At 41.5% G+C, this 72089-nt stretch overlaps 1 pseudogene across 1 annotated transcript; it reads left to right on the plus strand.

Moving 5' to 3' along the window:
* The first annotated feature begins 39999 nt into the window (after nt 1-39999).
* LOC308512639 (pleckstrin homology domain-containing family F member 2-like) lies at nt 40000-47209 on the plus strand (annotated as a pseudogene). The gene is made up of 2 exons: nt 40000-40035; nt 46466-47209. The product of its transcript is annotated as a pleckstrin homology domain-containing family F member 2-like (transcript).
* Nucleotides 47210-72089: the final 24880 nt, after the last annotated feature.

The following is a 72089-nucleotide window of genomic DNA, read 5'->3' on the forward strand; positions in this document are numbered from 1 at the left end:
GGCAGACACCCGACATTTGCCAGGCCTGGGGCCAAGAGTATACAAACAAAGGCCCACATTCTACATATTTAATACTTAAAAGTTGTAAATTAAGCTGACACAATGTTAAATAAAATACACTTTATCCTCCTATCTTGAAAAATATATTAGCATAACATTCTGGAATGCCAGGTTGAATTCCACACCAGAAGGTGGTGCCTTTGAGAGGAACTGGCCCCTGGTGCCCATCTTCCTCCTTCTCCCACCCTGGATTCATTTTATACCATGAGGGGCCTCTCAAGCATACAGGGAGATATCCCAGTGTGCACATTTGACCTTGTCCACACCACCTCAGCAAAGAGCCACCTCTGGGTCCATCAAGAGGATGATCCAGGGCAACAGGTATATATTGGAAGTCAGCTTGTGCTGTTTAAAAGGAAATTCCTGGGTCCTGAGTATCCAGAATATGGTCTAGGTGGAAGAGGAACATGGATTCTGGCTGAGCACATCCGCTAGGCCCCACAGAATCCTCACATTGTGGGCAAGGGCATAGCCATAGGAAGCCCAGAGCAGGACTCTCTGAAGAATCTGACTGAAATCTTTGAGTCTCCATCTAACCATAAAGGAGTAACAGATCAAATTTATTCCACTGCTTCCACTATAAGACTTGAATTACAAATAATGCTAAAGGAAGTTCTGCAGTCATAGGGAAATAATACCAGACGATAATTTAAAACTACACAAAGAAATAAAGATTGGCAGAATAATACATATGTGGGCAAATATAAGATAGGTCTCATTTTTAATCTCTTTGAAATATAATTGACTATTTAAAGATATATCACAAAAACTCTAAGCTACAAAAAGCTAGAGTGGCTACCTTAATATCAGACAAAGATTTCAAAACAAAAAAATTGTCAGGAATAAAGAGAAATATCTATATAATAAAAACCTAAGTGACCATTATGGCAGAATGACCAGAATGACCAGTTGCTATGATGTGCACTGGCCACCAAGGGGCAGACACTCAACGCAGGAGCTGCCCCCTGGTAGTCAGTGCACTCCCACAGCGGGAGCGCTGCTCAGCCAAAAGCCAGGCTTACGGCTGGTTAGTGTAGTGGCAGTGGCGGGAGCCTCTCCCACCTCCACGGCAGCACTAAGGAGCAGTGAGCCAAGTGGTAAGTAGCGAGGGATCCCGGATTGCGAAAGGGATGAGAAAGGGATTTCCATCTACTGGCTTAAGCCCAATCCCCCTAAGCCGGCAGGCGGACAATCCCCAAGGGGTCCCGGACTGCCAGAGGGCACAGGCCATGCTGAGGGGGCTCCCCCCACACACACCCCCTCCCGCCCAGTGCACAAATTTCATGCACTGGGCCTCTAGCTTTATAATAATAAAGGCACTAGTTCACCCAAAGGACATAACAATCCTGAATTTTACTAGTATGCTCCTAACAGAGCTTCAAAATACATAACACAAAATTGGTAGAACTAAAAGAGGAAACAAATTAATAATACAACTGAAAGGGGAAATAAACTGTCGCAATTACAGTAGCTGATTGTGACACTCTTTTACCAGTAATTGATAGACAAAGATAGAAAATCAGCAATACTATAAAACACTTGAATAATTGTCTCAACCATCTTGACCTAGTTGACCTTTCTAAAACACTCCACACAGCAACAGAAAACAGTCTTTTCCAGTGAACATAAAACATTTGCCAAAGGGGGATAAAAACCCATATGCTAGGTCATAAAACAGGTCTCAAAGGGATTAAAATGCTACAAAGTATGTTCTCTGAGCATAACAGAATTAAACTAAAAACCACTAGCAAAAAAAATAACTGGAAAATCCTCAAATAACAAAGAAATTAAACACAATATCTCTAAATAATGCATGAATCCAGAAAAAAAAATCATTGGTGAACACGCAATATAATATACAAATGATGTATTATACAACTATACACCTGAAACCTATATAATTTATTAATCAGTTTCACTCCAATAAATTCAATAAAGTAGAAAAAAAAGAAAAGATAGGAAAAAATGGGGCAAGAGGAGGTAAACTTGTATTTATTTGCAAATGAAATGATTGTATACCTAAAAGCCCAAGAGAAAAAAAGAACTATACAACTAATAAAATAATTCAGTGAAATGGCTGAGCACAACAATAATGTATAGTAATTAATACATAAACAACAATTATTTAGGATATAAATAATGGGAAAACTTATTAGATTCTATTCTAACAACAGAAAGAATAAAGGTAACAAAAATATGCAAAATCTATGTGAAGGAAATATATAAAATAAACAAAACTTGAAAAAGAATAAAAGTATGCCATGTTCTTTGATAAAAAGACTTAGCATAATAGGAATGTCAAAATAAAGCCTTATATGTTTAAGACCACTAACATGGACTTCCGTTACTGGCAACCAAATAAAATTGATAAAAGAAAAAAGAAAAAAATCACAAGAGAAATTTGAAAATATTTCAAACTGAATAAAAATGCAAATGCATGTAAATTTATGAGCTACAGCTAACTCAACACTTATAGAGAATTTTTAGTATTAATTGTTGACAATAGAAAGAATATGTGTCAGATCAATGATCTAAGATTCCATTTAAAAAACTAGAAAAAGATAGTTCAATGAAACAGAGTGAGGCCAGAAATCAGCCCATATATTTTTGGTCCTTTGATTTTCGACAAAGTGCCAAGGTTAATTCATTTTGGAAAGGACAGACTTCCCACCAGATGGAGGTGGAACAACTGGCTATCCATATATCATTAAAAAGAAGAAGTTAACCATGATCCTGAACTCACACTGAAATGAATCATAGACCTTAATCTTACACCTAAAACTAGAAAAATTCTAGAAAAAAAAATGTGGAAGAAAATCTTTATATCTAGAATGCTTAGGAATTCCTACAAATCAATAAAACAAATAAAACCCAATTTTTTAAATGGACGAAAGATTTGAACAGACACATTCTCAAAGAATGACGAATATGCACTGAAAGGATGCTCAACTTCACCAGTTATCAGAGAAATGCACATTGAAACCACAAAGAATAACCATTACACACCTAACGTGCAAAGTTAAAAAGACTTGAGTACTGAGTGCTGGAAAGATTGTGGAGAGATGGGAACTACAATCATAGATTGCTTGGAAATGTAAAATGGTACTATCACCTTGGAAAAAATTAAGCTTCCACTCACCTTAAGATCCAAATATCCTACTTTTAGATAGTTACTCCAGAAAAATAAAAGCCTATGTCCACACAAGTACTTGTATTCAAATTTTTATAGCAGTGTTATTCATAATAGCTCAAAACTGTAAACAACACAAATGTCTGCCTGGCGTTTGGATAATAACCGTATACTTCTCGGCTATACTAGTAAAAAAGAACAAACTACTGATATGGAACAGAAGAGGTTAATCTCAAAACTGTCATGCTGAGTGATGGAAGACAGGCACAAAAGACCAACTGCTGTATACTTTCCATTTATACACAATTTTAGAAAAGACAAAACTGTAAAATCAGAAGGAAGGCTCATGGTTGCCAAGGCCCAAGAGTAGGGGGAGAAGACTGATTGCAAAATGGCACAAAGACATTTTTAGGGTGATGGAAGTGTCCTCTTTCATGATTATGGTAGTGGTTACATAACTCTATCAGCCAAGCATTATCAAACTGTACTCTGATAATTAATGAATGCTATTTACATATAGTATGTATCAATATAACTTATTTTTTTAATGTGAAGGTGAGGATGCACTTGCATGTGTCTAAGAGCAGGAGTTACAAACAAAAACTTAATAAACAAAACTACAAAGTTATAATTTATAAGGCCATCCAGATTAACAAGGAGAGACCTTGGTCAGTGTGTTAATAGAAGTCTAGGATTAACAACCACCACCACCCACCACCAACATCTAACATTTAATGAGGGTTTCTACTATATTTCTAATATGGCTGGCCAGGTATAGCCATGAGAAGAGACAGAGAAAGGCTCAGAAAAACAAAGTTTGATATACTCACAAGTCCAAGAGGCAGGAGACATAGCACACTACCCGCGCCACATGGGAAAACACCAGGGAAGTCCAGAGGCAGAGTCAGGAAAGGGGAGCACCTGGGCATGGCCTTTATTGGGGTTTGTGCAGGAAGGACAAAGCAGGGCAGGTAAACAGTTTCGGAGTGGCTAGTTTGAATCATTTCAATGGCCTTTGGGCTAAAAGGGTGGAATCTAGTTGCTGGGTCCCTGGCTTTGGGTTAATTGAGGTAGAGGACTAGTGCCTCCTAGGGTGCAAAGGTCAGATAGAGAAGATAGGGCTCTGGATTGGTTAGTTTACAGGTCAAGACATGATCCCAGCTGGGCCCTCAGTTCTAAGAACTTGCTACCTCAGGGAAGGGCAGCCTCCCCGCAGCAGGAGGAGTTCTTGTGTGTTTTTTAAGATGCCAAAATAGCATAATAGGCAGAAAATTTATATTTGCGCATGAATATGTATATGTATTTAAACATACAATTTCCTATGTACCACAAACACTTCTAATATTTTTGAATTGACTTCTTTACATTTATCTTTATTGTTGTAAGTATTACAAATGTCCCCTTTTTTCCCCACTGATCCCCTCCACCCAACACCCTCCATCACCCTCCCCACAGGCCTTCACTGCACTATTGTATGTTATGCATGGGTTATGCATATCCTATATAATAAAGAGCTAATATGCTAATGGTCATGACACCCTCACACCATAACGACCAATCAGCAGGAAGCTGCATGCGCGGCAGGTGCAGGTGGGAGGGGCTGTGACGCTGCGTCCCTGGCTGGTGCTGGGTGGGGATGCAGCTTCACGTCCCTGGCCAGCACTAGGCAGGGACTTGATGCTGCATCCCCACCCCCACCGGCAGGGCTTGACGGGGGGTGGGGCCAGCTGGGTCTGGGTCTTGCCCAATGGGGGTGGGGCCGGCTGGGTCTGGGTCTTGCCCATTGGGGGTAGGGCCGGCCGGGTCTGGGCCTCTTCCCTTTTAGTGTGCATGAATTTCATGCACCAGGCCACTAGTATTCATATAAATTCTTCGGCTAATCTCTTCCCACCACCCATGCCCCATGCCCCTACCTTCCCTCTGAGATTCCTTTGTCCCTTCCATGCTTCTATGTCTCTGGATCTATTTTGTTCATCAGTTTATTTTGTTCATTAGATTCCACATATGAGCGAGGTCATGTGATACTTGTCTTTCTTTGACTGGCTTATTTCACTTAGCGTAATACGCTCAGGTCCCTCCAGGCGCTCTCAAAGGGTAAGAGACTTTTTTCTGGATGGCAACCCTAGTAGTGAGTTAAACTCTCTAATGCTGCATGCCAGAGGAAAACCAGAGTGGCCTATTGTTTTATGCTAATCAGGTGCTTAGCTATGAGAAGGGTGCAACTGAAGACAAATATCTATAGATTGAAGGTGAACTGGAAGTAAAAAAGCAAAAACTAAGAATGTGTGTATAATACTTCTTTAAGACCACTGTGAAGAAAACACATGATAAAGAATTAGACTCAAAGGAAGATTTGGTGTTTTTAGGTTCTGGGGTGTTTAACATGTTTACATAGTAAGGGACAGGAGCTGAGAAAGATACAGATATTGAAAATATGAGTAGTTATGAAAATACATAAAAAAGGAGAACTTGGATGAATTACTTGACCTCTTTGACCCTCACCTATTTCTTGATCTGTAAAAATAGTCATCATTATCCAAACTGCCAAAATTTTGGTGAGAATTTAGTGAAATAAAATGAAATATAGCACATTTAGCACATATTCTAGCATAAAGTATCGCTCAATAAATTATCATTTTATTTCTTCCCCCTTCTTTTTCTTCTAATATCACACCCCTACTCGTTCTCTGAAGTCCAAACCAGCTGCAAAATATAAACTTGCCATATTTCTTCACCTTTTCAGGTTTTTCTTTGAATCATTTTCAAAGTAGCAGGTGCAGGAGGAGCTGGAGAACTTCAAATAAGTTATTGAGAACCTGATAGATGTCAATGGCTACCTCCCAAGGCTGCCTAGGAAATGAAGCATAGCAATAAATGTTATGCTTTTTGGAGATGAAGGAGATAGGAAGAAAAACTGAAATAAGAGAACACATTAACCTCAAGGATAAACATTTACTGAGTTTGTTAGTGAAGCAGAATTACTGATATTTTTATCTCAGATGATTGTAGCATTAAACTATACAGGCCAAAGTATTGTATCCTTGATTGCCTTCCTTAAGTGACATTAGCCATGTAAATCAACGAGGCAAATGAACTATGTAGAATTAACTTAACTATACAAATGGGGGTGAGAGTGAATATTGGTTTGTTTGTTTTTTTTAAATATCCTAGGGCAAGAGAAACGAAGGAAAAAATAAACTATGGATGAAAAAGGGATCACATGCTGACCTGACAAGTTCAGGGAAGGCCTGCATGCAGTCTTGCAAATTCAAAGACCTAATGTAACCACAAAGGATGGTCTGAAATTAAAACTTTAACTAAAAACAGTTATGGTGGGTACTCACGGAGTAGGCCTGTATCTTCCCTGACAAAGGTCAGTCTTTACCTTAATTGACTCTATTGTCTTTTTGCATCTACAATAACATATCATTGAAACGTCAGGGTAACTTGTAACTTCCCTTTTTCCGGACCCCTCCGGCCACAACCAAATGTCCTGGGCTCCAGGATGGGTACCACACATTCCTTCATTGTTATTTTTATCATGTTAATTGTTGACTGTTAACTATCTTAAAAATGGAACTGCTGTTTGACCCAGTGATCCCACTTTTGAGAATATATCCTAAAAACCCCAAAACACCAATCAGAAAGGATATATGCACCCTATGTTCATGCATCAAAATTTACAATAGCTAAGATTTGGAAACAGCCCAAGTGCCCATCAGTAGATGAATGGATAAAAAGCTGTGGGACATTTATACAATGGAATACTATGTGACTGTGAAAAAGGGGGATCTCTTACCATTTGGGACAGCATGGATGAATCTGGAGATTATTATGCTAAATGAAATAAGCCAATCAGAGAAAGACATATATCGCATGAGTGCACTTACTTGTGGAATGTAGTGAACAAAATGAATTGACCAAAAAATAAGACCTGAAACATGGAGGCATGGAACAGACTGACATACCTCAATGAGGGGGTGAGGGGACGAGGAGAGGTAAACCAAAGAACTTATATACTTATATGCATATCCCGTAGACAAGGGCAATAGGATAGTGAAGACCTGGGGGTGAGGCTAGGGGCTGGTTGGAGGGCGGTAAAGGGGAGGGGGAGAGAATGGGAGACATCTATAATACTGTCAACAATAAATGTATATGTAAATATAAAAATAAATTTTAAAAATTTAAACTACAATGACAGCTCCAGGGACATATAAAGGCAGTCAGGAAACGTCAAAGATTAAAATGTTAATTAAAACATTTGGTTTCTTCTTAAAACAAGCTGCAATGTTGTCCCTTTTTTGACATTTGGAAAGCTGAAATTCTTCTCTACAGTGTATCCTTGATTAATATACTTCTTCATTTTAAAAAAATCAGTGAGAATAATATTTATTTTTTAGAGTTCAAAAAGTATGCCCTCATTGGGGGCAGGTATCATGGAATCAAACTTTGTTATTACACAAAGGTAAAAAATCTGTAGAAATCTTTGCTTAAAATCCTCTGGAGAATACTCTGTATTCCTCTGAGTAATGAGCAGAGAGTCAGTCACTTCATGGCTCTCTGTAGCACCCGTATTAGCATACCTGTAAAGAAAGGGCACTAGAGTTGCTAGAGTAAAAATGGGCTTCAATGCAGCACAGATAGGGTACATTTCAGAGAAAGCGGGTCTGTGCATGAAGCCATGCATCAGCAACATAGACTTACATGCTCCTCGCACTTAGAAAGCACATATAAATCTGTGTGTACATGTCTGTGTATATAATGTGTGCATAAGAATCTTTTGAAGATCTAATTAAAATACAGATTCTTGTTCCCCCCAACTCAGCCCCCCACTCTCCCAACTTTATTAATAAGTCTCAGGTTGACTCCTGCAGGAGTAGCATTTTTAACTATCATCCCAATTGATTTTAAGCAGGAGATCTGAAGACCATACTTGCAAAAACACTGTTACTGAGCTATTTTTAAGTTACTCAACATGAGAAAAAGAATGATGCTGTAATTAATACCTTTATCTGAGCTGACCTTACCTTCAACAGAGTAAAGTAACCTAAATTATCTGATGTCTGGACTTCTGGGTCCATTCTGTAATTAGAGGGCATACTGAGTAGGCGCTTTCTCTTTGTAAGACATGCATTAATTTCCATTCACACTCAGAGTAAAATTGCTCATGCACGCATAGGTAGGCACCTGTGTAGTGTGCTACGTATGTAAAGCTATTGGAGACCACCCACGAAGGCCTTGGCTTTTATGTTTCTTGACATGTTTCACCTCTAGTGACCTGCATATCAACTCTCTATTCCACTCCCGTGACCACACCCTACACACAGTTGAGCTTCACCCAGATCTGTTGAAACTGGAAAATTGTTTAATATTCCCCCCAACGACCACAAAACTCTGTTCTTCCACACTCTGTAGTCCGGAGACCTCTGCTCCTCCACTCATCTCCCTTCGCCTCATCAGACTCCACCTGCCTTTACTTTTCTTGTTCATTTTGGATTTCATCATCTCAACAACTTTCTTGATACTCAGCGCAACTCCTTTCTTCATTATCGTTCTATCTTTCATACCTGAAAAAACGCAATCCCACTAACCATTTTCTTGGAACTCACACAGGGATGTTCAGCTATTAGAGAAACTTGAAAAACAATCAGATGATTCCAACTCTAAATTCACGATTTCCAAACTTCAGCCAGATTCTCAAACTTCTCAGAAATCCTTGTTTTATTTTATTAGTGCACAGTCTCCCATTCTCTCTCGTAGCTATTTCCAATCTTTAACACTCTCTTCAAACTTCTTGACTGCTCATTCTGAGGGGAAAATTCATCTCCTATTTTATAGAGAAAATAAAACATACCATTCAAGAACCCCTATACTTTCTGTCTCCAAACAACATAGTGCCTACACATGCGCCTGTTATAGTAAACAAAATATCCCCTTTCCTGTCTCCAGAGAATCCTACCATGGTTCCCTGCATCCCTTTTCCTTCTTTTGTTTCTCAAAGTATCATCTGTGCATCACCCTCATCGTATCACCTAGATGCAGAAGACTTGACCAGGTACAGAAGCCTCAGTTCACTCCTGCTGAATCCGATTTTCTAGATTTGGCATTAAACAAGCATGCATTCTGTATGCTTTCAGGTGATGCTTGTTCTTCCTCAGGTATGACAATGACTGACCTGCAGCCTCATCAGAGACCTACATTGTTCACTTCCCCTCATCCCTGGGTCTTAGGTTTCTCTCATCTATATTTAAATTTACATAATTTTTTCATCAACCTTAATTGTCTGGTCCTCACCCAGTTAGACTCTTTTTTCTCTTCTGCTTCATGGGCATAATTTTTCTACTACATTTACTTTCTATACTTACTACACTGACATTCCCTATTCTTTTCTTTTCTTTTTTAAAAATATTTTTGTTGATTTCAGAGAGGAAGGGAGAGGGAGAGACAGAAACATCAATGATGAGAGAGAATCATTTATCGACTGCCTCTTGCACACCTCCTCCTGGGGATCGAGCCCACAACTTGGACAGGTGCCCTTGACCAGAATCGAGCTGGGACCCTTCAGTCCGCAGGCTAAGGCTCTGTCCACTGAGCCAAACCAGCTAGGGCTGACATTCCCTTTTCAATCAACTGCCCTCACCACCACCATTCCCATCTACTTGAATGACTATGAAAATCACTAATCACCTCACTGCTGAATCTAGGAGGCATGTTTCTGGCCTTATCTTACTTGACCTGTTGGCAGCATTTAACTCAGGTGACCTCCTACCTGGACTTCCCTGACACTATCCAAGTTGCTCCTTCTCTGTCATGGCTCACACCCATTCTCTGACCAACTCTATTCTCACTCACTCCACTGCAATTTCCATACTTTTGTTCAAATTACCTTCATCTTTGCCTCTGCACTATTATAACCTACTTCCCTGTGAGCTATGCTGCAGCAGCAGATTTTTCAAATATAAAAATCATGTTCTCTTTAGTATTAAATACTTCCATCGCTCCCCGCTGCCTTAAAATACCATCCTGAATCTTAGCCATGGATCATCAAGCCCACATCAGCTAGTCTCTGCTCTTCCCTCTCAACTCTCCCCACAAATCTTGTCCCACCGCCAGATGTCAACTCCGCTGAACTGCTTGCAGCTCCTCACACCCACCTTGTTTTCCTCCGCTCTCTCCTCCCGCACCCTTTGCTCAGATGAGGCCTACTCCTCCTCTGGTGTCACCTTAAATATCTTTTCTTCTAGGAAGCCATGCCAGTTTGGCTCAAAATAGGCCCGGATGACCTTCAAGTTTAGAAGCAGGATTTTATGGTTTTTCCAGTTTATACATCTGATAATTCACATTATTACATTTTAGTTAGAGCCTGAGGAATGCATTCCAGCCTTGGCTTTGGCTTCAACGTGTGGAACAAAAGCATTTCGGGGGGAAAAAATACTCAGCCATATGCGTCCGATAGGTTGTCCCTGTGAAAATATATCTGGGCTGGATATTAGCCTGCATCCAAATGAGGACTCCTAGGCTCGATCCCATGTCACAACCAAAACAAAGTTAAAGTGACCCTTGGGATAGCTGACAGGTCATCACAGCTGTTCTGGTATGGATGCAGGCAGAGTGCTCTAGGTGATAGACACTATTGCCATAGGAATAGCTCTGGTGTATTAAATAGGCATTAAAAAATAGTCCAGCTGCACATGAAGAGTCAAAGCCAAGGTTAAGCTCTGAATTAAGAACATGCTTGGCCCTCAAAAAATTTAAGACAAGAGAAGAGACAAATATTTTATCTAACACCAGAACCTAACGTGGAAAGAACAGATACTTTCTTCCGTTTTTCAAACAAAATTCAGTAAGTGACCGACCGCCAGCACAGGTGATGGTAACTGCATCACCTAGAAGCATTGGGCCTGCCTTTGTCAACAACATGAGGCTCAGATTTTAATTCTGTGAAACTCAGCTTCAGAGGCGGAGGTTTAGACAAGGGATAGAAATGGTAAACCGGAGAATGTCAGTCAGTACAGGCAACAATAGTCCTACCCTCCTTGGTCTCCCCAAACACCCAGAGCTGGGGGGATCTGAGGACTCTGAATTGCTGAACTTATTGTAAAATTAATCATACCACCATTCACTTCTATAGCTATCTGGACACTCAGTCATCTGCCCTCTGCATTAGACCCTCCAATACTATTACTGCATCCTCCTTGGAGCATTGGCTCACTCATTCATTCATTCACTCATCAATCATTCAACAAATATTCACTGAGGCCAGGCACTAGAGACACAGTAATTAATAGGCCAGACAACATCCTTGACCTCATTGAGCTAAGACTCTAGTTGGGGAAATAATAAATAAACAAATATACATGCAAAATAATATAGGGGAGTGATAAGGGTTATGAAAGGAAAAAAAAAAACCTAGGGAAAAAATGAATGCTGTTTCTGATAGAGTGGCTCAGAAGAGCCTTTTGAGCGTAATGTGATCATTTTCATATGGTAATACTATGTTTAAATTTTTGAGGAACCGCCATAGTATTTTCCATAGCAGCTGCACCATTTTATATTATTGGATTTCTGTTTTAGAAGAATCATTCTGGCTGCTGAGTGGAAAATAGATTGTGGAGGGATAGGAATAGAATCAGGGAACCTAGTTAGGGGGCAGTTGCAATGTTGCAGGCAGTCAGTGAAATGTTGATTACAATGCTCTGCTGGCTGGGGGTTTAGAAGACTAGTGAAGGCACCAATCATGGTGATGCTGGGCTTGATGCAGACCACCAGGCTCACAACAGGAACAGAACAAGTGTGGGGGCGGGGGGAGGGGGGGAGGCGGGGATAGATGATTCAATTCACACTCTGCTTAGTCAACAGTCTCTGTGGGAACACTGCCAAACTTGGCTGGCGGCTGAGAAGTATGACAGATACTGCATACAACATCTCACACACTCAAATATTCAGCTAAAGAGAGTGGGAAGCAAGGCAGGCCCCTCCTTTGGAAATCAACTCTCAGGGGAAGACATGAATCTAAGGGACCTGCAAGGCACCACCATTCACTGATTTGGCTAGTCCTTTGGTCATTGAGTATGACTTCAGGGCCAGACTAAGGAATGCAGTTTGTTCTTTTTAAGAGAAAACTGCCACTTCTCATTTGTGTTTAGGCGCAGGGACTTGGAAGGATTTGGAGATATAGGGAGCTGCGATTTCTCAACCCTGCAGTTGTTTCTAACAATGTTCAGTTATTTTATTTTTGAGAAAAACCAGCACGCCTTTTGCTCAGTAGATCTAAATAGTCATCGAAATTGTTTTGTTAATAATGACATTTAATAAATGGCTTCTGTTTCACGCTTTTAGAATATGATCCACAAATTCTTATGGGAACCTAAAGAGTTCCTGAACTTTTAAAATGACAAGCATTTCATTTAAAATTACTGGGCTGACCCACTTCGGATAAGAAGAGGTGTGCATTTGTTTTAACACAGTGATCTATTTTAGAATAAGAGCACAATACAGGCAGCTAGAAAAGTTAAGCCTTGAAAAAATTGACTCGTTTAATTCCCTACTATCCAATTAGCAGTTTTTCATTTGCAGAGTATGCACATCCCACTGCTCTAGGAGAGCCTTTGAACCCCGAGCCATAAAATCTTATTGCTGATTTTCTACTGAAATTCCCTCTCCAGTCGGATTATATACTAAACCAGAGGCTCAGATGAGAGACGGTGGACAGGGACCTCTCATGAAAAAAGTTAACAAAGCGTAACTAAACAGCTAAAGTGATCAGGGAAAAACTGGGGAGGACCTATAAGATTTTTGGAAGCATTTCCTCACCAAAGTACTTGTTTTTTTTTGTTTTCATCAAAAAATATTACTTAACACATTCGTATGTTTCTAGGCTTGTCCACATAGGGATAACAATAGTCATTTGCATTTAAGTGTTTAGTTTAAGAAGTGATTTCCTTATGCAATATTTCATTTAAATGGAAAAGACTTCTACGAAGTAGGTCTCCCCACTTTCTAGATGTACAAAGTCTAGGTTCCTTATTCAAGTCACACGCCTCTTCCTCTTAAATACTCTGGGCAGCAGTACCTCAGAAGACATTCGTGGAAATAATTTCATTACATTTTAGGTACATAGAAAAGAGGCTTTTCAATTAGGATGCTATGTTTGTCTAAAAAAGAATGAGGGTGTGTCTGTTGTCACTTGAGAATGCGGTGGCTGCTCATGCTCTGTGCCCTAAGGAAAGGCAGAGAGTGTCATGGTTTATGCTCAAGCTCCGGGAGTGGTGGCCCTGGCGTCTGAACCCAGATCTGCCCAGACTTACCATGTGACCACAGGGAAGCTCAATAACCTAAACCTCAGTTTTACTAATATGCAATGTGGGGAAAATAATAGTGTCCCCCTGTAAAGAGCACCTGGGAAGGCGCATGGGCATTTCTTTAATAAATTGTCAGCTGAATCCAAGGCGGTAGGCAAAGCCACATCCTGGATACTCATTTTGCCAAAAAGGCAGAAGTGTTCTCAGCTTGACCTTCATTTTTGCCCAGGTGTCTGGGAGTGGGTTTTATTATGTAAATCCAGCCAAGCACCAGGAAGGAATACGGGCCCACCCTTTGTCTTGACCTTTGGTGAAACTTCCTGGTATTTGGGGTATAAAATAAACACGCTGTTTTGGTGCTGGGTCGCTGTCTCTCCATCAGAAGAGGGCAGTGGTCCCACAAGGTCCCAGCTTTTTCTTCCATCTCTGTGTCTGTCTGTTTCTTTCATTTTCTCAATCCCCAGCTGCTCCTACTCAAAGAACTGGACGACTCTCTAGCCGTGCTGGACGCGGAAATGAGAGAACCCTCCATATCCCCCACTCAGGGAGGCTCTGAGAACCGAATGTAATGCTGATCATAAAGTTTGCCCAGCGCCTGGCACACAGTAGGTACCCAGTGAGAGCTAACCATTGTAATGACTCTTGTTCCTACCCTCCTCCCACCATACCCCCAAAGAAACCTCCTAAAAGCCAGTAGGATGAGAAGTCACACAGCCCTGATGGAGCTGCCAAGTTTGAGCTTAGGGAGTCCTCTCGTAGCTTAATAGGCATGAGCAGCTTAGCATTCGGAATAGGGCCATGGCAAGGAGACCAGCCAGAACAAACTGGACAAATACAGAAAGGAGTTTCTTCTCTTCCTGGCTCTGAAATACTGTTGTTGGCAAATGCCCTCTGGGCTCAGAGAGGATGGTCCATCTGACTCTCTGTGGCTCACCACTAGTGAAGTACTCTTTAAGAAGAAAGGATTTGCTTTTTTAGCCATTTGGTTGCCCAACCTATTTTTAGGACGCGAGCACTCTTTTAGTGCTTTTATTTCAATCACATATCCTATTCTAAAAGTACTGTATAACCCATAGTTTATCTTTAATTCTAATACTTTCAAAGTCATTTCATTTTTAAACTTTGATATCCTTAGGCTGTTTTGTATCTATTGGTTGCACTAAAATAGAAGCTGGCTTTGGCCAGTGTTGCTCATTTGGTTGGAGTGTCATCCCATAAACCAAAAGGTGGTGGATTAGATTCTCCATCAGAGCACATACCCTGGTTGCAGGTTCAACCCCTAGTTAGGACACATGTGGGAGGCAACCAATTGGTATTTCTCTCACATCGATGTTTCTTTCTCTCTCTTTTTCTCTCCCACCCTCCCTTTCTCTCCCTAAGGTTAATTTAAAAATAAATAAAATAAAATAAAATAAAAGCTGTTTCATGAATGCAGAAAATGTTGATTCAGTGGATAAATGTGAAGTATATAAAGGTGTAGGAAATTTGTAGTTTAAAATTGTTACCTAAAGAATATATGCTGGCCTATGTAATTGAAACATCTGTCTGTGAGTTGTCAAAAATGATAGAGTTGTACCTTTAAGAACAGTGAATGTGATCCCCTGATGGATGTGTCCTTATAACTTTTACATAGGTCCCAGTGCACAAAAATACTTTCTACCTTTCTTTTTCTCAAATTTTCCCCAACCTCTTTCTCCACTCCAACAAATAGCTCTGAGAGATTGACTGTACAGATACCACTAACTGTCCCCAAATCTGCTCTCTCTCTTTGGGATCCCATTTTCTGGATTGTCTTGCAGTTTGATCACATTCCCCAGTGGGTTGCAAGTGGATGTGATGTCTCCAGAACAGGCCTATATGTCCCCTCATTCTCTTTGCCCTTCTTCTGTGCAGAAATGGAGATATTCAGAGAGATCCTAGAAGCCACATGTTGAAGAGCTCAGAGTAGACCACTACATGGAGGAGTCCCATCCCACTGACCTGAACCTCAGCCTTGTACTGTTGGAGACAAATAAGTAAACTAGATGTCTTTTGGTCATTAAGTGTACAAGGCCTTCTATTACTATAACTTAACCTACCTTAACTAATGAAAAAGCTGATGTTATAGACTATGTCCTTTATCTATGCACTAGAGGCCCGATGCACAAAAATTCGTGCAAGAGTAGGCCTTCCTTCCCCTGGCTGCCAGCACCGGCTTACCTCCAGCACCCGGGACCCGGGCTGGCTTCCCGTGGGCTGCCTGCAGGCACCTGGGACCAGACTGGCTTCCCTCCGGCCCCAGCTTGGTCAGGAAGGATGTACAGAAGATGTCGGGTCTAATTAGCATATTACCCTTTCATTATTATAGATTATTATTATAGATGGGTACTAGTACATTCCAGCATCCCTCAGTCTTGTCCACCCATCACTTCTGGCCAGGGCTTCCCACCCTTGGAAGCTCTTCCTGCTTCTCACCCTGCACACCTGCAGGAGCCCAGAAAGCCTGCCCTGTGACCCTCACTGGAACCACAAATAATCTCCGGGTAGCTGCTTCTAGAAAACACTTTGGAATGGCTATTTATGGAAGAGTGAGAGGCATCAGATTGGGGAGTGGAGATAAAGGGAATAAACAAGATAGAGGGCAGAGGGCAACAAGCTCCTTCTGTATTCGTCGGAATCTAACCCAGATCTGCTCCCAACCCCACTTCCTGCTCCATGAGCGACATCTTGGCATCCTGTCCACATGCTCCGCAACATCCAATCTTGGCTTGCCCTGGAGTGATCTTTTCTTTTCTATCTCAGCCCACACAGCTGGGAGTGCTGCAGAAGCAGAAGTCTGCCAAAAACAATAGCCTTCCTAAATGTTCCACATCAAGGGAATTGGTATATAAATTATCAACCGTCCAGCCAGCGGAGCATTATTCAATCATTAAACAAGAAAAACATGAAGCCTTTGTAACAACATGGAAATTGTCCCTGAAATAATGTTACTGAAGTTTTCCTCTCCTAAAAGCAAGTCATAAAATTACATCTGCAATATGGCAAAAACATTTTGAAAAATGTACATATGGGAATAAAGCTGTGGATTAAACTTGGAGAAAAAAAACAATTGTTAGGTTAGAATAGTGGGGATTCAATGAATTATTTGTTTAATTAAAGCTATTCTATGTCTAAATGACAGGGGGAGAAAACAGCCTTTGCCATCCCTGCCTATTGACCTACAAGCCCTCCCTGCCTTCAGGAGAAATCACTCCAGCGAGAGCAGAGGGAAGCCTGGCAGAGCTCAGAGGGCCACCTGACTTCAGATGCCCGTGGTCTGCACTGATTCAGAGTCTGAGCACAAGTCCTACTGCTGCGTCCATATGGCCTTGCTTTATTTTTAAGTCTTTTCAGATTCTAAACATCTTACATTCTGATGGTGGTGTTGTCTCCCTTAGTAACTCAAACACCCAAATAGAAATAGCCCTACCTTCCCTCCCTTTTCATGATCCCAGTTAATGTGACATTATTTTAGAGAGCTAGTGGAAAAAGCTATGTCCTTAGCTAATCTGAACATGTTACTATAACTGTTCATGAAACTGGTGATGTGGGACTTGCATTCCTGTCACTCTTCAAGAAGGCATTTGTAACAGGGTCAAGTTTTAGCTATTTCTGTCATCTTTTTGAAATGTGCATGGAGAATGTATATATAAACAGCATGCAATACAAGTAGGATGCAAATTAATGCACGTTTGCACGTATTTCTTACCTCAAAATATTTCATATCTCAGAAAGTTTATCACTGCCCTCCCATCTCTATCCCAGAAGCTCTGTCTTCTCTGGTCAAGGAAAAGTCGATGTGCACATGTCATTTGTACACCAGGCCCTTGTCCTGGCTTCTCTAACGTGAAATCTGTGAGCGGAACTTTCCTCCTGACTCCAAGCTTTACAGAACGCGACTTCAGACAAGGCCTTGGGCAAAGGAGAGAAACCCCCGCTGGAAGCATGCTAAACACAAGACTAGGGAGTGACAGCTGGACAAACTGCCGGGATTCTTGCTCAGGGGGGATAAGGACTGAAAAAAATGTGAGCAGCTACTGCATGAGATTAATGACATTTTCACAGGGAGTTTGGCCCTAAAACTCATTTCTCAGTTCAGTGAGGATAGGAACCAATCATGGGCAGCTGAGAGATGCAGGGAGCGTACTGTGAGGCAGTGCCCACAGGAACAAGGCTTGTCCAACGCAGAGTCTTCCCTGTGGCCTGATGCTCAGCCCCTGGGCAAGGCTGCCAGAGCTGGTCTTGGCCCTGTAAAACCACTTACCCCTTTCCCAATCAGCCCTCTTCTCTGATCTTGCCGCCTGTCGAACAAGATTGTCCAAATTGCCACTCCCTTCTTTGTCTTCTGCAGCCTCTCTCTTCTTCCCCTATAGGAACATTTACCACAATTGTCTACTAGTACGTGTTATGCTGGCTTTAGAATTATGCTTTAAGGATTCTTGAAGACAATGATCTTTTAATAGGCCCTCGAGTAACGTCCTTTCATTTGTCATTTTGTTATGTTGATGAGATGCTGTAGGAACTTGACTCTTGTTTTTATACATTAGCCTGTGGTGAAACTGGTTTCATTATATATCATTTCACTTAAAGTTGTAGTATCTACCGAAGACCTTAACTGAGGATTCAGTGGACTTCTGTATCAGTGATGCCTAGCAAGGTGCCTGGCACCTAGTCGGTGCTCAATAATCCTTTGTTGTATTAGTATTGACTTTCTAACAGGGAGACTAGCAGTATGCTCTCTCTAGGGTGGAAAGCCCATGGCAGGAGAAAAGGGCTGTATTGTTCACCACTCTAATCCAGTCCTCAGCAAAGCAAGCACCCAATAAGGATGAATTGGAAATTACATGCATCTTTAAACTAGTCTTCCCAGAGATGCCTGACTCCTGCAACTTCTTCCTGGATATTTCTCCAGCAATACCAGGTGAGAGAGAGGAAGAGCTATCAAGTTGTTCTCCACAAGAAATCATTTAAATCACCCTCTGCTGCAGTCTTGACTCTATTTGGCATGCCGTGACATTTGAGGAGCAAACACCAGACCTCACGGCACTTTGGAGGAAGAAACACATCTAAGAGGCTCCTCAGCGTGGTGTGGAGCCTGACACTGAAACAACTGGTGTCACTAAGTCTGAATGTCTCTGCGCCATGCAGTGATGGAGATGTCGTCTCTTAGCCAGAACACGTTGGGAAGATTGAAGGTGAGCATTTAGCTGCATTCTCCATGTGACCATCAAACCCCAAAGACTTTTCTTATCATATTGGAATGGAAAATTCTTATCTTGTACTAGGAAATGCAGAGTTGTCTTCTAAATTCATTAAAATTTTGTAGTGAAAATTCTAGTTAATGATTTAAAAATCTAATAAGGAAAGATTTCTTTCTGCCTTTCATGGTGAGTTTGTGAAATGTGAAAATATCAAAAGCTACACTGAGGAATCAGAAACATTCCTTTAGTCAACATCAGTCACCAAACATAGTTACAAATTTTTCTTTCTTGTGATAACTTTTAAGATCTACTCTCTTAGCAATTTTCAAATGTGCAATAGAGTATAACTATAGTCACCATGCTATACATTACACCCCAATGGCTTATTTATTTTATAACTAAAAAAAATCCTCCAATCAAACTTTGTTTCATCAAAGAAATATCACTAAGACACTCGAAAATTTTGTAATGAGAATTAACACCATGATTTTTGCCTCTGTTCAGGATGCCAATGCTTTAGCTGTGCTTATGAGTTAAATTCAAACAAGGTCTTATCAAGAAAGCATGTCTTACTAATATAATGTGACTAATATTGAAGGGGGTAGTTTAGGGTAATAATATGCTGGAAGTTGAACAAAGAAGAAAGTAGTAGTGAGTTATGAACAAGTCCTGATAAGTCAAAAGTAAATTTGTTGGTAGACCATGAAGGAGCTAAATGGCTAGTCATTATTTCTCTTCCCAAGAAATGCTTATCAGTATTTTAATAGTTCTTCAACTGAAGCGTTTTATAGGAATACTAGGGGCCCGGTGCACGAAATTCATGCACTGGGTGTGTGTGGGGGGGGAGTGTCCCTCAGCCCAGCCTGCCCCCTCTCACATACTGGGAACCCTCAGGCGTTGACCCCCATCACCCTCCAATCGCAGGATTGGCCCCTTGCCCAGGCCTGATGCCTCGGCCAGAGGCGTAGGCCCCCAACACCCTCCGATTGCCTGATCGGCCCCTTGCCCAGGCCTGACGCCTCTGTCAGAGGTGTCAGGCTTGGACAGGGGACCCCCATCTTCCCCCGATCACTGGCTCTGGCCCCCGCCCAGGCCTGAGGCCTCTGGCCCAGGAATCAGGCCTGGGCAGGGGACCCCCATCTCCCTCTGATCGCTTGCTCCACCCCCCCCCAAGCCTGACGCCTCTGACCCAGGCTTCAGGCCTGGGCAAGGGGACCATCATATCCCCCCAATCCCCGGCTCTGACCCCACCCAGGCCTGATGCCTCTGGCCCAGGCATCAGGCCTGGGAAGGGGACCCCCAGCTCCCCACGGTTGCAGGCTCCGCCCCTGCCCAGGCCTAACGCCTCTGGCCTAGGCGTCCGGCCCGGGCAGCGGGGACCCGCAGCTGCAGCGGCCCCGCGATGGTGGGCTCCACTTTAGGCCCAGGCAAGGGACCCCTAGCTCCTGGGACTGCCAGCTTCGACCGTGCCCAGCTCCCATCGCTGGCTCCACCCCTACTTCCTGCTATCACTGGCCAGGACGGAAAAGGCACCAGATTCTCCGATCATGCCCTGCCCCCCAGCTCTTAGCTCCCCCCCTGGGTTTCCGATCACTGTCAGTGGCAGGGGGCTTCTTCCTGCTTTCCCTTTCGCCTCCCTGCATTGTGCCTACATATGCAAATTAGCCGCCATCTTGTCAGCAGTTAACTGCCAATCTTAGTTGGCAGTTAATTTGCATATAGCCCTGATTAGCCAATGAAAAGGGTATCGCCGTACACCAATTACCATTTTTCTCTTTTATTAGTGTAGATTGCAATGGTCAGGAGAGCCAATAAAAGCTGGACAATTAAAAACGGGCTTCATAATTTTACAAATTTGGGCTCTCTTGTAGGGTGAATAACTGCCTTGGTCTGCATGAAACTAAAGGGTTTCTCTGGATGTGGGATGTTAAGTGCTAAGTCCAGGACAACCTCGGGTAAACTGGGAAGGCTGGTCCCAGTTCCAGAAGTAACTGGCTAGAGGACCTCATTCCAATTACTTCCCGAAGCTCCCATTTTGTCCCTCTTAGATGGAAATAATGGATTGTTGTTAAATTTTAAAATATAAGTATAGTGACTGGGACATTCAAATTGTATTTTTCAATCCATTTTACTGATAGATCTATTCAGCAACAAGACCAAAATATCACCCAAACTCTTTATCTGATCTCTTATCAAAGAGGGCATTTGTAATTTTTTTACTATGTTCTTTTTCATGTAGCCAATTATAATCTTCACATTTCAAAATATTTTTCAATTCAATGGGGTTGTAAAAAACTATAATTGTCTAGACTCTGAATATAGTCATTGATTTCTTTTAAGCTTTTTTAAATTTTATGTCCATTCCAAAGGTCAGTAAGTTTTCCCTCTTTCAGAAACTCTATGCATTCTGAGAAGTCTTTCACAAGCCAGAAGCAGGCTAACACTGGAACATTCATCGTCTTTGATTATAGTGAATACAGACAAATCTAGATTGATGTCAATACCCAAACACTGATTGTGCAGGAGCAGGAGCCACTCATGGTTCTGTCTGATGTATGTCTGAATTGTAAACAAAGCAAACCTTTGGGTCAATGTGAGGGATGTTGGAAACTACTTCCCGGGTCAGAAAGGAAACCTCAGGAATTACTTGAGGGTTATCATGACTCCCATGACTGTTTGAGATCAGGGACTGCTGCAGCCCCAACAAGGAACTGGAGTAAGAATTAAAAAAAAAAAAAAAAAAGGCATAAAGACAAGGTAGTCAAACAAATGTGCCCAAAAGATAGTGATAATAACTCCAATCAGACCCAACATCAAAAATGGAAGCTGAAAAAATAATTGCCACTCACTCAGTTGCAGGCAAGTAGTCGCTGAAGTGGTGCTACCATTGCTTTTGGATCTGGGAAGAACTGAGCCAGGAGGGAGCAGGTTATCACTGCTGGCAGCAAAGCAGGGCTGGGCAAGCAGAGACTAATGTCATAAAACCAGTGGTTCCTATGCAGATGCTGTGTTATAGAATTGTACATTGGATGCTTGTATGGCTTTATTAACCAACTAGAGGCCCAGTGCAAAAATTCGTGCATGGGTGGGATCCCTAGGGGGGCAGGGGGGGCAGGCAGCGGGATGCAATTGGCCCTCCAGGTGGGTGGTGGAACTCCCTTGCCTGCCAGGAATCTGGATCCGTTGTGCTGATATTTGCTGATATTCACACTGGCTATCGGTAGCCACCTGGCGGCCGCTTTTATATTGTTTCTTCCTTGTGGAGCATCTAGGGAAGGGAAGCGGCTGTGATACCTGAAGCCAACTTCCAGGAGGCCGGCAGCACTGTCAAGATCGTGCAGGCAGTGGCACTGGTCCATCAGTGCCTGGCCTGTTCTCCAGAGATTGGACCTGCAGGACTACTGAGGGAGTGAGTGGCTGCCACTGGCCGGTGGGTCACAGGGATAGGTCAGTCAGCTGAACGGTGCTCCCGCTGTGAGAGCTCACTGATCACCAGGGGGCAGCTCCTGTGTTGAGCATCTGCCCCCTGGTGGTTAGTGCATGTCATAGCGACTGGTCATTCTGATCATTAAGTTGTTCGGTCACTTAGGCTTTTATATATATAGACTAGAGGCTCAGTGCATGAAATTCATGCACAGGTAGGGTCCCTAGGCCTGGCCAGCAATCAGGGCTGATCTGTGGGGTGACTGGTGGGGTGATCGGAGGGTCCCCGCTGGCACCCGCCTTGGCCGGCCTGGTGCTGCCCACTTGCTGGCCCCACCACCCACTGCCACCGCCAGTTACCTCCCTCTGTGAGGTGACCAACAGGGCGATTGTCAGGGGCCCCCGCTGGCACCCACCTTGGCTGGCCTGGGGTGTGCGGGTTGGGGGCAGCTCCTGCATTGAGCATCTACCTCCTGGTGGTCAGTTTGCATCATAGCGAGGAGTTGTTCTGCCATTCGGTTGATTTGCATATTAGGCTTTTATTATATAGGATGCCACCCCAATAAATTTAAAAATATGAATAGAACAAGGTAGTTTCCTAAACCTGTTTTTTTAAGTTTTTTTTTTTTTAGTTAAAAACTAAATTAAAATGCCATTAGTTATTTTAAATCAATGATTGAATTTGTGGGAGGACTATAAAACCCATTTCTACTAATTTTTCACTTTTTGTGTGAAAGGATATGTACTTCTTGATCATCTCCATTTTCCATGGATCTGAGAAAAACAGCTAGTTGAAGTAGAGATCTCTAATTTCTCTCCTCCACCTTGTCATGCCTGACATGATAAACATGAAGATGATTCATGAGTACTGGCAAATCTTTTAAAAAATTGTATCCTGACAATAAAATTACAAATGATCCCAGTAAGAAACAAAGAGAGGGCACAGCTAAAGATACTAATGTCCTTGAATAAAGAAGTCCCTAGAATCTCCAATTTCAGGAGGCATATGCAAAAGAGAATGATTGGGGGAGGTAGCACACAAAGATAAAAGAGGGGAAAAAAGGAATTGGCTTAAATATATAAGAATGATATAAAATATCTAAACTCTCAAGTAGGTGAGAAATGTCAAGAATGTTAAGCGAGCAAACACACATTCTTTGTTCTATTGAAAGTAAACAGAATAATAATCAATGGAGTTATCAGCTGCCTGGGCTACTGATACAGTGTTAACAGATGACAGTGAGGTAGAAAGGAACTCAATTTGGATATTACATTGGTCTGCTTTGTCAGCAAGCATGATTTTTATTCTGAAAAGTGTAGAAAAAAATGTTGATAGATGAGTAAGGTATAATAAAGCAGCACCTGGCATCTCTGAAGTGGTTGTTTCCTGTCTGTAAAAACACACATCGTGGTATAGTGTTCTTCAAAAATGTACAGCACTTTGTGGAATTATGAAGACTGGATAAATGTGTTCCCACTTATCTAAAAAAAGATACAGATGGAGCTTGTCATTTATGAAGCAGCAAGCTTGACATCAGATCCAGACAAGTTTCTGGGATGGAAGGTTACTAGGTTGAATATGAGCACATACAAGGGGATGAAGAGAACAGTAGGAGATGCCATGGGACCCGTCAAGAACAGATCGTGCCAAACTGACTTCATCTTCTCTCTCTCTCAATCTCTCTCTCTTAATTACTTGATGAAATAAATGTTTCAGATAAATCTAAATTTCGGGAAACTCTTTGACAAGGTTTCTCACGACATTGTTATAGAAGGAATAAACTTCTTTAGTGAGAAAGACAGAGGATAAACTCCCACTCAGTGGATGACCTTTCCAAAAGAGTATAAATTAATGCATTTTGTCTGCATTGAGGGGGTCTTCTCAGCAGTTTAATCAGTAACAAAGGACACCACTTTGACCAGATGCATGAACTTTATGAAAAGGGGAGGGATACCTAATACATTGAATGGCAGGTTCATAAAATTGTTTTAGGGGAAAAGTACCTGGAAATCATGTGATTTTTGAAAAAAAAACTAGTTTAACTATTTTACTTGGTAAGTTGAGCACTATTAGATAGGTAGCATCAAATGTAAATATGTTAGGGAAAAAATTAGTTAAGTTTTAAGAAAAGTTTAATTTATTCTGTGAATTGATAAGAGAGCACATGGATTAATTTTAGAAGTGCAGTCTGGAGAACTCCAGGCTCAATTGGAGCACAGTCTGAAACGCATTGTATTGCACTGCTGAAAACAGGACAAGTTCAAAATGGAGTCACTTAATGCTAAGCCCCACATCACTAAACTAAGAATTACAATTTCAGCTCTCCCAGAAATGAATATTAAACCAACCAGGAATGACCTGATTAACACTAGTTAGGCAATCTGCCTGATAGGCCCCTGCAACTCCCTAAAGGAAAGTAATGTTGTAATAGCTTTTGCCTTGTTCCTACTCTCATCTATAATAATAAAAGTGTAATATGCTAATTAGATCAGACAGCCAAACAACCTTCCAGACATCTTTCCAGATGACCTTCTGGATAAGGAGGGCCTAGGCAAGCCGCCACGGCTGCGAGGGCCAAGCCCCTTGCATGAATTTCATGCATCAGGCCTCTAGTCTGCCTATAAAAAGTCTTGCAACTCCCTGAGATCAATTCTAACTGCTAGATTGAATGCTGCTGGGTTCAAATAGATTTTTGCTCAAATTAACTCTTAAAATTTTTACTATTCCTCCATTTTATCTTTTAACAATACTTAGTGTCAAGTTGCATTGGTTCTGTTTTTGTTTTTTTACAATATCAAGCCATTCATTGCTATATCAAGCAATGCAAAGTGGAAAAGTTACACTGCCTCATTTTATTTTATTTATTTTTAACTGAATTTATTGGACTGACATTGGTTCATAAAAACATACAAGTTTCAAGTGTACAACTCAATAAAACATGATCTGCCCACTGCATTGTGCACCCACCACCCCAAGCAAAGCCTCTTTCTATCCCCATGTCCGCTCCCCTCTGCCCACCTCTAACTACCCTCCCACCCCCTTTTTCTCTAGCTATCACCACACTATTGCCTGTGTGTATTTGTTTTATATACCCTTTTTTGCTTAATCCCTTCATCTTCTTTCACCCATGCTGCCTCATTTTAGTCACTTAAATACAAATAGAATGACTGGCCTCCTCTCTCTCAGAGTTCTAGGAAACTGGAAAACCCCAATGATCATACACAATAAAAGGTAGAAGTGGCTCCACTAGAGTCTGGGAACTGTCTTAGTGTGAGGTCTCCTGGGAAGACCTGGGTATTCCCAGTCCTCCATACCCAGGGGCTTTCCTCACATCCCTGACCTGTTTATAGAAACTAAACTGCTGTGCCCTTTCAGCTAATATCAATGTATCTCTTTGAAATTTCCACTCAGGGTCTGACATCAATCATTTACCAAGTTCCTAGGTGACTCTGTGATGTCATCATCAGGTATGCTCAAACGCTATCACAGGCATTGTGATTACAGGAAGTAATTGATTTTGATTGTGCCTAGCTAGAAATAAATGTCCACCTTCTATTCAATACTAGAGGTAATGATTTTTTTTTTTAAACTTCACCTGAGGACATGCTTTTCATTGATGAGAAAGAGAGAGGAAGGGAGAAGGGGAGAGAGAGAAAGAAACATCAATGTGAGAGAAACTTTGATGGGTTGCCTAGCTCCTACATGTGCCCTGACCAGGAATGGAAACTGCAACCTGGGTATGTGCCTGACTGGGAATCGAACCTGTGACCCTTTGGTGCACAGCATGATGCTCTAACCAAGGTCAGAGGTAATGACTTTTTTTCACCTTTAAATTCCACTGAATTCTAATTGCTCAGTTCCACATTGGATCATTCTGAGAAGCTTTATTCACATATGCAAAAGTGTGAAATATCTTGTTACAGCAGTCTTATTACATGACCTTCAAATGACTTAGCTCAAAGGACAATAGAATGTCTACTAATAAGCCACATGGATTACAAATTCTTGGGAAGCTAAATTGGATGAGAGCAATAGCTGCCTGTCTCCTCCTGAAAAAATCCTGGTAAACTGACATTGTCTAAATTTGCCCTGCCAGCTATCTGAGTAAGCTTGTATTGATTAATTAGCTGGAATTGAGTCCATTTGAAATAGTATTTGCATTGTCATTTTTATTCATATACTAGTGGCCCAGTGCATGAAATTCATGCACATTAAAAGAAAATTAATTAGAGGAAATATTTTAATATTGCTATTTGCCCTTTATAATATAAGTGCCAGAGATGAAAGAAAATTAGTAAAATGTATATGAAAATCTCCCTCCTGTCAGAGTCTGGGGCACGCCGCAGGACCCAGAGTCAAGTCCCCGCCCACTCATGCACCTCGAAATCGCACGAGACCCAAACCTGGCCAGCCCCAGCCCCATCAAGCCCCACAGGGTGGGGGGCACAGCCTCAGGTCCCCCATCAAGCCCCGCCAGGTGGGGGGGCGCGGCCTCAGGTCCCCTGGCCCCAGGGTGGGGGGCACAGCCTCAGGTCCCCCGTCAAGCCCCGCCAGGGCAGGGGGCACAACCTCAGGTCCCCTGGACCCAGTGCAAGAGCGCTAGGGCACGAGGGTGTGAGGGTGTGACGACCACTTGCATATTAGCTCTTTGTTACACAGGATTTTCTGTTGACATGAGCATTTTAGGTTTCACCTTTTATTTTTGCACTTCATATACAGTTGGAGTGTATGGATCTGTGGGCATTAGTTATATTTTGGACCCAAATGAATCCTCATTCCTCATTAGATACTTTGCTGATTTTGGTAGTGTAAAGCCATGCTCCTTAAATCATTTCCCCAGCAGGTTACTAGTCACGGACGTATGAACAATACTGCCACCCTCCGTGTGTGCTGGGAAGTGCTTTCAATGTGAAAAACTGTCCACAGTGGCATGAGGCTGGGAGGCCCACAAGAAATCAATGAAACAATATTTGTTTGAGTTGCAAGCTGGGAAAGAAAGGACTATGTTGTTGAGATGTCCCAACAATTATGAGAAGGATGTCTCAGTTGTTTTAGCAAAAGCTAAATGAAAGCAGGCATTTTATGAGAGCTCCCGGGGGTTTCCAGGAGAGTGGGATCAATGCATCCTCTCCAAATACTTGAGCAGCGACTCACTGATGAAATGTCAGCTGGTCACAGTTCACTCATTGTCCGGTACCCTCGCCTGAGATACATGCTTCACTGCGGAAGTCCCTTTTGTCCCAAGGTCACTTGGAGATCCCTCACTCCCTGGTATTCTTTTGTGGGTGAATGTCACCAGTGTTCTAATGACCACATGTTGGTTCTGTGATCAAAAGGCATTTTTAACCCACTCATTTGGGTTGCAAATTCATAGCAATTCAGAGAAGCCTAGAAGAAAAACCCTCTTTAGAGAAAAATCTTGATATTTAAAATCTGGAGGAAGGGCTCTTCCCTTTGATCTCTGAGCAGCTCAAGACTCCAACACCCAAAGCTCAAAAGGCTCTTGAGCTATAGAACGTCATCTCATCAACAGGATGAGATGGCATCCGTTTGGCGGACTGGACCAGTTTCTGTATTGTCAGAGGACCAGGCAGTGTCCAGGAAAGCAAGTTACTAACAATGCCCTTGTTCCCCCTTCTTATCACTACTATGGAAAACGTGAAATGTTTGGGCAAGGCCAGCATTACCCACAAATAGCAGTTGGAACCTATCTACCAGGCTCCCCTAACATCCACCTTCAGTTCTGTGAATATTTTTTAATGTTTTTATTGATTTCAGAGAAGAAGGGAGAGGGAGAGGGAGACAAAAACATCAGTGATGAGAGAGAACCATTGATTGGCTGCCTCCTGCATGCCCCACACTGGGGATCAAGCCCACCCTGACTGACAGGGAATTTAACCATGACCTTCTGGTTCATAGGTCAACACTCAACCTCTGAGGCCCGCCAGTGTGCTGGAAATTTAAACAATAAAGAGCTTTCATTTTTACCACTCGGATGAATAGTTTTCAAAGATTTTGTTTATCAAAGTGTACTTGAATAATATGTCCTCCTTTCATACATTGAAAACTAATAGAAATTCCAAGCAAGTGTTCTGTTTTGTTTGGCTCATTCAACATTAGGTAAGCATATACTGTTTTGTTTTGTTTTGTCTTTGGTTTGAAAAACTGCTTTTATTGAGCCCAAGTGTCATTTTTAGTATGTCATGGACACTTATCAGAACCATACTTGCAAGCAATGTCAGCATAAAAAAGAAGACAGGAGGAGTCCACAGTCCTAATGTACTGGGAAGGGCATTTCCAAAAAGCAGGGAAGGAAGGGAGTTATGGAAAGACTGGGACAGGGAACAAGGAGACAGAGAAGTAAAAGCAAACTTCACCTAGTTACACTTCCATTAAAGAATATATCACACACAGATCCTCTTAATTTTGGTATTTAGAAATTCATGAACACATGGTGCCTAGAACAGTGCCTGACACATAGCAACTACACAATAAATGTTTACTGATGAATGGTGGTAGGCAGAGAGGAGAGTTACTTTTTAGTTCTTATAGTTTTACATTCTTTAAATTTGCCATGATAGAAAAATGATAAACTTTGCATTAAAAAGGTAAGAAAGGAAGAAAATAACATGGTGCTTAATTATCAGGAGAACCTGGAATCTGATCAGCAGGGCGTAAAATGACTTCCCAGAGCAGAGCCTCAGCCCCATGCAGCAATGAGCCTGGGCAACCCAGCCAGATAACTGTTGTCTTTTATCATTTTTTTAATCTTTGGAAATCGCTCATGTTCTCATGAAAAAGTATGCGGCAAAGCCATTAGAGAATAGAATATGATCAAATAATGCCAAATAATTAGCTTGAAATATGTCCGATACGACGTGTTAGCTGAGGAATTAAGTGTTATTCTGGAGAATTATAGCACACAGTAACGCTGAGAATTGCAAAACAAGATGACACAGTGGAGAAGAAAAAGTTTCTTTTTTTCCTTTATTACATTTGGCTCAGCATTTATATTAAAAGCCTGATGTGTTCACTTATTATCCTAATGATCATGCTGAATTCCATCAAAAGGAACAATGTGAAGCCTTGCATTTCAAATGTAACTGGCCAAAACCGAGCCCCTTTCATTCAGTCACCTGTATTCGGAATAACAATGCTTCTGTCTGCTGAGTGAAGAGCACAGCACCGGACACACAGGTGCTCTACTCACATGAAGTTGAAGGAAGTGATTACCTGTTGATTGACATCTGAGTCAATGTGAGCACATGAATGTGCCCAGAAAAATGAGGCTTTACCTTACTTAAAATAAGATATGTAAAAGTGCAGCATAGGTGTTAGTTGTTGTGTTCCTATTATTACAAAGCCACTAGACAAATGATCATGAGAGAAGTGGGAAATAGTATCAGAAAGGATAAACAACGGACTTGGGGGGCTAGATGTTCATTTGTTTCTCTTCAAAAGCTCTCATTCATTCAGTCAGTCAGCCAGTCAGCACATCATTCATTCACTCATAAAGTCACCAATATTTATGGCACACTACAATGAGCTGGGTCCTAGGAGCAGAATGATAACCATCTAGTTACAAAGCTTTTCCATCTATGCCAGAGGTAAAGAGTCCAGCAGCCATAAAAAAAATGGATTTGGGGGATGATTCATTCCTATAAATGAACTGGGGCCAGATATTCTTTCATGAACTCTCAATCTAGGACCAATGAGGCTTTCATCTATGAAAAATACTAGTAGGTTTTATTCCCCATAGGATACTAAATTTAAGGCATGCTTAAACTCCATCTGCGACTGAAAGACAAAAATAAATGGCTACAAGGCCTGCAAAACTTCCTGAGGAACTGACACTGCCCACTCCAAGCTCTTCTCTAATTGACCTGCACCAATTTCAGTTGATGCTCTATGACCACATGACCCAGGAGGAGGCAAGCTGAGGCTGCCTTTGGAGTCAAATGCCTTGGACTTTCCCAGATTGGCAAACTAGCCTTTCCTGCACAGGTTTACAGTTGCCATCGGGAATCCCTGGGCAGCTCAAAAGCACTGCTCACCACTCAGCTTGTAGCCCTGGTAAACTTGGCCGCGCTGTGAATTTGCCCATGACTGCATTTGAGTTCTCCAGTCCCCACATTTTATCAAATCAAGCTACTTAACAGAACTACAAGTTCATGGTAATTGACTTTCTGACTATGTCTTTTGCTCTGTTATGGGCTTTACATACCTTCTTGTTTTATGCTATTCTGAGCTGCCATTGTTTCTTGTTTTTGTCCTTTTTCCTGAAAATAGAACACCCTTTCCCCTGCCTCCTCTTTTTGTGTATGGTGGAACTATATTTGACAATTTGGAGTAGTCCACAAACCTAGTATCTATAAACCGAGGAACGCTGGAAGCGTCTCGGATTTATAGGTGTCAGAGCAATATGAGGACAGAACTTCAGAAACTGCCTCTTCCCGTTTATGGGGCTCAGGATGGAATTAGCTTTCAGAGTGGAGACAGAGATCGACTTTTATAAGAAGATATCCCTCGATTTATGGTCCTCAAGAAAAAGTACTGACTGAGGTGAAGACAAGGTCAGCAGTCACACCAAAGAAATATGCCTGCGGGCTAATATCTCTGTGGTAACTTTTCCATTCACAAATGAGGCTATAATACCATAATTGTGGGTTTGGTTTCCTCTGGGCTATATTGAGCCCAAGGACTGAAGGACCAGGAGGAAGAGTAAAGGGAGGGGAAGGAAGGATGAGTTTCCACAGGTCCTCTATATTGAAGGTGGTGGTTAATAATATATGCCTATAGTTACCCATTGACTCAACAAGAATTTATAGCACCCACTTTGTGCCAGGGCCTATGCGAGGCGCTACAGAGAAACAGTGAATGAAGCAGACATGGCTCCTTTTTTCATGCAGGTCTCAGCATAGTAAGAAAAAAAGGTTGAACAAAGCATTATAAATGGAAGGTTTGTTATGAAAAAGGAACTACGGGTGGCTGCTATGGGGACATAGGATAATGGGTCCTGACCTAACTGGAAGGCGGAGATGGGACACATCCTCATATGGAACTGAAACTGCAGCTAAGGTACGAAAAGTAACAGTTTAGCGAGGCAAAGAGGGGGTTGAGTCTGGAAATGAAGGAGAAAGACAGAGAAGTTGAAACAGAGCAGCCAATCTAGTCCTTTAGTCTAGTACAGGGGTCAGCAGAATAATGTGGTCCTCAGGCCAAATGGTGCCAGTGACTGTTTTTGGAGCATTTCATTGGAACCTAGCCATGTCTATGCACTTACATATGATCTAGTCATTTCCACACTATAACACCAGAGTTAAGTCATTGCAAAAGAGACTATGTGGCCTATAAAGCCTACCTGGCCTTTTGCCAAAAGAAAAAAAAAAAGTCTGCCAATCTCTAGTCTAGAGCAAGTGATTTAGTCATGGCTGGTAATACTAGATGCTATAACAACTCATCCCAAGGCCTCAGATACTTATCCAATAAAAGTTTCTCATAACACAGCTATTTGAGCAGCTGCTCAAGCAGAAGCAGGAGCTCCATGTTGAGGTTCTGCCATGTAATTGTGCAGGTAGGGATGTGCATAGTCAAGGATGAGACATGCTTTGGGAACCATATCTGGGCATGTTGTACATCACTTTCACCCCATCTCATTAGTCACATGGTCCCACTAAAATTTAAGGGAAGACTGGAAAAGGACGTTTTCTGTGTGCTTGGGGGGGGTGGGGGGTGGGGGGGAGCAGATGCTTTGGGGAATACTTAGCAGGGCCTCTGCCACTGCCAAAAAGACATATTTAGGGAACTGGAGAAAAGTCCTCTGTGGTTGAACTTAAGGGGCATAGACTGACACTGACAAGTAGGCAAAGGCCAGATTGTGGAGGACCTTGTAACCATGTCAAAGATTTTAGATTTTAATCCACGTCCAATTACCATTTGTGTTACTCTAGTAAACTATGTCACCCAGCTGATCTGATCCTCTGCTTCCTCGTCTGTGAAAAGAGATGGCACTACTTACCATATAGATTTCGGTGGCCCAGCCAGCATGGCTCAGTGATTGAGCATAGACCTATGAACCAGGAGGTCACGGTTCGATTCCAGGTCAGGGCTTATGCCCTGGTTGTGGGCTCAATCCCCAGTGTGGGGCATGCAGAAGGCAGCCAATGATTCTCTCTCATCATTGATGTTTCCATCTCTCTCTCCCTCTCCTTTCCTCTCTGAAATTAATGAAAATATACATATTCAAAAATAATAATTGGGTGGACAAAGAGAAATAAGGTATATAGAGCTCTTAAAATATCACTTAGCACATGGTAAGCATGTAATAAATTGTGCTTATTGTCCCCCAAACCAAACTTTCTCACTCCTAATCCCCAAACTGTAGAAGACTCTTTGCTGAGTAGCACCAAGTCTTATCTAATAAGAAATATAATTGAAATACTCTGAATCATTTTTCCACCCTTCCATTGGCCTCTTCATATTTGCTACTGTCTTTTCAGGGACACATTGTCCTAGAGAACAATCAGGTTCTCTCTACCCAAAGTAACTATTTGTGAACTAAAATAATTACATTCCCAAATTTGTCACCCTTCCTGTATCCAGATAAGATGTCAATTGAAGCCCAGAAAAAAATGTGTGTGCATATGTATGTATATGTATACATATATACATACACACACAAAAGGGAACAGGGCAAGGCTGAAGTGATAAGACCCTAGCTCAGTGGTCAGCAAACTCATTAGTCAACAGAGCCAAATATCAACAGTACTTCTTCAAAATAGACTCGCCCAGGCCGAAAACCGACTTCTGTGCATGGGCCATGAAGTTTCAATCGCACTGTACGTGCGCCTGCACGTGGTATTTTGTGGAAGAGCCACACTCAAGGGTCCAAAAAGCCACATGTGGCTCACGACCACAGCCCTAGCTCATCACATATGCCTGACACCCTACAGCTCTGTCATCTTCCTACGGTTATTTTTTATCTGTCTCAGCATCCATCTTGACCTTTGCATCACTATAAAGGACAGCTCCTGGTCTGAGGTTTCTATACTCTAGAGGAAGAAGAGTTTTCCTAAGTCAGGAAAACACATTTTTTTAAAAAAGAATGATAGAATAATGTGGAGAAATAGAAAAAATTATGAAAAATAAGAGAAATGAAAAGGGATGAGACAAGCAGACATTAAAAGATTTGATGGAGTTATGGCATGTTTCTGATACAAGAAGAGATAGCCATCGATGGAATAAATATAAAAGAATTTAATATTTACAACATAATTCAGTGAAGTAATGGAGGATAAAATAAATTATAATGGTATACATATGTAATACTATGTATAATACTTTAAACAATAAAGAATTTAAAAAATTATGATGGTATAAATCAGTGATGGCGAACCTATGACACACGTGTCAGAGGTGACACGCGAACTCATTTTTTTGGTTGATTTTTCTTTGTCAAATGGCATTTAAATATATAAAATAGATATCAAAATATAAATCTTTGTTTTACTATGGTTGCAAATATCAAAAAATTTCTATATGTGACACGGCACCAGAGTTAAGTTAGGGTTTTTCAAAATGCTGACACGCTGAGCTCAAAAGGTTCTCCATCACTGGTATAAATTATTAGCAACTTGAGGGAAAATGTGCACACACACACACACACGAAGCAGGTGGCACAGTGATTAAGACCGAAATATCTACAGCCAGCATGTGTGGGATTAAATCCCAGTTCTACAACTTTATTTAGCTGTGTTATTTAATCTTGCAAGTTATACAATCTCTTGGTACCCAATTTTCCTTGTATATATTGTGGGGGTGATAATAGTTACCTTAATGTTTGTTGTGAGGATTGAGTGGTTTACAATATGTTTAGCACTTCGAACAGTTTCTAACATACAATAAGCACTCAATATATGTTAGTTATTGTGATGAGGGGAAATCATAATAAAAAAATCACTTTCAACATATTTACATTTATTTCATTGTGCAATATGAATAGGGTTCTGAGCAATTAAAAAAATGGATAATACACACCCTTGTCTTTGGAGAAGAGAGCTTGCAACCTAATACCAGTTAGGAATGTGCCTGCTCATTCTTATCCTTCAAAGGTGAATTTTGGGGCAGAATTGGAGTTGCCCAACATAGTTGAACATATTGCAGACCTAATTTCTTGTTCAGGTCTCCGGAAATGCATCCTGCAATAAATTCATTTTCTTCTCTCTATATATGTTGTTATTTATCATTGCAATACTATTCTTATGGGAAAACAGATTATGAATAGTATAATAACTATAACTGATAACAAACAAGACTATTTGCTTCTTGCTCTGGGAAATAAATCAGCCAGAAGTTACATTTCCTGCTCCACCCCCGAGTCCCAAAAGAGTTATCTACCTACTGGAAAGTATCTGCAATTTAAAAAATTTGACTGCCTCTCCCAAAATCAAGACAAATTACATCAACACTACAGGAAATTTCCAAATATTTCAGTCTCTTTGCAGAGAACATAGGATGTGTCTGAATGCCTAGCTTTGAAATTCATTAGACATGTTTGTAGCAAATAACACTTTGAGAAGTCCTCCATCTAACTTTGAATCCCTTTCACTCTATGTTAGGACCCTTCATACAGTCACTTGACCAGAGCAATTGTTCCCTTGGCATTACAGAAATAACTCTTCCCCATCCTCTAAATTGTGACGGGAAATGAGTCTTTGAACTACATCGCCTGTCTTCTGTACTTGCTTTTCCTTCAAGTTCATGCTCCTTCTCTTGAGGGCTCCAAATTGTGATTTAGGGTAGCAGAGAGTCACTAGGCTAGTGGAGAAGTTTACGTCTTGCCTATATGGTTATTCTCTGGACCTTGGCATCAGCATGGTAAAAGGAGAGAGACTATTAGAATGCTTTTTTTAAAGTCATTTCTAAATTTGGCACTCTATGAAATGAACTTTCTGTACATTTTCATCCTTGACCTGGGCCTGGATCACTTATTACTCCAGCTACTTATTCTGGAAGCCTTTACCTCACCTCAGTCTGCTTGGTCCACTCTGAATTAATGTGTACCCAAGAATTAACCTCTTTCAGCTTCATCATGGTCCTAACATGATATTCCCTTGAGTCTCCATTCTGCATATCCTGATATCTCTTCCTTCACTATGGAATGAACAGCTGCAACCTAGACACTAAGCTATCATTCCGGATAATAGTAACCTTTCAGCTAATCACTTAGCAACAGTTTTAGGGTTCTATTTTTCCATTTGGGAATAAAGATATCAGCTATTATTAATTTACAGGATTATTATGACTTTGGGCGGGGTGGAACTGAATGAATTTTGAAAGGTGCTATACCAATTAAAATGAAATGGGGATATTACTAAAATTACTTTTTCCCTGAAAACTTGAAGATAACTATCAGGCACGTGAGGATACCTTTAATATTATTATTATCACAGAATTAAATAACATTAAATTCTTGTTGAGTTTAGCATTTAAAAACTTATTTTGTGCTTTGAGCATTGAATGTCTAGAAACTCCATGGCCTAAATGTGCCCTATTGCTTTCCTACACCAATCTTCTAAGTGTCTGGCCACACTTGAAGAAAATTGCCTTCTACTTTTTAATGTAATTATAGTGCATTTACAAAGTGCATATAATTTTGGCTGACTACGTATCCATTTTAAAAAATATATTTTTATTGATTTCTGATAGGAAGGGAGAGGAGAGAGAGATAGAAACATCAATGAAGAGAAAGAATCATTGATCAGCTGCCTCCTGCACACCTCCTACTGGGGATCAAGCCCACAACCGGGGCATGTGCCCTGACTGGAAATCAAACTGTGACTCCTGGTTCATACGTCAAAACTCAACTACTGAGCCACACTGGCCAGGCAACATATCCATTTTTCATAACAGCAAACCAACTAACTAAACAAAATATACCAAAAACTTAGCATGATTTTGATTCAATGAAATGTTAATGGAAATTCCATCTCTCACATTTTAAATGGTCGCCTTTCATCATGCTATTACCCACTTACCACTTTCTCTTTGTTTATATCCTCTTTCTTTGGTTCACAAACTTATCACACTCTTTTCACATTATAAGATTAATTTTCCTTCTTCTTTCAAACTAGGAGGAAGTGATTTGGTGCAAACTTATCAGTAAAATAACATAAAACAATATTTTCACATAAATTTGTATGCTTTACTGAATTGCAACTGATTTAATGCTCCCTATATCTCTTCTCTTTGCAGCCATATGCCTTCAAAGAGTATTCTTCAAGAGCTGCCCCAGCACTTCTCAGAAAGGTCTCATCCAAAGGTCACCAATGACCACATAAGTGACAGATTTAATGATCTCTTTATAATACCCATACTACTTGATCTGCAAATTTTAATATGATTGACAACTCCTTTCTTGTGAAACTCTCTCCTCCCTTGGCTTTCATTACAGAGATCCCCCTGCCTAACACCCATCCCACCACACTTTCTTTGGTGAACAGTCTTGTACTTTGTGAAGGGTCAATGAGTACCCCAGTTACAGAGGTAAGCCCAATATCTACTTTCTGTGTTAGTGATCAGTTCAGAAATCCAGGCCTAATGCAACCAGCATATGGAATTCTAATGGCCTGAGGGATTTGTTCAAGAATTTCTATGTCAAGCCAAAGAAATGGAAGAGCAAGATTGATCGGAACTGGAGGTAAGATGTTCCCACACAAATAAAACCACTGGGAGAAAAGCCTTGCTTATACTTCGATGAGAAGTCCAGAATTGCTATAGACATTTTCCCCTAGTAATAAATCCAGTACCCAGAAGAGGGCCTTTCTGATAGAATCAGAAAGTAATGGAACTGGACTTGTGACTAAAATACCTGTTCTCTGCTCTACTTATCTCTTGGAGGTTTGTTGTTGTTGTTGTTGTTGCTATTGTTACATGAGAAGATAAGTCCACTTTATCATCATAGTCATTTTGAGTTTGACTATGAATTGTAGCTGAAAGCATCAGAATAACATGATTTACACAACACTGTTCTCTTCATTCTCTTTTGCCACACAAATAATTCTTTCTAACCATGTCTTAGTTTCTCTCTCCCATCCATCCCCTAAATATGCTATGTTCCAGTACTCTGTTCGTGGACTTCTTTCTCTATTCCTTTTCCTTAGCTTCAACTTTTACCTGCTACTTTCAAGACTCCAAAATCAATAACACCAGCCCAGACTTTTCTTCTGAGTTTAAGACATGGATTTTCAATTATTTCCTGTACATCTTCATGTGAAATGTTCCATCATGGGTAATCTGAATATCTTTAACACTACATGCCTAGTAACATGGCATCACCAAGACCTTACATCTGAAACCTTTGTAAGGCATAACCTCATTCATTGGTCTAGTTTACGATCTCATCATTTTCATCTAAACCTGCCTCCCTCCAATCCATCTTCCAGTCCATTCTCCACAGTGCTACCAGCTATTCCTCCCAAATATAGACCATATGAAAGTGTAAGATGTAATTTCCTTGCTTAACATTATGCAATAGCTTCCCATGTACCTGTGAAATAAAGCTTATACAACTTAGCTGGCTCTATAAAGTCTTTCCCAACTCTATCAGAGCTTACCTACTCAATCTTAATTTCAATCACTCCCTAAAGCCTATCCTTGGTATCCCCCGAAAAAACTCAAACCTGTATGTTTCCATCTGTGCCTCTCTTTTCCCTCCGCCTTGAATACTCTTTCCTTGTTTCTAAAGTTGGTGTATTCCTACTCAACTTTCAAGGTCCAGACACATCAACCACCATTCTGGAAAAGCTTTCCTGACCATCCAAGTAAATTTTACTATTCCCTCATCTTTTATAACTCTAGGAACATAACTACAGTATACGACAATGCAACACATGCTATGGTAGATTAATGTTTATTAATAAATGCTATAGTTCTCCTAAGGCTATGAATCAAGGCTTTTGGTTTTTAACTATTGAAGAGCTACTGTACCATTTGACACATAATGGATGATCAAAAATTATTGTCAATTGAAAGAATTAAGAAAAAAAGGACAATCACAGGATACGTGGTTAGCTAAGGAGTAACCGCCCGGGATTCAGTGTCTTCATTTGTAAAATGAGACAAGTTTTAAATAAACCTGTATGTTTCTTCCTGCTCTAAAAACATTCCATGATTTTATGAAAATATTACTAGGAGTAACCCAGTGATTCTATCATAATATTAAATTTCACAAACTGCATTCTGGTCAATCAAGAATAAATTCAAAGATTTAAAAAATGTCTTTCTTTTTCTTAAAATGTGTTCTCCAGTTGCTGGATGAAATGTGTTAGTTCTGGAAAGAAGCCAATACTTGGCTCAGAGAAGAGTTAAAAGCCAACAGAGACATTATTTTTAATTCTATTAAAAGCATATTGTAAATTTCCCATCAGTTATAACATAATTTCTCTCCATTAATCACTGAAGGACAAATGGTTGTAGTTTGGTCTATTGTGGCTAAAATCTGGGTATAGAATGCGTCCTACTCTCTTCAAGCCTCATCGATCTAAGACACACAAATACACAAACATGCATGTGTACGCACACACATACACACACACACACACACACACTCGCCCAAACACATGCAGGGTTTGAAATTGAAAAGTTATTTGATGCCAAGGGAAAATAAAGATGGATGAGTATACATTTGCAGAACATTTGGGGTAAGGGATTCAAGTCATTGATGAGTGATGATCATAGGAACTAAAATGGGGTAAATATTTCTTCTTTTTGGCCAGACAGAGGGATAGGTAGCATTGTCAGGCTGAAAAATCAAGATGTAGGTCTAATTCTATCTCTACTATTAATATATTCTGTGACCTTGGTTCAGTCAATTATTCTCAAGGATCTATTCTTAGACCAGCTTAGCCACTCAAAATCTACCTATTATCACAGTGTGGTTCCTCCCCAAGTTAACCTTCACTTTTGATATTATTCTGTTGGTTTTCATGAAAGACCATTACAAGAAATAATAACATAAATTATTCCAATTTTAATTATTCTATGAATTATTCTACTTCTAATGTTAGTATAAATCTGTAAATGACATGAGAAGACACAAGGTATTTCTTTCCTTATTTTGAAATTCCAGAATACCCAAAGTCTGTTTTTTCTTTCTTTTTCTACTTTACTTCTAATGATAACAATAACATAGTTTTATTATATGTATAATTCTTCAACTCAAATTTGTTTTAATATACGTATGTTTTAATATATGCCCCTCATGTTTTCTTCTGTATAATTTTTTTATCCAATTGAAATCATATTAGCATTTCCCCCTATCATTATCAAAATTGCTTCATATTTGTCATCATTAACACAGAGCCCAAATTAATGTATAGTCAAAACAGTAATATCAGCTTCCACGGTAAGCATTATGCCCTTTCCTCCTTTCTCTAGGCTTATGCTACTGTAGACATCTTTTGTTGTGACTTCAAATTAAAATTAAACTAAATTAAAGCAGCCTTTGAAAACTCTAATTGCAACTATTATTTTATTCTTATTTTTTCTACTTTATGCACAGAGGTATCTTGAAAGAAACTATAAAAGGTTTTTATTTCCATTACAATCAACTTAAGTACATAAAGTCCTCTTACATAGTTTTCTTTTAATTTAAGTAAGTCATAAAGAAACAACCTGACCAATAAGAAATCACTGTTAAAAATCCTATATAATAAAAGGCTAATATGCAAATGGACCAAAGGGAGGAACGGTGGAGCTGCGGAACAACTGAACAATCAAACAACCAGCCACCATTATTTGCATTGACCACCAGGGGGCACACGTGGAAAATGGCAGGCATCAGCAGCAGGCAGCAGAGTGCGGAACATGGCAGGTGTTGGTAGTGGCGAAATGGTGGAGCAGGTGAGCAGGGGCAGAAGACCAAGGTGGGGTGCCAGTCACTGTCATCAGGGTGAGCCTCAAGTGGTTACTGAAAATACTTTGTGCCCGTGCACCACGGTCCTGCCCAGTGCTCACACCTGCTGCCGGCACCAGCCCCACTTGCACCCACTGCTGGCGCCCAGTGCCAGCCCCAATTGCTCAGCGCCAACAGCAGGTGCGAGCAGTGGCTGCTGGCCATAATCGCCCCTCAGGGCTTCTCCACCTCCTCCTGCACCTGAGGGGCGATCAGGGCAGCAGCCACCGCTCACACCCATTGACGGTGCTGGCCCTGCTCTCACCTGCTGCTGGCCCTGGCCCCAATCACTCCATGCTGTCAGCAGGTGTGAGAAGGACCAGCACAGTCAGCGCATGGGAGCAGCAGCGGTGGCGGGAGCAGGGCTGCTGGCAGACAGGGAACTGGGGGCTGTGGCGGGATGGGCCGGTGGGGGCATGGAGGATGGGCCGAGACCCGCCCCAGTGCCCACTGCAGCCTCGCCACCCAACGTTCCTTTCAAGGTGCACAAATTCATGCACTGGGTCCCTAGTATATAAATAAAAGCATGAGGACTCATTTGACTTTACTTCTTCATAAGTCTATAGAGGCTCCTCAGGATGACCACTTTCTTTCCTAAGTGTTACAAACCATCTATTTAATATTCTGTTGTAGAAATTTTCTCTCTTGACTTGTGAAATCTTTCTTTTTCGTTCTTTTATTTATTCTCCTGGCTCAGCTTCTGGTATTGAATTTTCTCAAATATCACTAAGAGTGATTGCATAGTCACAAAATCAAATCCTTCAGTTATCTTTAGTAGAAATCAGCATTCTTGATTAATAAACAAAACCCATTCTAGCTTATTTGGCAGAAAAATTATTACTAATTGAATCTATTAAAAGGGGCCTGTGGAATCTCCATGAGGATTAGAGGGATGGGCTTAGGAGCCAAACAGTCAGCAACAATATGCAAATAGTTAGGGGCAGCAAGGGAAATGATACTAGGATGGCTGTTAGGTTATCTAGTGACATTTTCTGCTGTACTGTTGTTTATCTTATTTTAGTGACTAGAAACGGAATTTGTTATATCTAGGTCCAAATTTTGCCCTTATGATCTTTACACACACACACACACACACACACGTGTAAGTTTCACACAATATATAGAATTTATTTATTTATATACTATATTGACATATAACATATATTAATATGTATGTCACACGTATTGTATTGTATGTATAGATAATAAATGAAGAAGTGTTTTGGGGAGCGAATAATGCCCAAAGGCAGCAATTTTAAGTCATTACCTGTCAGTTTATTTAAGACCAAAACCAGGATGGCTCCCGGTGGCTGCTGGCCATAATTGCCCCTCAGGGCTAGACCTTGTCAAAACCAGGATGGCTAGTCCTTGTCAAGCTTATAAAACTAGGCATAAAGCAGGGAACTAGTGCTGACAACTGAGTGGACTCCAGGCAACCAGAAAAGCCCACGAATAACAGGGTAGGCAAGAGGCCAAGAACCCAAGACGGAATGCAGCCTTGGGTGGCTTTTAATATAGCTGCTACGTAGACTTATGTGAGGCCTCCAGAGAACCCTTCAAGACCATATCTCTTTTTATGCCAAAATAATGTCAGGAAATTTACCCAAAGCCTGAAATTAAGGCAAAAAAAAAGTGGGTGGCATATCCTCCCAATATTATATGGGGGCAAAGGATACCCAAGAATTGCCTAGGGGGATATATTTAGTTCATCTCATTTTCTAGTATAGATTAAAATTGCCAGACTATTACTTGTTAGCTTTTGATTTTTATGGGTTAGAAATGCAAATAAGTTCTGTCTGGTAAGAAGAGATAATCCAAAAGGTTCATGGCTTGCTCGACATCAAATAGATTTATATTTTAACTCTGCAATCTTACTCTAATATTGTCTTGTTAAATTATGCATAAACGCCCTTAATTTTTTTTAAATACTCTTCAAGGTGGTCATAATATCTGACTCCTTCACTGACTAATGAGTTATTGAATAATTTCTCCCCACCCAATTCCATTTGGCCCAGTTCTTCTCCCCAAAATATTCCTTGGAGTCCCTATGGCATGCTTTTATTTTCACTAATGGATCCTATTTGTCCCTATCTTCATTGTCTGCCTATAGACCTGGTTCTCAGCTATACAACTCTGCAATTCGCCTTTAGCCATCTCAGAACCAGCCTTCCCAAGTGACTGTTTATCCCCATCCCTGTTGCCCCACGCATGCACAAGGGTCTAACCCAGGGGTGGGCAAACTTTTTGACTCGAGGGCCACAATGGGTTCTTAAACTGGACCGGAGGGCCGGAACAAAAGCATGGATGGAATGTTCGTGTGAACTAATATAAATTCAAAGTAAACATCATTACATAAAAGGGTACGGTCTTTTTTTTCAATAGTTTTATTCATTTCAAACGCGCCGGATCCGGCCCGTGGGCCGTAGTTTGCCCACGGCTGGTCTAACCTCTAACTCCCAAAAAGAGCTGAGATTAGGTTGTCACATACCACACGACAGGCTTTGAAAGTTGAAGAAGGCATAAGGGAGTATTAGCTGGCACACTTGTGTACACACACACACACACACACACACACACACAGCCACACCACTTACAGGACCACCTTCCACTTTTGCCCCCACCTTCCAAGATACCAACACTAGGCAACCAGCACCTCCCCTTAGGAGACCGGGTCCCACCGCAACTCCTTCCAACTCAGACACCCCACTATGAACCAAGCAGTGGCCCCCTCATCAGAGTTCTGAGTTTCACCTCCAGGGGGGCTCCTGCTTCAACAATTTAACTGTTAACTATTCCAATCTCTTCTCATTGTTCCCTGAGCTCTAGAGGAATAGGTATTTCTTTCTGCTGCTACCTCTGTGAACCCCTTTTGGTCAGCTAGTTAGCATGTAGCCTGATTCATAATCTCCTTATTGAATTCCCTTCTGCTGTGGTTCTGCCTCCTGACTGGACCCTGGCTGATACAGTGGCAGAGCTGAGGTTCCAACTCACGCAGGTTGGCATCAGAGGATCTGGTCAGAGTAAAGAAAAACACCAGCGAAAGCACAGCAAGTTTCCCCTTTCCCTGTCATCACAGACCAGCCTCCCCTCACACATAATCTCAGAGATGCTATTTTACTCCTGAGGAAGACAACCTTTAGCCTAATCACATAGAGCCATTCAGCTTCTCCTTGTCTCCTTTCCAACTTAAGATCTGGGCTTTAACTTTACAAAACCTACAGGGCGTTTTTCCAAAACAAAAGAACTGTTGGCCCCCAAAGGTGCAATCAAGTCTCCAGCTTTAACAACACAAGGAACATTAACATTTTGAAAAGAAACCTGTTGTTTTTCTTAGGTTTCACATATCTTAGGGCCACGTCCTTAGGGGAGCTCAAGGTCAAAGCATTTTCTTTTCAAGAGCCTCTTCAAGGGAAACACACTTTTAAGCACAAGGTGTAAGGTAACTGGGACAACCTGAAATGAGGCTGCATGAACCAAGTCCCCACCCCCCATCCCCCACTCCCTCCCACTGAAGCAAACACCAGTGGTCATGGCCATTTCACCTAGAATATTTGCTCACTTCATTAAAACTGCTTTGGCAGCAAATCACAGAAATAAAATTAATAATTCAAGCCAGTTTAAGAAAAAAAAATAGATTTGAATTCAGTGGTGTATCACAGAACCTCAGGACAGATTTCAATGCTGATGGCCTTAGAGAAGGATGAGAATGTAAAACTAGAAAAGCCTCCTGACACCTTTTCCCCTCCTGTCTGCTCTGATTTTTATGGCAGTTCTCTCTTCTCACCTTCATTTGCTTTTCCAGCACACCTACGCTCTTACCTGAGTAAGCCTGCTGGTGAGCAAGTCCCTGGAGACATAACTCCTCTCTGAGTCCCAGCTCAGGGCCCACTGCTGCTCCAACCAATTTCTTGGGAGTCAGGTTCATGTTTTACAAAGTAGGGAACCAAGTCCTTCATTTGGGGAAACAGTGAACAGAGAAGGAACAATCATTCATTCAGTTAGATGACTCTTCCTCCCCATAAGATTTCTACTCGATTTATTATAAATATCTCAGTGCTTATCTATTATTCAATTTTATGGCCGATATTCATTCGCAGGAAAAAAATTATTCACTAAATGCCATCAGCTGTAATTTCTGAATGCTTAAAGAAAATTAAATTTCTAACTAATACTGCAGTCCTCGATATGGCCACCTTGCTTCCAAAATTAGAGGACAAAACAGAAAACATAATAGAGGTGGAAAAATTTACTAAGGCAATTAGGTACCCTGTGGGCATAATAAAAGTAAAGCCGGATTTATTATTATTATAATATGTACAATCGTATGGTCGGGACAAGTAAAAGACAATATGATTATAGTGTTTATCCCATCCAATAAGGAAAAGAGCTGTGGATAAGGGGAGAGAGAGCTAGGGTAATGATGTTTGTGTCCTTGCTGAGAAGCCTGCCAGAGGCTCTGAGCAAGAAGGGACCCATCCCCTGTGAGCTGTTCCCAAGGCCTAACCAAGGGCACAGACTGCCTCTCCCTGCCCTGAGGGACCTTCGGGAGCAGGGAGCTTCTTTGGCCTCCACTCCTAAGAGAGTGTGCTCTTCATGCCAACTTCATTCATTTCCAACCTATGACTCCCCAACCTGCCTCTTAGACTCACACACCCTGGCGGGCACAGTCAGTCCTCACAGGACACTGTTTCATCACAGGGGAAGACCTGGTCAGCTCTGGCGAATCTATCCTGCTCCCCCATCCGAGCCCGCCTCAGCGGGGAAAGCCAGCAGCCCCTTTCTGGGTCCACAGGCACCGTTGGGAACCATTTGCTTTGTGCTATTCTATCTCAGGTCCGAACTCAGTTTTGTCTCATGACTCACCGGTTTCTCCCTGGATGAACACCTGAACTGGCTCACTTCCTCTAGGCTTCTCACGCCAGGGGCAGGGGCAGGGGCAGGGGCAGTGAGAGGCATCGCTGTCAGAAATGAAGATATAGAGACAAGTTAGACTGGGAGGGGCCCACAGTGCCTATACCTGAGTCCTAGCCCAGTGATTCATTTTTGTTCCAAATTGGTGTCTCTCCAAGTTAATAACTAGAGACCAGGCTCAGACATTTTACTATTAGGAAAAAATATGGCCCTAGCCGGTTTGGCTCAGTGGAGAGAGTGTTGGCCTGCAGACTGAAGGGTCCCGGGTTCGATTCCAGTCAAGGGCACATGCCCGGGTTGCAGGCTCGATCCCCAGTACGGGGCGTGCAGAAGGCAGCCAATCAATGATTCTCATCATTGATGTTTCTATCTCTCTCTTCCCTTCCTCTCTGAAATTAATAAAAATATTTAAAAAATATGTATGATAGGTAGAATATTAAATAGATGATATATATGTTATACACATCACACACACATGCATATATGTGTGTGTGCATATGTTGGTATGCATACTTTTTAAGAGCTCTGTAAAATTCTGGTGGTATGAACTGTTACCCCCCGCCCCAAGGGAAGAGCCATTTTTATCTATTTTTAAGTCAACAGCACAGGATTATATTAGTGAAAGCCTAGGCCTCACACCAAAAGAAACAAAAAAGACAGAATGCTCAAATTATATAATAATAATAGCAACTTCCATTTGTGAATTCTTACTGAACACCAGGCACTCTGCTGAGGGTCTTATTTAATTCCTTCACTTAACTCCTCACAACCCCAGGAGTGGGTTCTGTTAGTGTCTGCATTTTCTGGGTGAGGAAATAAAAGTTTTAAAATCAAATTACTTGCAGGGTCACAGAGCTCGTAGGAGCGGGTGGGGGAAAGCTTCTTTCAGTCTGTGCTCTCAGACTGAAAGCACATAAAATTAGTCCAACAACCTGCAACCCCGCCTGTGAATGTCATCTCCCTGGCATCCTGAGAGTGGGCAGATGTGCCTCTAGGGTTCCATCTACAAGCAATGGATGTGTCCTCACTCCCTGCCTGTGACCCTCACCATCTACCACCTCAAGAGGGAGAGAGAACATGAGTGAGAGAGCAGAAGGAGCAAGACACCTCTCTGTAGTGAACACCCCCACACTGAGGCTTTCTAGAGAGGCCAGGGGCTGTTAACTCCAAAGTCTTCAGTGTCCTCTTTTACAAGTCTTCAGTGTTCTTGTTTAACAAAGGATGAACAATTCTATTCACAAGGTTAGCTGTGTCTAAACAGTAATGAATCTGGTGCTCTGCTGGCCTGCCCGTGCATGCGCAGAGGAGAGGCCAGCCCGGGTGGCCAAAGTGGAGTTCAACTTGGCGGGGAGGGAGTCACCTATGAGCCCCTAAGCCGGTCCCGGCCCACCCATCTGCCAGGCTGCACCTGGCTGCTGGCCGCACACCCTGGGAGGCCTGGGCAGGAGCAGGGGACAGGGCTATTAGCAAAAGCTGGTGGGTTACTTGGCAAACAGTAAAGCAAATACTAGACGTATAAATATAGAAGAAAAGTCTTTTGGAGCAGCTGGTAACCCCTAACTGTACTGGATAGGTTCTGATTGAAGTATTGACTAAGTTGTGCAGAAAAAAGCCCAACGCAAGACAGTTTTCCTTATTTAATGATATTCTTGTATATGGCAATACTGTCATCCAGAAGAAAAAATACAATAAACATCATATTAGTCCCCTGGAAATATGTCCCTATTGATTCCGTCAAAGATGAGGGAGACTTGGGGAATGGATGGCTTATCAAATCGCCAACTAAATTATTTGCAGACTATGCTGCCACTGCCACTGCCACTGGGAAATCAGAATGGGTGAATCACATGAATAAATGAGCTACTGATTTACTCTCCAAAAGTGGGAAGGCACCCAGTAATGAGCCTGCTGCTGTCTGGGTTCCTGACTCTGAGGCAACTGTAAGGATGTGCTGTCAGAAAGCAAAATTCACACCTGGTAATCCTCATCACCATTGCCACAGATGTGGTTTTGTTGTCCTTGGGCCCTTCTCTGAAGAGAGATTTCTTCTCCCCAGCCAGGCCTCTAAGCCCGGATGGATTTGTGACTTCTGCTATGACCTGGGGACATGGCCATGTGCCAGCCTACTAGATCTGACTCCTGCAGTCAGTCATTGAAGTCTCCCTTAAATGATGTATCAGAGATGATGCCAATGATGATAGCAGTGACTAAGGACATATGTTGAAATATTTCATTGGGTGTGACTATCTGAGAATTCAGCTTTGGGGGGAATGGAAAATTCTGAGCTCTCTCTCATTTTTGTTCTAGTCATGAATTTGTCTGAGAAACTTTTAACCTATGTGCCTCAATATATTCTATAGAAAAAAAAAAAAAAGGCCTGTTGCCCTGGTAGGGTAGGTCAGTTGGTTAGTGTCATCTCAATACGCCAAGGTCTCGGGCTCCATTCCAGGTCAGGGCACATTCATCAACCAATGAATGCATATATAAGTGGAACAACAAATCAATGTTTCTCTCTCTCTTCCTCCCTCCCTCCCTCCTCCCCTCCCTCCCTCCCTCCAATAAATAACAATTAGAAAAAAGAAAAAATATTCTGTTGTCATTCCCTTCAACCCCACCACTGCCACCCCCTATCCCAATTCTCTACTCTCCTGCAGGGGTAGCCTATAGCAAACATAGCACATAAATTTTTGGTTTCTTAGTTATGTTTGATTTTAGATTATTTTCTTGGAAGATTGGGAAAAGGTGTTCATTTAATAGATCATATACTACATTGTTGTTTATTATATGTTCTGTTATATGGAAAAACTAAAAGCAAAGAATGATGGGAAAAGGAGTATAGTGTGGTTAGTCACAAATATTATTTGCTTTTTTCTAACCATTCTATCTAATGGTTAAGACACCAACAACAAAAATACATATACCAAGTGGTGCCTTATCATAATAGCACTGTTACATGAAATAAATCCCGTTCTTCTCACTTTTAAGTTTGTTTTAAAAATACACTTGGGCTCTTTGGGGTAATAAAATGAGTGGTTATGAATGGGTATAATTAGAAAATACTTGTCATCTGACACCTACAAGTAACTAAATTTAGAAGTTATTCATATAAATATTTTTCCATAAAATAGTTATGATTATATTTTTAAATTTTATATGTATCAAATTATAATTCCCATATAATTAATAGATCATTATTAGCAATTTGGTTTGAAACTTATCCAATATAGAATTGTCATATTGCATTAGTTTCTATTTTTAGTAAGATATTTGTAGGTAAATTCATCTGCTTTAACATTATTTCTAGAATGAAAAAATCTTATAAAATCTTTGAAATGCATTAAAATCCTATGGTAGAAAAATAAAATAAAATGAAATCCTATGATAGAGCACAGAACTACTTAGGCTAAGATTTGGAAGAAACAATATGCAAGAATGGTCAAGACAAACCAATTAAGTTTGACTAGACTGCTATGGAAGTATTGTCTATTTCAGTGTGATACTATCTTGAATTTATAAATACAGTGTTATATTTTATAAAGTTTTGTAAAGTCCCAAGCATTATTCCTGTTTTTGTAAAGCAATTGTGTGTTTAATCTGTGTCTGAAATCATTTTGCAATGTATGGAACTAGAGTAGCAATTGATCTTTCTAAATTGTGAACTTTACTGAGTCAGTCTAGATTGCTTTTGAGAAGTGGTCCTTTTTCACTCTGCTTTGAGGCAGCCATTAGGTTGAAAGTATATTTATCACATAAAACTTGATGCATTTTGTACTAGTCGCTCTATTTATATGCTACAAATAATTAGGGTCTTTCAAATAATAAAAAACCAGCCTAAAGATTGTTTTAAATTCTAAATTCTTTTGTTTTTAAACCTTTAAATCTGGGTATATTGCATATGTTATGAAAGGTTGGATTCAGTTAACTTGTGGTGGAGGATTCTTTGGTTTGGTTAAGGAGCTAACTTTCTGTGAGATTGTGAAAGCATCTGAGATACGTAGATCTCCCCACAGGAAACGTGAAAGAAAGGCACGGTAAGTTTGTTTGTTTTAATATCAGATGGACTCTTGTTTCCAAGCAATGCATCGTATAATCAACATATCTGAAAAGGACCATGAAACTCGAGAGGTGCCAATGGAGACTTCCTGGTTCACAGGGGCCTAGCAGATTCAGGAACCAATGAGAAATGTTCTGCACTAACATCTGCATTGTCAATCTCTGGACTTTTTTTACAATAAAAATATAAATAAATAAACATTAATCTAGGTGAATGTGAACACGTGATAAAAGTGAACCCTCTCAAACACTTAAGAACCAGACTCCTATCATGCCATCAAAAAGAGATTTATACCAACACTGACTGTGGCCTGGGAGAAAAGCACACACAGTCTCAAAATTGCCAACTAAAAATGAAGCTTCATTACCTTTGGGGAGTATCCACCGTTACAGTTTTGAGCATATTCCCAGCATTGCTGTTTCCTGCTTGCCTGTCTGATTGTGCTTGAATCATTGCAGGAGAATAAATTCGTGACTTCCTAGATCTTTTAAAATTTCATTTAGAAACTCCTCAGTTTGGCTTTCTTACTAAATTCAAATATGTTTTATCTCATTAATACTGTATTTTATTATTGTTTAAGAGTATCTATGTTTGTTCCCATTCAAGTTCTTGGAATAGTGTTTAAGAAGTATGCTCATGTTTGTTAAGAGGATACAAAATAAAATTATTAAAGTATTCATCATTTTTAAACATTTTACCATAAAGGAATAATAGAGTACCCTCAATTTCTTAGCCTGTATGAGAAATAGCCCTTCTGTTCATTTCCTTTGAGACTTAAAATGACACAATATGTTACTTTTCCCTGGAAAATCATGAATGATAAAGAGCAAAGTGTGCCTATGAGTGTACCTTCTCAGCCTATATTGTTCTGTGGGGTTCTTTTATCAAAAAATTGCACTGACTGAAACACATTCGCCTGTGAAGAACTCATAAACAGAATGACTGCCCAACAATATTGAATCGCCAAAGGGTGAAAACGTGATTATATTCTGATCACAGAAAATAAGTAATGTCTCCTTTTCTGTAACTGAATGGACACAAAATGGTTAAAACGCCATCAAACAGCTCTGCTCTTTCTCCTTTTATGAAAGGAAAATGAGAAAGATCAGAGGATAGCTTAGATGATGCCAGGAAGTAAAAATAGGATGAGGGATTAAAGGAGGAAGAACCTCTAGAAAAAAAATATTATATTCATGGGGAAGTCAAGAAAACAAGTACATGAACACACACAAAATCAAAACAATTTGTTTAAATCATAGAACAATCGACTTTTATGCCCAGAAAAATGAAGGTAGCAGGTAGTTGTAACCTAAACAAATATAGACTGTTAGAGGGAGGTGGGGGGAGAAATGAAAATGAACTGCATTTATATAGCATTTACCACTTCCTTTTATCTCCTTCTGAGCTCCAGTGATGGAGCAGCAGCTTGAAAGGCACAGGGACATACGGGGAGAAACTGAATTGCCTGGCATCAGGGCAAGACCTGGAGGGGCAGCTTTCTCCCAGACAGAAGTGCTGTCAGAGGCTCTTGTTCCCTTGTGCGTAGGGAGGGGGGCAGGGATCCTCCCACAGAGCCTGCAGGCAGGCACCATATCTGAGTCTCCGTCAACCTGGTTAACACTCTTCACCCCACTCTAGTGATTCCGAGACCCTGCCCAACCCAACTTGCAGGCCCACCCAAGCCATTCCTGGTGGCTTTTCCATACAAATGGCCTGTCTTGGTTCATGGTTCAGACCGTCCTAAAATCTCTCAAAGGAGCAGCATCTGGCCCTGGTGTGCTGCACCTCTTGCTAAGTAGGCTCAGGTCCAGGATTAGCAACAGCCAGCCTTGGTTCGAACCTTAGCCTCTCCCAGGCACAAGCGCAGCACAAGCCCGGCACTGGTTTGCACACCTGAAACTAATGTAATATTGTACATCAACTGTAATTAAAAAATAAAAAACTTATTTTAAAACAAAGAAGTACAGCCCTAGGCAGTGTGGCTCAGTTGGTTGAAGCATCATTCCATGCACCAAAAAATGGTGCATTCAATTCCCGGTCAGAACAGATACCCAGGTTGCAGATTCAATCCCCAGTTGGGGCCCATGTGGGAGGCCACCAACCAATGTCTCTCTCTCACACATCAATGTTTCGCCCTCTCTCTAAAATCAATTTTTAAAAAAAGAAGTACAAATTGATTTTCAAAATAGTCACGGGGATGTAAAGTACAGCATAGGAAGTATAGTCAAGAATATTGTAATAACTATGTATAGTGCCAGGTGGGTACTGGAAATATCGGGGGAGCACTTTCTGAAGTGTATCATTATCTGATCACTGTGCTCTACACCTGAAATTAATACAAAATAATACTGAATTTAAACTGTAATAAAATAAAATTTTTAAGTATGAGTTCCAGAGGCTTAGTACAGTATATAAAGTATGACAAGGTCAATAAGAAAAAAAGTGAGCCCTGGCCGGTTTGGCTCGGTGGATAGAGCGTCGGCTTGTGGACTGAAAGGTCCCAGGTTCGATTCCGGTCAAGGGCATGTACTTTGGTTGCAGGCACATCCCCAGTGGGGGGTGTGCAGGAGGCAGCTGATCGATGTTTCTCTCTCATCAATGTTTCTAACTCTTTCTCTCCCTTCCTCTCTGTAAAAAATCAATAAAGTATATTTTTTTGGAAAAAAAAAAAGAAAAAAGTGAGACAAAAGAAGAAATTTCTGCACTTTATATGTATTAGTTTCTCCGGTCGGGGAGAAAGCCTAGAAATACAATTGATGTTGTAAGTGGGCTTTGTGTTACCTTCAAAATGGAAAATGCTTCACTCTGTCAGCACAGACTCTGGCCACTCCAGAGATATTATATCTAACTGAAGCAGATAAACACTCAAGGTATCTCCATGGTACTCAGTTCGTGAAATTGTTTTTGGCCCACCACTCTCTCCATAAATATTACAGAGAACTGGGCTTTTAAAATTCTGAATGTGTTACCTGAGGATTAACAGAGACTGAGTAGAATAGAGAAATGTTCATGGTTGACTTTGTTTACCATATATCCTAGTCAGGTATGATTAGGCCAAGTATTTTTTAAATCCCTAAAAGATTCCCCCATGGGCATTTTAGTCTTGCTGTCCCAAGGCCAAAGCAAAGTGGTCCATCATGTCAATAAATATTGTGAGGCCTTAGGAGGATGACTAACAGTGGAGTCAGAGAAGCTGTGTGTGTGTCAAAGATTCATCTGCATGCAGCATTAAGGCTATGTGGGAAAGTAGTGACTTACACAATTAAAATTATACCTTCTGTTGGTACAGCGCATTAGGGTTTATGAGAAACTTTCACATACATTATTGCATTTTGTCCTGAAAACAACCCATGAAATGAGTAACAGCTAGACCATCAGCATTTCTAGATTTAGTCAGTTGCCATGAGATAGTCATAAGTAGCACTGAAGATACATAGCGTAGATAACTTTGAATTTTGCTGAGCTGTATTATTTACATCATTTGTGCTATGCAATATAATGTGGAAAAGAAGCTCTTAAAAATGAAGTGAATCTTACCAGTTGCTCAACACCTATATTCTGATGCAACTTCATGGCTATTTGATGCCAAAATGGACTAATTCTGATCTGAAGAGTAATTTAAATTTTAATGATATGTAAATAGGGTGGAGGGTGAAAGGCAAGTTTGTGAAGAAGGGATTACAGAGAGATATAAACAAAAACTTTAGAAGATAATGGATGTGTTCATTATCTTGATTGTGGCGGTGATGATTTCACAGGCAGATACGTATATCAAAACATAAAATTATACTCCATGTCAATTAAATATTAAAATATGCCCATTAAAAATTTTACTGTTCCAATTTATTAAAATTTGAGAACTAAATAATACAACAGAACAGCATTTCCAAATATGAGGACTTACGAAGGCTTCATGAAGCCTCCTGTTCCAGTGTCAAGGATTTGTTGTACTATCCATTTTCACAGATTGGGAACTGAGGCTGCAAGAGGTCAGTGATCTGCCTAAGGGTGGGCATTAAATAGTGAAGGCAGGGCTTGAACCTGACACTGACCTTAAGCCCCTAAGCCACTGAGCTTTACAACACTAAGATGAACATTGCTCTGACAGTCCAGAAAGTCTGTTAGGAAGAATCAGGCTGATTGATTCAGGGCAAGAAGTAGCCCTCAGTCAAATTGTAGAGTAATCAAAAGTTGATATTTAGGGTATATACAATCAGTCTACCTACACATTATTCCTTCTTGGACCTAAACAACCTTAGTGCAGCCAGGTGGCTTTCCCAACCCTGTGCTGTGATGCTACACCTTGATCAACCCAGAAGTAATGTTTTATCTCTTCATGATCTTTCTCTTTGCTTTCTGGAACAACAGCTAATTTTATGAGAAACTCGCCTATCACCAAAGTTTAAATGATGAAAACAGACTTGCCTGTTATCCCAAAGACATTTGTACTTTAGCATAATTTGTAGACATGTAGTAACTAGCTCAAGTACATGGATTTTTTTTCTTAATGGTGGAAATTTAAGCCACTGGATAAGTAATTTGGAAGATTTGGGGTTTTTTTCTGTCATCAAATGATGACCACTTGTTCCACTTATAGGTAAGGGACTGTTATGGGTTCACTCAGCGAGATAGACCACCAACTCAGAATTTAAATTTAAGAGCCTTTATTAAGCTGGCCAGCTGACTACAGTTAACAGCACCCTGCCGAAGCAGAGGCTGAACTGCAGCGCCTACTACAGGGGTTACATTTTATTATTAAATTCTGTGGAGGCCCAGAGAAGAATGTGTCTTTCAAATTCTGGGCCCCCAAATATGGAGGAAACTCTCTTTATTTATACTTTTCCAGTCCTTTGTCTCCCAAATTTGGAATGAGACTTCCGGGCCTTCTGAGAAAGAAGGCCTGCGTGCTGGGAAGGGGCCATGAGACCATATCTCAAGGCCTGGCCTGATGTCAGTACCTTCCTATCTGTGTGTTTTAGGAACAGACAGCACAGCATGACCCGTCTGGCCGAAGCGCCAGATATGTACCCCAGCACAGGACCCGAATCAGTATATGAATGTCAATCTCTTTCCAGTCCTAAAAGACAATCCTATAAATCAAGTTACACCTAACTTCATCAAATTGATGGTCCTCTCACTAGCCCTTATCTAAGAGCCAGTTTAAACTGAAAAAATAGCAAGCACTTGGTACATAGTGGGTACTCAATTAATACCAGTTGAATTAAAATGTGGATTCCGGGGGAGGAGGGGGAATGGTCAGGAAATTATGCCTACCTTTGCATATCCTTCTCTCTAATTTGAATTCTTGATAAATCCCAAAAGTGTAATGAATGCTTAAAAAATAGAATGTGCTTCTGATTTACCCCTTGATACATTAAGCCTTTGAGAGGAACAGTGTAATGAGCAGATCAAATCTGAGGTCACTAACCTGTTCCCAACTGGTAGATGCTCTATGCTGCTGATTAGCTAACAGTATCCCTGCTTTTAATTTAACACAGATAACAAAGACGAAGTTTCAACCCTATAGAGATTAGCTTGTGTTTTTGCTCTAGAACAGTGGTTCTCAACCTTCCTAATGCCGTGACCCTTTAATACAGTTCCTCATGTTGTGGTGACCCCCAATTTCATTGTTACAAGTTGAACATAATTAAAGCATAGTGATTAATCAATATGTAAAAGCAATCTGTAATTATATATGTGTTTTCCAATGGTCTTAGGCGACCCCTGTGAAAGGGTCGTTCAACCCCCAAAGGGGTCACGACCCACAGGTTGAGAACCACTGCTCTAGAAGAAGGAAAAGCAGATGCTTTCCTAAGCATGCATACAGCCAGCCCTTCCACATGTTGTGAGCCAGGCTGTCAGATCTGAGTGATGCGTCATAGAGTCCAGAAGGCTGTCCTCCCCAGATTTTGGTTGAATACAAGATTATAGGAGCAGGTGTGAAAAATCTAAAGAAATTGTTGCCCAAGGCATCCATTTTCATTCATTTTAACAAAAATATTTTAAGAAAATCTTGAAGACCAAGGTGTGAGATACATAATGATGCACTCATCTCCATAAATGTGCTAAAGCCTATACATTACAGAAGCCTGCTACTATGATTTCACTAAGTCCCAAAAGTAAATGGAACTTGAGAATCACTCCTATTTTCTCTGGAGAGAATGAAAGTGGGTTTGTTTGATAACATCCACTTTTCTGATATTATTTTATGTCTTATACTCATAGTCAAGCCCTCTGGAGATCGTAATGGAGAAGTTCTGGTTTATCAGGTTTTCTGCCAAGAGAGGTAGACAGTGAGCAAATGTCCCATCCTCATCATTCTGTCATCATCATTTTTCACCCTGGCTCTCTTTTCTTTTTAACTTTTTCTCTTTTATTTAGAGGCTATAGAGATTCCAAACTTGGAAATAAATTTTAATACGACAAACCTTTAGGCAGAACATTTGGAGAGCTTTTTCATTTCATACTGTGATCAGTTAAGGAGCTGTTCATCTATTTCAATAATCCACTGGGCCAAAGCCAGGACACTAAATTCTGCAGAATGACATATTTTCAAGTCTCCAAATTCTAATATGGCTGTACACCATTCTCTCTCTCTCTTCCTCCCCCCCCCCCCCTCAAGCTAGTTAAGCATTTACTAGAAGTGTAATAAAAGAGATAAATTGCCTGCCTATTTTAATCATTGATGCCCAGCTCTAGCTCAGCTTTTGAGAAACTATCTCCTTCCTTCTTTGCCAACTGCCCCACCTGGCCAGCATTTGACTTATTTCAAACAAGTAGAAGACAAATTTCACCCCATTAAAACACACACACACGGAGAAACTAAGATGGCGGCATAGATAAACACCGGGAAATAGTCGCCTCCCACAACAATTGAAAATTAGCCCAAAGGACGGAGCAAACATCGTCCAAAACAACAGGAAGGCTGGCTGAGTGTAATTTCTACAACTAGAAGAAAAGAAAAGCACGCTGAGAGCCAGAGGAGCTGCGGAGGCTGAGTGCAGAGGTACGCGGCGGCTCGCGCGCGCGGAAAGGGGGTGGCACCTGAGGACGCGGCTGTCTTTTTGAATCACAAGCTCCCGATTGCTCTGATCTCCGTTCCGGGAAGTCTCTGGGGACCCAGGTCTCATACGGGGAGAGGCTGCTCTCTCAGGTGGCAGCGGGCGAACTTGGGGGCAGATTTCCCTTGGAGGTGCTTGCAGCCATTGCCGGGACACTGAGATGCGCGACTCCGGGCGCGGAGAATCAGCCATAGCTTCTTTCTAGCCCTTTGACTCCCTGAGACCCCGCCCCACCCGGGCTGCGGCAGAGGCTTTTGCATGTGAATGCCCCAGAACTTTGCAACCTGATAATTACCTAACTGCAGCCGGGCCAGCCAGACCTGGAACTTCCAAGAGAAGGCCCAAGGCCCCGCAGCGGCTTGCATTGCTTCACAGCTGAGCCTCTTCGTAGTTCCTGCTGTGTGGCCTCAGGCAGGGGCTGAATTAGCACCTCCTTAGATCCAGAAGCCACTGTACCCAGTGGTCAGAGGGGGACCATTCTCCCACTTCAGACACAGCTGCTTCCCACAGCCAATTGGCCTGGAGGTCAATTCCTCCCAGTGATCCTACAACAAGCGAGGCACCAAGAGTGCACCAAGAGTGTCCACCCCAGGTAACTGGGGAGGCTGAGCCACTGGGCCCTACAGGACACCTGGCGCGCAGGCCACTCTATCAACACAGGGAAGCAGCCAAAATGCGGAGACAAAGAAACAGGTCACAATTGGCAGAAACGGAGGAGGCCAGACGACTGGATATAGAGTTCAAGGCCACGTTTATAAGGTTTGTCAAGAATTTTATGGAAACCGCCGATAAATTTAATGAATCCCTCAAGGAGTATGGTGAGACCATGGAGGTCATGAAAAAGGACCAATTAGAAATTATGCATACACTGACTGAAATAAAGAATACTTTACAGAGCTCCAACAGCAGACAAGAGGATCCCAAGAATCAAGTCAAAGATTTGAAATGCAAAGAAACAAAAAATACCCAACCGAAAAAGAAAAAAGAAAAGAGATTCAAAAAATATGAAGATAGTGTAAGGAACCTCTGGGACAACTTCAAGCGTACCAACATCAGAATTATAGGGGTACCAGAAGGAGAGAGAGGGCAAGATATTGAAAACCTTTTTGAAGAAATAATGACAGAAAACTTCCCCCACCTGGTGAAAGAAATGGACTTACAAGTCCAGGAAGCGCAGAGAACCCCAAACAAAAGGAATCCAAAGAGGACCACACCAAGACACATCATAATTAAAATGCCAAGAGCAAAAGATAAAGAGAGAATCTTAAAAGCAGCAAGAGAAAGACAGTCAGTTACCTACAAGGGAGTACCCATCCGACTGTCAGCTGATTTCTCAACAGAAACCATGCAGGCCAGAAGAGAGTGGCAAGAAATATTCAAAGAGATGAATAGCAAGAACCTGCAACCAAGATTACTTTATCCAGCAAAGCTATCATTCAGAATGGAAGGTCAGATAAAGAGCTTCACGGATAAGAATAAGCTAAAGGAGTTCATCACCACCAAACCAGCATTATATGAAAAGCTGAAAGGTATTCTTTAAGAAGAGGAAGAAGAAAAAGGAACTCTTACCATTTGCCACAGCATGGATGGAACTGGAGAGCGGATAAATACCACAAGATCTCACTTATTTGTGGAATATAATGAACAACATAAACTGATGAACAAGGACTGATCCAGAGACGGAGAGGCATTGATTGGACTGTCGGGCCTTGGAGGGAAGGTAGGGGAGGGTGGGGGCAAGGGGGAAAGATCAACCAAAGGACTTATATGCAAGCATATAGGCCTAACCAATGGACACGGACAACGGGGGGGTGAGGGGGTGAGCGGGGAGAGGGGGGGTAGAGGGTACACATATGTAATATCTTAATCAATAAAAAATATTAAAAACACACACACACACACACACACACACACACACGACTAATAATAAATTATTATCCTTAGAGGTTCTGGCTTTGCTGCGTATGGAATCCCTTACTGTCTAGAATCCATTCATTTTCCCATCCTCCCAGAAGATTATTCCAAATCTTCTCTTATCTACTGAAATCCACAACTCCACCCCTATGCTCACTACCCTCCCTACCAGATAATGATATCACTCCCTACTTCACGCAGAAGTGACCTTCTGCAGACTTCCACAGCATATCCCCCACCTTCCCACCTATTAATGGATCAACATCTCATGTTCCTGTCTAAAAGCATGCCCTCCACATGGGTACCAGATCCCATCCCTTCTGTCTTCTCCAGAACTTCACTCCTGAATTCTCTTTTCTATACCATCCATTTTCCCTCTCTACTAGATCATTCCCATCAGCATGTTAACATGTAAGTCCTTCTCTCATCTTAGAAAAAAAGAAAAAATTAAAACTTTATCTTGACTTGACTTCCCCCACCAACTTACACCTGAGTCCTTTGCTCCCCTTTATAGCAAGTCTCCTTGAAAGAGTTATCTATATTCTCTGTCATTCCTCTCTTCTTACTATCTCTTAAAACTATTCCAGTAAGCATCCACCACCACTCCACTCCAATGCATGGGAGAGGGCTCCAGGGTGGTTAAAAGAATGGCTAGTAGTTTCAGGAAGAGGCTCAGGTAAAAGAGACACCAGGGGGATGCAGAGGGGCCTCTGAAAGGCCTCTGGGCTCCAAGGGCTCCTAGTCGTGCTTGAGGGTGAGCCTTTGAAGAGATACTCGCCCAGCCCAGCTTGGGGCACGGCCAGCCTGCAGATGTCAGTCAGGGGGTCGCCCATCTTCTAGATCAGCTTCACCTCCTCACCCAGGACGTGGTTTTCCAGGAAGTCACAGAGCTGAGGGTCTGCACAGGTAGAACCCAGGACATGCAGCTCCGAAGGGGCCTGGTTCCGGTTCCTCTCCAAGGCCAGGGCGGCCTCCAAGGCATCCTGAGGTTTGGTTTGGTTTTGTTTTTGTTTGTTTGTTTTTTAAATGTATTTTATTGATTTTTTTACAGAAAGGAAGGGAGTGGTGTTGCGTATGTTTCCCTACACGTCCCGCGTGGATTAGGGTTCGGGATCTGAAAGAGGAGCCGCACACAAATGAGAGAGAAAAGAGACAAGAGACAATTTGGAAATGCTGGGGAGCCAGGCGGGCAAGTCCAACTCAAGGAGAGGAACTTCCACTGATGCTCAGGCCGCTCCAACCTTTTATTTGATCTGGGGTAGCCCTAGGTAAGGAGGTTTGTCTGGGGTAGCCCTAGGGTAAGGAGGTTTCAATGACACACAGACTAGGTCATAGCATGACCCTTAGGCAATTTACATGATTAAAGGTAGGGAGGTTGCTTCAGCTACCATTATCTAGATTAACTGGGTGGTAGCTAGATTTACTGGGTGGTACATAGCCCTGACCTTTGCTAGGGCTTCAAGGTTACTAACTTTTAGGGGTCTCTGTTTATACTCAGTTAGTGAAGACAATAAATGGACTCCTGTAGAGTGGGACAGAGAGTTAGAAACATTGATGAGAGAGAAACGTCGATTCAGCTGCCTCCTGCACACTCCCCTCTGGGGATGTGCCCACAACCAAGGTACATGCCCTTGACCAGAATCTAACCTGGGACCCTTTAGTCCAAAGGCTGATGCTCTATTCACTGAGCCAAACCAGTCAGGGCAGCATCCTGAGTTTTGCCCCAGTCATCTTGGGAAGGTTTCCGCACGTCTTGGAAGAGAATGCGGCTGCCACACTTGTTTTGCAACTTTAAGAGATGCTCAGTGCAGCCGAAACCGGTTTGGCTCAGTTGATAGAGCGTAGGCCTGTGGACTGAAAGGTCCCAGGTTTGATTCCGGTCAAGGGCATATACCTGGGTTGCGGGCATATCCCAAGTAGGAGATGTGCAGGAGGCAGCTGATCGATGTTTCTCTCTCATCGATGTTTCTAACTCTCTATCTCTCTCCTTTCCTCTCTGTAAAAAATCAATAAAATATATTTAAAAAAAAAAAAAAAAAAAGAGAGATGCTCAGTGCCCTCACGCTTCTTGTCTGCCAGCTTGTGGAAGAAGTGGCCCACACCCTCGAGGCCCACATTGTCAAGGTCGAAATAGTAGCCCAGAGAGAGAGGTAGGTGTGGAGGCCCAAAGATGCAGGTTGGCCAGGTGATTGACTGCAGCCTCCACCTCGATGGAATAATTCTGACAAATTTGGGAGCTCATGGTTGTTGGGCAATAAGGAGTTAAGGTAGAAAAAAAACTAGTGTGTTGGCTGGTCCCGGAGGTGGTCCTGAAGGTGGTGACTGGATGAGACGCAGGAGAGTGGTTGGAGGCTGGAAGAAGGGGCGTCCCTGGGTCTGTTTTGTCCAAACACTGTTGAAGCAAGAGACAGATCCGGGACCTCCGAGTGCACTGCTCAAAACTGCTCTTATTCAGTCACCAATGACCTCCACATTGTTAATCAATGTTCAGTTCTTAGTCCTGTTCTTACTTGACCTATTAGTGAAATTGTATATAGTTCCTCACTGTTTCCTTTTTAAACTACTCTCTTCACTTGCCTACCAGGACATCACACTCTTCGTATTTTTCTTCTAGATCACCAGTGACTCATCTGTGTCCTTTGCTAGATTTTGCTCTTCTATGTAAGCCCTTAATGTTGAACACCCCAGGGTTCAGTCCTTGTCCCTCTTCTCTTCCCTGTCTACCTTTGCTATCTTAATGATCTCACTGAGACTCATGGCTTTAAATACTGTCTACATTCCTATAGCTCTCAAATGTTTATTTTAAATCCAGAACTCCCTTGCAAACACCAAACTCACATATCCAACTGCCTACTGAGCATGTCCCCTTAAATGTTTATATTCATGTCAAACTCAACTTAGCCAAAACTAAACTTGATATTCCCAGCACCCCTTCCTCATCATGATCAATGGTAACTCCACCCTACCAATTTCTCAGGCCAAAAACCTTAGAATTATCTTTGACTTTAACCTTTCTCATTCAATACATCCAATGTGTGAGCAAGATTTGGTTCTAGATTTAAGATATATCCAAAATTAGCCACTTCTCACCACCTCTACTCCTATTACCTAGTCACAAATAATCATCATTTCTTGTTTGGAACATTGCAATAGCCTGCTAACAGGACTCTCACTTTCCACACTTGGCTCTTAACAGTCTACTTGCAATCCAACATCCAGAATATTCTCAGAAGGTAAGTAAAATCATGTGACTTCTTTGCTAAAACCCTGTGATGACTCCTGTTTCTTTGGGGTAAAAGCCATAATCCTTGCAAAGGCCTACAAACTGCAACCTGATCGGACCCTTCAGCTGCATTCTCTGCTTCTCTCCCTCTTCCTCATTCTGCTCTAGCCATTCTAACCTCCTTGTTCCTCAAATATGCCAGGCTGATAGCTTTTGCTCTAGCTGTTCCATATGCCTGAATGCTCTTCCTTCAGCTCTTTCTTAGCTAACTCCCTCTCCTCCTTTATGGCTTTGCACAAATCTCACCTTCTTTGTTTAAAAAAAAAAAAAAATTATTGATTTTTTTACAGAGAGGAAGGGAGAGGGATAGAGAGTTAGAAACATCAATGAGAGAGAAACATCAACCAGCTGCCTCCTGCACACCTCCTACTGGGGATGTGCCCGCAACCCAGGTACATGCCCTTGACCGGAATCGAACCTGGGACCGTTCAGTCCACAGGCCGACGCTCTATCCACTGAGCCAAACCGGTTTGGCAAATCTCACCTTCTTGATGAGGCTCATCACACCGTGTAAAATTGTGAGTTGTTTTTCTACCTAGCAACACTCTCAATCCTTTTACTTTACTTTCTTCTCCATAGCCCTTATCACCTTCAAACAAATTTTATACTTTACTTATTACACTTCTTAGTTATTATCTACCTTCCTCAGCTAGAATGTAAATTCCATGACAGCAGGAATCTTTATCTTTTTTTTTTTTCACGAATGAACTCTAAATGCCAAGAACATTGTCTAGCACACCAATGAATATTTGGTGAATGAATGAGTGTAAATGCACTTAGGGACATAAACAAATCTTGCTATCATATGATTATGTGGGTCATATGATCTTACAACATTGTCTGAAGCAGCCAACCAGTGATGGAGTCTGTTCCAAAAACAGCTAAACGTAAGGAAGGCCAGTGTCTTATGAGGGGGCCTGGCAGAAAATTCTGCTACTAGACCCACTCTTTATTGGAGAGTGTCCAATCTAGCCAATTCAGTTGCCTATGGATTGTAACTCAGCATGCTAATCATACAGACAATAAAGATGTGTAGAAACCAAATGCTAAGAGAAGGCAGATAGTAGGAGTCTTATGTAGATAGAAGCCAGGAGGCAATTAGTCAGTAACAGATTTGGACAGAGGCAGAGAGAAGCCAAGACCCAAGAATGTTAGCCTGAGATTTGGTCTTTCACTGGAATACTGTGGTATTCTGAGTAAGTTTCCAGTTCTTCACAAAACTTGATGTTGACATTGGTAGGACTCTTTTCTTGCTTCTCTGTCCTTATAATAAACTAGAGGCCCAGTGCACGAAATCCGTGCACGGCGTGTGTGTTTGTGTTTGTGTGTGTGTGTGTGTGTGTGTGTGTGTGTGTCCCTCAACCTGACCTGCACCCTCTCCAATCTGGGAGTCCTCAGGGGATGTCCTACTGATGGCTTAGGCCTGCTCCCTGTGGTTCTTTGCTCTCTGTGGGGCCTGCCTGTTCCACACCACAGCGACTGCCAAGCAGGCCATGCTGGGAGCTGCCTGCAGGCCCCACTTCCCTGCTCCCAGGTCACCACGGGCCGTGCTGGGATCTGCCTGCCTGAGAGCTGACTGCGGGCGCGCTTGCCTGCTCCCGGGTCGCCGCAGTGATGGCCAAGCAGGCCATGTTGGGAGCTGCCTGTGGAAGCGCTTGCCTGCTCCCGGGTTGCTGTGGGCCATGCTGGGAGCTGCCTGCGGGCTGCGTTTGCCTACTCCTGAGTTGCGGCGGTGACAGCCAAGCAAGCCATGCTGGGAGCTGCCTGCGGGCCATGCTTGCCTGCTCCTGGGCCGCCGCGGCTATGGCCAAGCAGGCCAAGCCGTGCTGGGAGCTGCCTCCTCTCTGCTGTCAGTCTCCACTGAGGTGATGAGGTTACTTTGCATACTCACTCCTGATTGGCTAGTGGGCATCGCGAAGGTATGGTCAATTTGCATCTTTCTCTTTTATTAGTGTAGATCCCCATCAATTCAGGCAACCTGACTGTATCTTTGTTTCTTACAACCTAAAACTGCTAATTAATGCACAGTTGTATTGACCTCTTTATACTGGCCTTGGTCTGTGTAAAATGCTGAAGCAACTCTCAACTCAACACCAAGAGGTAGGGAAATGGGGTGAATGACTGTGAGCTCTGGAGCCTGGCAGGTTGGGTCTGAATCCCAGCTCTGCCACTATCCAATTGTATGAGCTTTGTTAAGTTATTTAGCCCCTTCTGCCTTGGTTTCTTTATCTGTAAAAATGAAACTATATTACCTTAACTTTTTTTGTGAGGATTAAAACTAGAAGGTACATGTAACATGCTTAGAAAAGTGTCTGGAAATACATTGGATGCTCAGTAAGTATTAGTTACTATTATTATCTAGAGAAGTGCTATCCAATGAAAAATTATAAGAGCTATATTATATAATTTAAAAATTTTAGTGGTCATACTTAAAAATGGTACATAGAAATAGGTAAAGATACTTTTAATAATATATTTTATTTACCCCAATATCCAAAATATCATGTCAACATATAATCAATATAAAAATCATTAATGAGATATTCTATACTTTTGTTTTTGTATGAATTCTTCAATGAGTGTTTTATACCTACCGTACATCTCAGTCCAGACTAGACATATTATTAAGTGGTCCAGAGCCACATGCAACTGGTAGCTACAACAGAGGAAACTCATGGGAAGTACCCCTTTCTGTCTTTCCAGAATCTATATTCTAGGTGACACTAGCTGTTTACAATACATGCCATTTTCTTTAAAGCTGAGGTAGAGGTTCCAAGATTCAGCCCACCATCAGTGTCAGAAAGAGAAAATTAATGGGGAGTTTGAGTTGATAAAATCTTACACCTAATCTTTCCGAGTGAACCAGATTAATCCATCCTTCTCCTAACACATCACCCATTTCTTCTTTCAGTGAGCACACAGATCTGGCAATCTGCCACCATTCATTCTTCCCAAATGTGTCTTTCCTGCATTTGATTCATGTCTCGATTTATATATTGATTTCTATTTTCAGTCTCTTTCTCTTGCTTTTCTCATTATCATCATTTTCTGGAAATGAGATATGGAATCAGATGACAGCTGGGTAAGGGATAGGTCAGAAAGGAGAGCTAAAGGAACAGTTTTGATGGTGGGAGTATGAGAATTGATGTGTGGAGTGGTAGAAGGTAAGAAGATGAATACTTCCATTTTTTTCCATCTTCACTGCCACTCCTTCATCCTGGACTATGGCAACAGTCTCCTGATGAGAATGTCAGAAACCTCAGGGCTAAATTGTTACCTTTTTCGTTTAGCTCACTATCTGCAGTGACTAGAATAATACTGGCACATAGTAAACACTGGTTAAATAGGGAAGGGAGGGAGAGAAGAAAGTTTCCTCTTGGTTTTCCTTTAATTCACTCTTCGTTTCCTTTTTGTTAATGCCTCAAACTCAATACTACTAGTATAACCCGAAACACCATGCTTGATCTTGCCCCCCCACTTATATCTTCTACCTTATTTGACTCATTCCACCCCCACCCCTCACTACACTCAACCAAACTGTCTCTTTTTAACTTCTTGGACTAGCTGAGATCACCACTGCCTTGGAGTGATTGATTTGCCATTTTCAAGGTCTGGAATGCTCTTTAATGAATGTCTCATTATTTTTGAAATTGAATCTTAAATATTACTGATTAAAACAGGCCTTCTCTGATCCCTATTGCCATTCATTGTTCTTTATAAACAGCTATTTGTTACCTTTTATTGGATGCTCCCATTTTATAATTATGTATTTATAGAGGCCTGGTGCACAAAATTCATGCATGGGGGCGGGGGGGGGGGGGGTGTCCCTCAGCCTGGCCTGCACTCTCTCCAATCTGGGACCCCTCAGGGGATGTCTGACTGCTGGTTTAGGCCCGATCGGACACCCCTCTCACTATCCGGGACCGCTGGCTCCTAACCACTCGCCTGCCTGCCTGCCTGATTGCCCCTAACCACTTCTGCCTGCCAGCCTGATCGTCCCCTAACTGTTCCCCTGCTGGTCCAATAGATGCCTAACTATTCCCCTACTAGCCTGATCATCCCCAACTGCCCTCTCCTGCCAGCCTGATCACCCAAACTGCCCTCCCCTGCCGGCCGAATGGCTCCCAACTGCCTTCCCTTGCTGGCCCAATCGCCTGAAAATGCCCTCACCTGCTGGCCCGATCACCCCCAACTGCCCTCCCCTACTGGCTCAGTCGCCCCCAACTGCCCTTCCCTGTAGGCCTGGTTGCCCCCAACTGCCCTCCCCTTCTGGCCACCTTCTGATGGCCATCTTGTGACAATGTCAGTGACCATTTTGTGATGACGTCACACGATGCCACCTAGGCTTTTATTATATAGGATGGATTACGTACTTATTAGTCTACATGCCTCCATTCCCCACACCCACTCAAAAATGAGCTTCATGAAGGACAGGCACAATGTCTATCTCATTCACCTCTGCATACCTAATACCTAGTATAATGCCTGACACATATTAAATTCTCAACCCATAAGGGCTGAATATATGAAACAGTTCCATGACATACAAATGGTTTCTCTGGATTAATTTACTTTATCAATTCCTTTAACTTTCCATCTGAACCATTTTGAAAATGTGGGACACCTTCTAAAGCAATAGCACCTGGATGTCCTATTTGCCTGGGAGGAGCACCACTGCTGGAATTTCTCCAGCAAGAGTGATGGTTCAGCAAGGCATAGTCTGCCTCTGGTGTGATGTTTCACTAGCTGCGGAGAAAATTTCCAATGGCATGATTCAATCTCTAAAACGGGGCACCTTGAAGACCTAACAGCCATTGTTCTGAGAGATTCATGTCTTTATTGATGAGAAATCTGCTTAAGTGAGAAACTGCCGAATCCTAGAATAAGGCACCACGTGGGTATTCTAACAGAGAAGTAATGAAGATCAGGGCTTTACCACCCTTTTCTTCAGTCATTAAAATGTTTTGTTGCTTAGCAACATAATAACTCATTTTTCAAGACCATTTACAACATGCCAGTCATTCTGCTAAGTCCTTTACATGCATAACCTCATGTAATGCTCACAACCCTATAAAGTTGAGATTATAATTATATTGATTTTATAGACAAAGAAAAATGGTAAGTTGCCCATGAATATTCAGCCGTTTAAATTGCAAGGCTAATATCTGAAAACAAGTCTGATAATCCCAGTGTTGATGGCTCTATTCTTTTTGTCTAGCATTCTGGAATTTGTAATGACAGTGGGAAGATGGCAGCTTGAATACAGATGGTGAGAAAGTCTCCTTCAGCCACAGGACTCATGCTGATCGTGAGAGGGGTGACGTAACTACTTGGGTGGTAGTCAATGGATGTTGACAGCATGTTGTTGTCCCTCCCTAGAATGGGGCCCATTTTCTATCAGAGAGCAGCAGGATTGAAAGCCACAGGAATCTGAGAGGCTATAGAAGCACATTGAAGTGGGACCTCTGAGCAAAATGCCTATGCTATTGTTTCGGGCAGATCTCAGTCTAGCAATTCTGACCCATGCTCCCCTGCTGCAGCCCTTTTCAGAACATCCTCTTCCTGTTCCTCTTTTCCCAGCCAGTGACACTTCTATAGAAGGCCTAGTAGACAGCTGAAATGTTACCAACGCAGATCAGAAATCAGTTCTCCTACAATAAAGCATCAGATGGTCCTAAAATTATCAAAGCATGGAAGGGGTTTTATCCCAAAACTGTATTTCTGTGAGCACTTGATAAATATTACTTTCATGCAGATCTAATGACTGGGTTCCAGACTTGATCTGAGTTCTACCTCTGACAAATAGGATCATAGAATTCTTGAGTTTGGTGGTCCCTAACTGATCCCTGTCATACTGCTGGCATGCAGAGAAGAAATCACAATATTCAGCACTGTTTGGGTCATGTGACTAATCTTAAGATACCTGATATGGGTTGAATTATATCCCGCTCCCCTCCCTCCCCAAAATATGTTGACATCCTAGCCCAGGGGTGGGCAAACTTTTTGACTCGAGGGCCACAATGGGTTCTTAAACTGGACCGGAGGGCCGGAACAAAAGCATGGATGGAGTGTTTGTGTGAACTAATATAAATTCAAAGTAAACATCATTACATAAAAGGGTACGGTCTTTTTTTTTTTTAGTTTTATTCATTTCAAATGGGCCGGATCTGGCCCACAGGCTGTAGTTTGCCCACGGCTGGTCTAGCCCCAAGTACCTGTGAATGTGACCTTATTTTTGCAGATAATCAAGTTATGATGAGGTCATTAGGGTGGGCCCAAATCCAATATAATTGATGTTTTTATAAAAAGGGGAAATGTGGACACAGGAGTACCATGTGCAGATGAAGGCAGAGATTGGGGTGATACAACTGCAAGCCAAACATCAAAGATGAGCGGCAAAGTTTGCAGAAGTTTAGAGAGAGGAATGGAACAGGCTCTTCCTGTTTCATGAAGGAACCAACCCTGCCAACATCTTCATCTTGAACTTCTAGCATCCAGAACTGTGAAAAATACACTTCCATTGTTTAAGCCCCCCAGTTTGTGGTACTTTGTGACAGCAATCATAGCAAACTAAGGCAATTTTAAAATAAACTTAAAATTAATTTGAGAGAGAGAGAAGAAGAAGAAGAAGAAGAAGAAGAAGAAGAAGAAGAAGAAGAAGAAGAAGAAGAAGGAGAAGAGAAAGAAAGAGAGAGAGAGAAACTTTGACTTGTTATTCCACTTATTTATGCATTTATTGGTTGCTTCTATATGATATGTGCCTTGACTGGGGATTGAACCCACAAACTTGGTGTATCAGGACAATGCTCTAAACAACTGAGCTACCCAGCCAGGGCCAATACCCAAATGTTTTGAGAAAGCATTTTGGTAATAAGAGACATAGGATAGGATCTGAAAGAAAAATAACAAAAAATCGGAACAGCAAAAACAAAACAAACAAACAAAAATAAGAAGCAAGAAATAAGGAGAGAAGACAGACTAAATATTTGAAAAAGAATAAATTAATTAATTTTTAAAAGCAGTCTGTGGTACATTTACACAATGGAATACTATGCAGCTGTAAAAAAAGAAGGACTTCTTACCCTTTGAGACAGCATAAAGGGACCTGGAATGCATTATACTAAGTAAAATAAGCCAATCAGAAAAAGATAAGTATCACATGATCTCACTCATATGCGGAATCTAATGAACAGAATAAATTGACAAACAAAATAGGTCCAGAGACATTGAAGCATGTGACAGACTGGTGTAGTTCAGAGGCAAGGGGGGAGGAGAAGAGATTAACCAAAGAATTTATATGTATACTAGAGGGCCAATGCAGGAAATTCATACACTGGCAGGGTCCCTAGCAGCTGCCAAGTACTTTCTCCCTTTCCCTGGCCACCACCACCACCCAGCCGGGGCCTCCCTCCTTGCCCAGGCCGCCTGCTGCAACTGCTGGCCAGGACCTCCCTCCCTTCCTCCGGCCTGCCCAGTCTCCTGGTCAAACCCCCGAACAATTTGCATACTATGCTTTTATTATATAGGAATATGCATAACCCATGGGCACAGACAATAGTGCAGTGAAGGCCTGGGGAGGGGGCAGGTTGAAAGGGGTTAATGGGGGGGTGGGGGAAAAGAGGACATCTATAATACTTTCAACAATAAAGATAAATATTAAAAAATTTAAAAAGCAGATCTACCATTCTTTCTCTTTTTTTATTGTTTTTTGTTTCTGTTTTCTTTTGTTTTGTATTGTTATAATAATCCCTCTCCAACAACAGATTCTCCTAATGGAAGAATCTGTGGGAATTTGATTCTGTGTATCTTTAAGCAATAGCAAAAATGTCAAGGCCAGTTTACGCCTATCATTTAAAATACCAGTATATGTCAATCTGATTAGGATAAACAGGAAAAGGGGAATGAGGAGGTACAAAAGAAAAAGAGGGGAGGAAAAGCAGATAGCAGAGAAGTGAAAACATTTATGATTTAAAATTGACAAAACAAGGAAGACAAAGGAAAGCGTATCCTAGATCTGGAAGCACACGCTGGTGATAACTCTCAGGGAAGGGATCTGAGGTTTTTTAAAGGGGAACAGATGGCAGGTGGGAAAGGAGGCAGGAGTCAATTTCTCAAGCTTTAAATTCCTAAAGGAGGGCCATTTACTCACACTCACATACAGAGCTGCCTATTGCGCAGGCCACAAAGCACTGCCCACTTGCCTGCAATCTAAGTAACCGGCTGGAGAGAGAGGTCTTGCAGCACCCAGAGAACAGAGGATGATAAATGCAAATTAATAGGGACATTCTTATTTTAATAATTTAAGGTGTCTGGAATAAAATCAATTTTCTAACGTAAATTCTTGGTTGGTAGAATGCAAATGCCAGCATTTATCTAACACCCCAGAGTGAACATTCTCTCACATATTTCAGGCAAGGTGGGTTTATTTTATTTCTTCCTCTAAGTTAGTTCTAAGCTGCAGCTGCTTCTCCATGACACTCTGCTTCCTCCTGGGTCTCATGACTGAACAACCATCGACTTCTATTGACCAGCAGCCACTGGTCACTGGTGTGACTGCCTGGCCTTCTAACCTTCCTGATATGGTGTCTCCTCATGGGCACCAGCCAGTGGTGACTGTGAGCAGGCCACACTTCCTACACCCCCCTCTCTCTATTCCCCAGGATTGCACCACATGGTTAAGGTTGCTGGGATTTTACAACATTGAAGGTAGCTGAAAGGGATTACTATAAAAGAAGGGAGATGCTTTTAAACTGTGTGTTTTATAGAAAAAGCTAAAAAAAAAAAAAAAAAAAAAGGAAAAAGAAAAAGATAAGCATTTGACATGTGGTCTCCTTGAAGCCACAACTCAGTTCCTACTGTTACTTCCCTGTCCACGATGTGCTCTCCTCTAACCAAATGTCTCCTTTTTTCAACATGCAACAATTAGCCCGGCTGGTGTGGCTTAGTGGTTGAGTGCCAACCTATGAACCAGGAGGTCATGATTCGATTTCCAGTCTGGGCACATGCCCAGGTTGTAAGCTCAACTCCTAATAGGGGGCATGCAGGAGGCAGCCAATAAATGATTCTCTCATCATTGATGTTTCTATTTCTCTCTCCTTCTCCCTTCCTCTCTGAAATCAATAAAAATATATTTTTAAAAATAAATAAAAACAACAAACTTTAAATATTGAAAAAATGCAACAATTAAATTTCCTACAACAACCCATAGTAAAGGCAAAATATTGTTAAGTAGAGTGGTATCACACCCTTTTATTCTCCCATGGCTTTCAGACTCTACAGAAGTTAAGAAAGGCAAAGAAATAATATCTGCATCAATTATATACTTTAGCAAGCCAGAAATTAAAACTCAATCCAAATTCAATATATATTTTCAAAATTTATAACATTTGGTTAGTTCAGTTACTCAACAATGTCATCAGAGACTCGAGCTCTTTCCCTCTCTCTGCTGCTGAACAAAACATTACCTTCACCTTAGAGCTGGTACCCTCACAGTCAGCAACTGCAGCAACACATCGCTGCTCAGATGCAATGGGAGAGGGACTCTGGCTTTTCTATGCAGAAATTTCAAACTGGGCTATTCTCTGCCTTTGCTACTGTACCCTCAGCACCTTCAGAGTAGCCATGAAGATCTTCTGTGGGCCTGTGGAAAATTATCTGCATATTCCCATATTCTGGAAAACTTCCATTTTTCTCCATGTTCTTTTATACATCACTTTTTTTTTTATCACTGATAGACTTTAAAAGTCAATAATAGAGGTCATAGTCTTATGCACAGAGCATTTTATGTCACAGTTTAGAGGTATCTGGCATGTAATAGAAAATAGATACTTATTGAATGAATGAAGAATAAATAAATCATATTGGTTCAAACTGTCTTGAACTTAAACCAATCACTGGCAAGGGAGAGGAAACACCAACATTAGTTCCTCATCCAAAGGGAAGCAACAATAATATTAACTGCAATTCCCTTATAGAGAGCCTTACCTTAGCTACTCAAAGACCCAAGCAAAAACTGTGAAATTAAATTGTTTTTCTTTTCACTTATGTTTTCTTTTCTTACAAGATCAAAGTTTGGGAGAGTGGTTGGTAATTACAAAATAGTCGTGGGGATGTAAAGTACAACATAGGAAATATAGTCAGTAATACTGTAATATGTATGGTGCCAGTTGGAAATTTCAGGGGGAACACTGAAAGTATATGATTGTCTAACCACTATGCTGTACACCTAAAACTAATACAAAATATTACTGAGTGTAAACTGTAATTTAAAAATAAAATTAGCTCTGGCTAGGTAGCTTAGTTGATTAGAGCATCATCCTGATATGCCCCAGTTACACATGCAAGAATCAATCAATGAATGCATAAATGAGTGGAACAACAAATCAATGTTTGTCTCTCTTTTTCTCTCCCCCCTCTCTCTTTCCCTCTCCTTCTCTAAAATCAATCAATAAATAATTTTTAAAGAAAATTAAAATAATTTTAGAGAATGTATGTCCTCTCCTGCAATTTCTAAACATGGAAGGGAATAAGTAAGGGTGTCTCTATTCCTGATACACAATCCCCAAAAGATTGGAGGCACCCTTAAGGCAAGTGTTAAGATGGGAGACAAGGTTTGATTTTTCAGGAAAAATTGGTTCATTCAGACCACAGATGCCCAATCTTGTGTTTCTGATATATTTTTGTAGTGAGTAGAATTGTGCCCCCTGACAAAAAGACATATTTATGTCCTAAGTCCTAGAACCTGTGAACTTATTTTGAAATAGGGTCTTTGTAGATATA

Source organism: Myotis nattereri (assembly GCF_964212035.1).
Source record: "Myotis nattereri genome assembly, chromosome: 2".
NCBI lineage: Eukaryota > Metazoa > Chordata > Mammalia > Chiroptera > Vespertilionidae > Myotis > Myotis nattereri.